Source organism: Populus alba, chromosome 1, assembly GCF_005239225.2.
Source record: "Populus alba chromosome 1, ASM523922v2, whole genome shotgun sequence".
NCBI classification, from domain to species: domain Eukaryota; kingdom Viridiplantae; phylum Streptophyta; class Magnoliopsida; order Malpighiales; family Salicaceae; genus Populus; species Populus alba.
In genome coordinates, this window is record NC_133284.1 from 35,872,659 (window position 1) to 35,933,606 (window position 60,948).

General features: G+C 32.9%; 6 protein-coding genes and 1 long non-coding RNA gene across 11 annotated transcripts; 2 read left to right on the forward strand and 5 right to left on the reverse strand.

Annotated features, from left to right (window-relative positions):
- Positions 1–6,070: 6,070 nt before the first annotated feature.
- LOC118055197 (pentatricopeptide repeat-containing protein At4g14050, mitochondrial) lies at positions 6,071–8,143 on the reverse strand. The gene has a single exon (XM_035067019.2). It carries the CDS (start codon positions 7,976–7,978, stop codon positions 6,074–6,076), a length of 1,905 nt encoding a protein of 634 aa, XP_034922910.1. The 5' UTR covers positions 7,979–8,143; the 3' UTR covers positions 6,071–6,073.
- Positions 8,144–10,865: 2,722 nt separating this feature from the next.
- Positions 10,866–12,373, reverse strand: LOC140955652 (uncharacterized). The gene is made up of 3 exons (XR_012170013.1): positions 12,118–12,373; positions 11,883–12,028; positions 10,866–11,284 (listed from the first exon to the last, which is right to left on the reverse strand). It is a non-coding gene; the product is annotated as an uncharacterized lncRNA (long non-coding RNA).
- A 7,637-nt stretch (positions 12,374–20,010) lies between these two features.
- LOC118055196 (probable acyl-activating enzyme 16, chloroplastic) lies at positions 20,011–34,109 on the reverse strand. 5 transcript variants are annotated; one of them, XM_073406876.1, is made up of 18 exons: positions 33,730–34,109; positions 32,355–32,494; positions 31,700–31,814; positions 30,767–30,854; positions 29,832–30,043; positions 28,744–28,862; positions 27,518–27,667; positions 27,308–27,375; positions 26,107–26,212; positions 25,152–25,310; positions 24,742–24,795; positions 24,587–24,667; positions 24,032–24,169; positions 21,933–22,092; positions 21,369–21,511; positions 21,095–21,240; positions 20,417–20,474; positions 20,011–20,333 (listed from the first exon to the last, which is right to left on the reverse strand). In XM_073406876.1, the coding sequence occupies exons 2-18, from the start codon at positions 32,367–32,369 to the stop codon at positions 20,241–20,243; spliced, it is 1,905 nt and encodes a 634-aa protein (XP_073262977.1). In that variant the 5' UTR covers positions 32,370–32,494; positions 33,730–34,109; the 3' UTR covers positions 20,011–20,240. The 5 variants fall into 5 exon arrangements, with proteins under 5 accessions (XP_073262977.1, XP_034922906.1, XP_034922905.1 ...); XM_035067015.1 differs by having other exon boundaries at positions 21,369–21,448; positions 32,355–32,546; XM_035067014.1 differs by having other exon boundaries at positions 32,355–32,546.
- A 5,709-nt stretch (positions 34,110–39,818) lies between these two features.
- LOC118055195 (probable glucan endo-1,3-beta-glucosidase A6) lies at positions 39,819–41,577 on the reverse strand. The gene is made up of 2 exons (XM_035067013.2): positions 40,296–41,577; positions 39,819–39,856 (listed from the first exon to the last, which is right to left on the reverse strand). The coding sequence occupies exons 1-2, from the start codon at positions 41,506–41,508 to the stop codon at positions 39,819–39,821; spliced, it is 1,251 nt and encodes a 416-aa protein (XP_034922904.1). The 5' UTR covers positions 41,509–41,577.
- A 1,294-nt stretch (positions 41,578–42,871) lies between these two features.
- LOC118055391 (uncharacterized) lies at positions 42,872–43,569 on the forward strand. Its single transcript, XM_073407275.1, has 2 exons — positions 42,872–43,464; positions 43,557–43,569. The coding sequence occupies exons 1-2, from the start codon at positions 42,872–42,874 to the stop codon at positions 43,567–43,569; spliced, it is 606 nt and encodes a 201-aa protein (XP_073263376.1).
- A 7,919-nt stretch (positions 43,570–51,488) lies between these two features.
- On the forward strand, positions 51,489–54,969 carry LOC118055193 (pentatricopeptide repeat-containing protein At3g26782, mitochondrial-like). Its single transcript, XM_035067011.2, is given in 3 exon segments — positions 51,489–52,213; positions 52,215–52,643; positions 52,877–54,969. Coding segments are annotated over 3 exon segments (2,001 nt in total). The 5' UTR covers positions 51,489–51,685; the 3' UTR covers positions 53,921–54,969.
- Positions 54,970–55,077: 108 nt separating this feature from the next.
- LOC118055194 (protein NETWORKED 3A) lies at positions 55,078–55,955 on the reverse strand. Its single transcript, XM_035067012.2, has 2 exons — positions 55,816–55,955; positions 55,078–55,385 (listed from the first exon to the last, which is right to left on the reverse strand). The coding sequence occupies exons 1-2, from the start codon at positions 55,904–55,906 to the stop codon at positions 55,078–55,080; spliced, it is 399 nt and encodes a 132-aa protein (XP_034922903.1). The 5' UTR covers positions 55,907–55,955.
- Between the last annotated feature and the right edge of the window lie 4,993 nt (positions 55,956–60,948).

Consider the following 60,948-nt stretch of genomic DNA (forward strand, 5'->3'; position numbering starts at 1 on the left):
AAACTACCAATTTAAACAGCCTACTATGTTCAGTAATTGGATTTCAAAAATTGGTTTCTAAAACCCATTGTTCCATGCTCAATGAATATACTTGAGAGGAATCCAGGATAAACATCGCTTACTTTAACATGCATTGCTTAAGTTAAATAAAACTAACACCAATACTATCTTTATGTGAAAAAAAAAACACTTTAAGTAAGAAGATTTTTATTACATCTAAAACATTCAAATAAACCCTCAAAAAATACATGATCAACATTATGTAGTAACAAAAGAGCATAGCACAACACATAATTAAAACTCTTCCTCGTTCTTTATAGGGGTCATCGTATTTTGCTAAATCCACACTACTATTCCAGACAGAATGTTCCTAGGAATTGTCTTTAGTTGGGAAAAGGAAGTCTGCCCAACCTTAAAGCTTAACTAGGGGTAAATGATTGAATTATGTTAACATGAAAAAATATGTATAGACGTATTTAATCTCACTAAAGTAATTGCATTGTTTTTTCTCTTGTTTTTGCTATTGATCTAATGATATTCTATCTTATCAATCTACTACGTATTGCCTATTCCTATTTTATATCAATATCCTTCTGATTTCTTTTTTCAGGGATTTTTTGTCTAGAATGGTGAATAATTGTTCATCTTTCATATATTCTTATTGAATGCTTTTCTATTGTATTAAGTTATGTTGTTAGGCTGTTTGTCATTCCAAATTAATATCAGGAAAGAATTCCTGTAGTTTTTTTTATTCCTTATAAGGTGAATGCATGCATTATTTCCTAATAAATTTTAGTATATTAACCTCGTTTTATATTTCTTTGGTTATCTTGCGTGTATATTCTATAAGATTGAATAATATATTCTCTCTTGTCGAAAATAAATTTTTAATATTTTTGAAATTAAAGGTTAGATACTTTGAAAGTTTACAAAACTTTGTTTATACCTAATCTCATGCAATATCTTATAAAAATAAAAGTGGCCAAAAGTTATTTTAGATGAAAAAAAATGCTCATATTGATGATTTAATAGGGTTTTGGTCATATACAAGAAAAAAAAAGAAAGTATTTTTTTTTTTTCCGTTTTCATGGTTCTTTAAAGCTTTGCTTGACAAAAAAACTCATTTTTCTTTGTAATAAAGACTAAATCATAACAAAGTTCAAGAGGGTGTTGTCAAACAAACCCCCTTAAACTAAAAAACCTTTACGAGCAAAATTCCAACCAAACAAGGCCTTCGCCATTTGACTTGATTACCTGGACTGGGTTTAATTCGATTGTGTTAAAATTCTTGATTCGACTGTAAAGCTGAAATCATTAAAGATTATTGGGTGACCATATAATAGTAGATAAAACCCATAAACAAAAACAAAAACCAAAAAATAGATTAAACACAAAAAACTAAAAAATTCCAAACAAAAACATAGTTAAACAAAAAAAAAAAAGAACACAAAAACATTATCATAAAGCCATCAATGTTGGTTCCTAAGAGACCTAATACAGTCAAAACATTGTTGGAAAATCATGAAGGATCAATAATATAAAAGTGCATATTCACTTTGATTTTCAATGAATCAACACAATTTATCAAAGAATAGACTTCCAATTTCAAACCGGGAAACTTTAGATGGAATTCGCCAAAAAGCAAAACTTGTTATTGGATGCAAATAAATTCCTAGATTATTGATTTAAATCAAGTCTAACGACAGTGTCCTCCCCCTGCAAGAAATGCCTGATATATGGGCGTCAAATTCAAAATAGGGACTTCATTGGTCTTTCTAAGAAACTATAATAAGAACTGGGAAAAAATTCGAGAACCCAACATCAACCGGTCCAAGCCCCTTTAAACAGCATTTAGACATTTATAATCATGCTTTCTTCATTCCAACAGTTAGTTTTATATTTACCTGGTAAGCAAACATGTTGTTTTTAAATGAGGATATATATATATATATATATATTATATTATATATATATATATATAAACTAACAAATAACATTCAATATTATGTTAAGTAGAGGTTTCAAATCAAAAACTACCAACTTAAATGCAGCCTATAATTTTCATGCCAATATTTAGATTGAGAAATTAGTTTTCAAAAACCCACTTTAAGCATTAAACAGACCTTGTCAAAACTCAATTATAAACATTCACTTGGGGCTTGCAACATGCCATGTTGAGTTGATGAATCAAAAACTAAAACAACGTACTATTTTTTTATTGCAGAAAAAATAACGTCAATTAAAATACATCTAAAAACATTCCAAAAAAAGTTTCCACTGAATCACATGAATCAAACTAATATATAAACATAAAGAGCAAGCTATGAACCTACTACTTGCCAAAAACATTCTGAACCTTACTTCCATGCTTGTGGAACAAGATAAATATGAAACAAAAAACAAAAATTGAAAACACTTCAAGCAGTACCATGTTTATAGATCACTTACTTTGTGGATATACAAAATTTATATTTAGGACAATCTACTTCTCTTAGTTTCCTTGGGAAGTAGTTTTTAACTCTAAGTACTGCTTTACTATTCTTTCAAAGAACTTAATGAACCTTTGTGGTTCGGCTCGTATAAACCCAATATACACATACTAGTTTTCTGTATCAAGATTTTTCCTGCCCTTTGTTGTCTTTTATTTAACCTTACCTTATTTTTTCCTGATTTTAAGCGGTTTTTTTTTATAGGGTTTCAAGTTGGTAAAGAGGATGCCACCACCTAATTCATTTTTGTAGATCCCGCACTGCTCTGTCTAAATTTAAGGTAGTATCTCCATATCATTCGTATGTAAGTGTCAAACTCGATCAGCTTAGAATATTGAAAATTGCAGTGATGATTGATCGGTGACAAATATTGTGTAAGTTCATAAAGGGAGGTGTTTCTCAATGAATGATGGTGGTTACAACCCTAGAGGTGTAAAAAACACCACATTCATTCATTTAAAGATGCCTATTTGATCAAACCAAAACTGTTAGAAAAAAGAAGCTAAACAGTAGCCAAAATACGCATCGTCTAAGTTAAATCCTAAAAGTAGGGTTTTTTAATTTGAAATTTGGAAAACTTCAATTTAGTCATTTTTCTTCTAGTTGCTTTTAATTGCACACACAATTGCTCTCAAACTCTTAATTACATGCAATTTCACCATGTCAAACTAAATTATCAACCCTAACATTTTAATCCCTTTTCATCTTGGTTATTGGTTTCTGATTTGTGAATTTCGATTCTCAATTGACCATCAAACTTTCAATTCTTTAATTTGACTCCTGATTTAATCAATTTCAACTCCTGCATTCACACATCTTTTTTGGTTTGGTCATTGATTTTGGAATTCTTCAATCAAATCCCTAATTGCTCATTAAACTTCAATATTTATGCAATTAAACCTCCTCATTTGATCAAATGACTCTTTTAAAATTGCAACCCGACCCCTCAACTTTTAATTTCTTCCAATTAAAGCTTAAATTGGCTTTAAATAATCATTTTTTCTTGCAATGAAGCTCTAAGTAAATTCACTTCAAATCTTATTTAATAATTTATAATTTGGAATTGGATAGTATTTTTTTTTTACATTTAAAGTTAATATAAACTAAATAATGAGTTTTCACAAGTTTCTAAATTTAAAATATTTTAATTTAAAGAGATGTGGTAGAGTTTGTATTAAATTATTTTTTAAAATTTCATCTAATAACTTATAAAGACTGTTTTTTTTATAACATGATTACCAGAGAAGATAAAAAAAGATTTGAGCAAGGTGAAAATAGATGTCATGTCATGCATTTAAAAATTATTATGATAAATTAGTCAATAATGCAAGGACAAGTCAAGTCCAAACATGCATGATATAGACATTAAAATATTTGCCTACAAGAGTAAAGTCTACAAGTAATTATGATGAAAAGATGCATGTTTTGATGAAGTATTTTTTTATGTTTTTTAAAGTATTTTTTAAATTAATTTTTATTTAAAAAAGTATTAAATTTATAATTTTACATGCTTTTTTTTATATAATTTTGATATATTTATATAAAAAATAAAAACATAATTTTGATATATTTTCAATTAAATAATATATTTTTAAAAATACCGTAAATAAATTATCAAACACATAACTAAATATGCGACTTTCAAATAAAGATAAAGTTCCGAGAGGTTTTGAGTTATTCTTTTTTTTTTTTAATAACCGGGGTGTCCGGGCCAGCTTGCGCGCACTACAACTAATCCCCGGGCCCACTGAACATCCTGCAAGCCTAGTGAACAGGTAAGGCACCACGGGGGTGACATAGATACTCTTTGAGATTCGAACCCGGGACGTTCGCAAAGATTGAACTTGCAGTTTATCATAGCAGCTAAGCCCTCAAGTGTGGCTTTTGAGTTATTCTTTACCTCATGAGTTATGGCATTAAAATCCATGGAAAAATTCAGGCAAAAATTCTCGAAATTTACGGTACATTAACATCTTCCTTTAATATGATTTAAGTCTTACTAACTTGCTTCCCGGAGGAGGTCAAGAGAAAAGAAAAAAAAAAAAGTACTGTTATATTTAATTTTAAGAATATTACCAACTGCGGACAAATATAGATACGATGAGAGGGGAAATTTAAGCCTCAGAAAATATAAAAAACAGGCTTCTCGTAGAGGGACAGAAGAAACATGGGATTTAGTAAATTCTTGCATATAAAATCTTGATGAATAATTAGCTGTTCTTGCAAAAGTCATCATTTGAGGTAATTCTCATACAAGCCAATCATGGACTCTTGACTATCTGCTAATCTCTTGAATATGGGCTGGGTTCTGTTGGTCTTTAGTTTTGTATTTATGGGCCCAAATCCCCTAGTTTTCAGAAAGAAAATTGGTTAAAAATTATCCTCAGATAAAAATAAAAACCCAAATTTATCTCTTTCTCCGAGTTATTTCTACCTGAGACGACAACATAACTTCTTTATATATAATTTAAACAAAGACAATCTCAAGGCAACATGTGATCTTGCATCTATTTTCCATCTGTCTTCTAAATCAAGTCAGCTGCACAAGCTCAGGGCAACATGTGACTCCTAAATCAGGTCAGCTGCACAAGCTCAGGCGGCAACATGTGATCTTGCATGTATTTTCCATCTGTCTTCTAAATCAACATGTGATCTCTTGCATGTATTTTCCATCTGTCTTCTAGATCAGGTCAGCTGCACAAGCTCAGGGCAACATGTGATCTTGCAAATGCTGGATAGCTTCTATACAGCAGAAAAGAGCGCAGAAGAGCAGGTGTCAGCAATTTCTTGATCATGAACCCATTTCGTCTAGAGAAGCGAATGAAGGACAGACCTGATAACTCTAAAAAAATATGAATGCGTGTGTCCGTGGGACAACAGATTAGGCAGTTGAAGCTGAAACTACAGGTGCGAGAAATACAACGGAAAAAAGAGAATTCAAAGGAGGTAGATGAAAGTAAAAATGACGGGAAAAAAAAAGCTTTTAAATTTGAATATTAGGTAAACAAAAAGAACTTTATCATGAGGTTTTATTGTGATTTGTAAAGCGAGAGATATTGAATTAAGAGATTTGAATGTTGGAGGTGTGTATATATATGTATGGTACTTGAGATTATGAAAAAATAAATAATTTTTATTTTCATAATTAATTAATTAAATATGAATGATACTTCTTACCGAATTATTCAATTAATTTGACTGAAAAATTGCATTTTGAATTCTATATACATATTAGTTTGTAAATATATGCATTTTAAATTTTAATAAATGGTCTATAAAGGTATTATTTTCCCTGTAAATATCATTTTGATATTAATAAAAATAAATTAAAAAACAATTATTTTTTATTTTTTTTTCTACAAACTTTTTATTTATGTTCATCAGAAACAAAACAGAAATTTTTAAAGACTTTGTAGAAGTTATTGTCTATAAATTTGAAGGCTTTGATAAATCACGAAAATATATTTCTTTAACTCTGCTGCAACAATTATAGGGAAATTAATTTCTTAAAGACATTGATTTTTATGTTTCAGAGCTTTCTTGCTATATCCACTGCAACTTCGAGGGCTATTTTTGAATCATAATCACCAAAAATCATTGCATGAACATCTTCCATCTTTAAAATGATGATACCTTGTGGCATCTCGGACAATAATTTCTCTATGCACAATGCTACTAGTGAGTTTGAGAAAGGTATGGCAATCTCCACAAATACGAAGATTTTTCACAATCCGTATAACTGTTCCTGGAACAGCCTTAAGCAGTCCATAAGCTACAGCCCATCTCTCACTATGCCAGAAAAGCTCCCGCTCCTTCTCTTGCTCTTCCATGTCATGTAGAACATAGCTAGTATCAGGTATATAACCCCTTTTCCTCATCTCTGCATCCAATTCTTTAAGCAAACCAAATATTTCATCCTTCATGGGATGACATGTTTCCCCTGCATGGAATACTTGGCTTTCCTTTCCAAGGTCAATGGAACTATAACCAGGCTTCCTCTTAACTTCCATATCTGCCATCAACTTTCTAACTCTTGACATCTGTTCCCACTTACCAGCACCTGCATAAACATTAGATAACAGTACATAGGTTGAAGGCTCATGCATATTCAAGCTCAGTAGACGATCAGCAATCCTCAGTCCCATTTCAGTATTTCCATGGTGTTTGCAAGCGCTTAATAAAGCTGCCCATGAAGGTTCATCAGGCTTATGCGGCATTGTTTTAATCAGATCCTCAGCCTCGTTGAGGTGCCCAGATCGACTAAGAAGGTCCAAGAAGCATGTGAAGAGTTGCAAGGAGGGACTAATCCTATAATCCTCAATCATCGCCTTGAAAAGCTTCCGGCCCTTGCTGACTAACCCAGCATGGCTGCAAGCATAGATCAATCCAACAAAGGTCACTTCATTTGGTTTTATTCCAGCTAAAACCATTTGATCATATAAATCCAATGCTTCCTTGGCTCTACCATGCTGAGCTGCCCCAACTATTATAGAAGTCCAGGAGACAACATCTCTATGAAGCATTCTATTAAAAACATTCCTGGCTGCTAAAATATCACTACATTTTGCATACATGTCCACAAGTGCATTGCTTATGAACAAGCAAGATTCATAGCCAGAACCAATAACTAGGCCATGAATTTGCTTTCCAAGTCCCAAAACTGCTAAATTAGCACAGGCACCAACTACACTTGAAAGGACTAATGGGTCTACTATATCAACCCCTTCTCTTCTCATTTCAATAAACATATAACAACCATCAATACAATATCCACTCTGCACCAATCCAGATATCAAAGCAGTCCAAGAATACAAATTCCTTACTGGAGTCCTTAAAAATAACTCCATAGCCTCATCTTTTAACCCACTCCTAGCATACCCAGATAACATTGCGGTCCAAGAAACTGAAGTTTTCACCAAAATTGAATCAAATACACTACGCGCAATACTTGGCAATCCACATTTTGCATACATATCAACCAAAGATGATTTAACAACATCATCATCAACAAAAGGGGATAAAACAAAGCGAGCATGCACTTGTTTGCCTAGCCTTAAAGCGCATAAGCTAGCGCACGCCTTAAGGAGAGTAGCATACACAAAATGGTCCGGTTGAAGCCTATCAGTAGTGAACATATAATGGAAAATAGATAGAGTCTTGTTGGGGAGCTTTGCTTGATTGTATGCAGTGAGAATCGAGGCCCAGGAGACATGGTCTCTTTGAGGCATTTCTTCGAACAGGTAATGTGCATCTTGAAGCAGATTACATTTGCCATATGCATCCAAGAGCGTGTTGGGTAAGGGTTGGCATTGGTTTAGGCCACTTTTAACGATCTGGGCATGGATTTTTCTGGCATTTAATGAGGCTTGGTGTTTGGTGCAGAGTTTGAGGCGGTGAAGATAGGAGGGGATTAGCGAGGACAAGTCCTGGCAACCCAAATTTAGTTTGCTCTGTGAATCCAACAACCTTAAGAAGTTTGATGGTAACATTGTCTGTTCACTATCTTGTGTGGAAGATTTAATCAATCTCTCTCTTGTCAATTTGACCTTGCACAAGATTCATGTTATTAGATGCTGCTGAGATGCATCAGGTGAGGAAATGAAAGCAAGAGCCAAACCTGATATTAAAATTAAGATTAAAAAATTATTCATATCGCGATAGTATAATTACATTTTACTCTTTCAACCAATACATACATACATACATACATACATACATATACATATATATATATATATATATATATATATAAAATTGTGAAATTACTATTGAGAATAATATGTTTTTTCCTTAAAAAAGGCTCATTAGATAATATAAGATTAATTAATGATATTTTTGTTTACATTTTTGAAGGAACGTATATTAACTAAATTATATTTAAAAGCATAATTTCTCAAACTAGTATCCTTAAAAAGGCTCATTAGATAATATAAGGTTTTTTCTTTTTCAAACAAGCTTTTTAGTAGTTATCAAATTGACTGAAAGTCAATTTGATGTTTTAATATATATATATATATATTTGCATTTTATAGCAAGTAGGCAATCCCTCTTTTTTAGTTGGCTTTTGAGATGTCGTCCTACCTTTAAATACCGCCTTACATGATTGTGTTAAAAGCATCTTATCGTAATTTTTCTAATGGTATGTTGCTTGTACACGGCTACACAATTATTGAGTTTCAGTAAACTTCTTGCTTCTCTTCACTCATTTCTCTCTCTTTTTTTTGTCAAAATATAAAGTTATATCTTTATTCTTTTGATTGCTATTTTTTTTTTTTATATATATATTTTTTGATTGATTTTTTTTTTTCAATTTCATCCCTTATTATTTGGTTTCATTTAATTTTTATATCAAATTTAGTCTTCATTTTTTTGATTGTTTGTTGTTTGTGATTTTTTTTTTTCTTTTTTCTAATTGAATTTTGTTTTCAATTTTATCCCTCTGCATTTAATTTCAAATTATTTTTATATCAAATTTAGTTCACATTCTTCTTATTACTATTTATTATGTTTTGTGTCATTTTTTTACTTATTATTTTTTAATTCCATCACTCAATATTTTTTTGATTTATAATTCTACTTTGTTAGTTTTTGGGTTTGTCTTCTATGGAGTTAATCTTTGACTCATGATTAGGGTTAAAAGTTTTAAAAATTAACACGGGTTGATTTTGGTATTTTTCTAATTTTCTTTTTAAAAATTGATTTGTTTTTAATTTCATCTTTTAATATTTGATTTATTAGAAATCAATCTTTGTGGTTTTTTTCTTTTTCTTTCTATGAGGTTATCACAATCTTGTGCTCATGGTTGCGAGATTAACTCAGGTTGACTAGGATATTTTTTTTTGTTGTTTTTTTAAAAAAAATTTCTCTTCAACATTGAATTATTTGATAATCAAACTTCTTAGTTATATTATATTTGTTTTCGATAAGGTTACCCCAATATCACGATCGGGTCACATATTTGACATGCCAATTCGGATGGGCTCATGTTGGGTTCTTTTGATCTTTTTACCTGGTTAATTTTTTTTTGGTAAATTTATTTATTGCTGCTGTATTTTTTATTTGTATTATTTAAATTAGTTAAGTTTATTAAACAAAGTCAAATCAATGATACAAGTCTTAATTTTGTTTTTATATTTTTAGCTTTTTTAGGAATGCTTACATCACCTTTAACAACTTTTTTTTTACGCCTGCATGCAACATAGCATTACTCCTCAATCTAGTGAGATATTTGTTCCTGGTATTGATCAAGTATGATTGTCAAAATGCTTATCTAATACCTAACTCATAATTATTAAAATTACTTCAGGTTGACTTGGTCAAGAAGTTAGATTATATAGGTTGAGCTATGTCAACTTAGGAGAATTTTTTTAAAAAATTATTTGAGATTTTAATATTCTACACAAAAAAGTTAAGAAACAATCCATGTGAATATGAACTGTACATAACTATCCCACATCGAAAAGTTAAAAAACATTCCATGTAGATGTAAACTATATATATAGCTATCTCATATCAAAAAATTAAGAAATATTTTATATGAATGTAGGCTATATATATATGTCTCACTCGGATTATGCCGGGTTACTCAAGTTTCAGATTGACTTGGTGTCGCTTAGGTTTGATCAAGTCAATTGTAAGCTCAAGTTTCTGATTGGGTCATACTAGATCAATTCTATTATATTTTTATTAAAACTCGGTCTGATCTAAATCTTAAATAACCCGAGTCACAGGTAAACCTATCAAGTCAAGTCAAGTTTTAGGTTCAAGTTTTAAAAATGTGGTTTGAATCATAACAAAACTACCCCGATGCATTTAATGATTAGAACCCATCTTTCTAAACACAATGTTATTCCCTTGCACTGGTTATTTTTTCTAAGTGTGTTATGTTAACGACTTAGATAAATAATGATTTTAAGAGACCATTATCTCATTTCTCTTCTTTTCAGTTTGGTGAAGGAATATGAGTCTAAAATAAATCTTGAAATCTAGATCTTGTATTTTGAAAACAAAAATTGTTTCGATGTGAGTTTAAAACAATTTTCTTTTGAAATCTTGCAACTTCTTAGTTATTTTCTTTCTTGAAAAAGAGATTATTTGCTTTTATGTTTGGTGATTAGATGATTTTCTGTTTTTATAGGTTTTTAAAGTGAATGGCTCAAGAAAAAAACTTAAGGTTTTATTTGAGAAAGACCTTTAAAAATAAATAGCAAAACTATGTAACAACATCGTTGTCGAGCTATGCTATGCTCAAGGCGGTATTGGTAAGAACAAAAGAAAAAAAAGGAGTTCCTTATATATATATATATATATATATATATATAAACAATGTTTATCTTTTAATGTGAGCCTCAGACACTTGTTTGTTTTCATGTTCGTCACAATTTGAATCAAAATAACACATTTGTTCAAGCAAGCAAGGTCAAGGTTGAATAATGCTATCATTTCCAGGGCGTAAAAAACATGTGTTAAGGATCTGTGATTTTATAGGGCTATCTTCATCCCCCTTGCTCACCCCAAAACATGCCCTCTCTCTCCCTCCCTGATTGCTCCTTCTCCTCTCTCTGCTCACTCTTGATTTTACCATGTGCCCATGCTTCAAAACTCATAACCATCAAATCAATGAGTTATAGATGAATAAAATACAAATAAACTCCATTTAAAACGAAATGCAGACCCAGAAAGAGAGTGCAGGTTTTGGATACATAGCGAGAGAGCTGATCGTTATCATGGCAGCTCTACGCGTTTCCGCTAGAAGGAAGAGTAATCCACACCATTAATAAACCTGGAAAGCAAACCTGCATTGGGAAGATGCAATAATAGAAGAAGAAATTAAAGAAACAGAATTTCAATACACACATCTAACAAATAGATGTTGTGGTTTCAGAAGGGCTAAGGACAACAAAATATAGAGAAGCTAAGAAGTCAAGAGACATGTGACAATGAGCACAGAATTCATCGAAGTTTTTTTAGGAAAAACATTGTCAACACACACCAGCAGCATGCGTGGAAAGGAATACAGGACGACACAGCTGAAGTCGAAAAGTGCCGAGTCAAGCAGAGCGATCTTTCAAGCTTTCGACTTCGTGAAAAAAAAAAAAGAAAAAAAGCAATGTATATTTTGTCCTGCATTTTCCATTGACAGTAATCGTGTTTGCAAGGAAAAAAAAAGAATTGTTAGAATTCTATAATGCAGCTTGAATCCAGCTCTTGTATCAGTCTTAACACTAACCCCCACAACCTCTTTGAGAAGCTTCGTGGCTAGAACTAATATATTTGAGCAACTTCATGGCTGGAACGAACAAGAAGCAACACAATAGCACTTCACTAGTGGACAGTGCTATTTTCCCCATAAAACACAAACCAAAATCTTAATACACAGAGCAGGTAGCTTACCACACCAAATCATGTGATCTTCGACTATTTCGACCATCCTCTTCGCCACTTTCATTCTCAAAGGCATCACAAAAGACAACCAAGAACTCCCTTCAAGGCTTCAATCTTCCCTGTTTCTTCACTTCTGCAACCGAAGCTCCTCTTTCCTGGCAACAAAAAATGTCAATTTGTACTCGCATTTATATTCAAACCCCCCTAAAAAAACGACAATCAAACACGCAGTCATTAAACTCACTTTCTCTGTAGCTTTTTCTATAGCTTCCCCTTCTCTTATTCTCAGAATTTTGGCCAAGTCTTAACCCTCTACATCAACGAGCACGTCGCAGCACCAACATTGATCAATCATCTTAACGTTTCCATCAACGTTAAGAAGCAAAAGAAAAAAAGTAATCGACTCTTTTACCTCCTCTCTGGGTTTTTCTCTTTTAAACAAACCCAAAGTCTCCTACTTAGATGCAATCTCAAGAATCTAAAAGCACAAATTTGATAAAAATGGCCTTTCCCTCTGATAAGTAGAACAGCTGCTAAAATATGAAGAGAAAAACTCAATTTAATCTTAATTTTATATATTTATGCTCAATTGCAACTCAAATCTATAATTTTATTGATTAGATCCCAAATATTTTCTACTTTTCTCAACGGTGTCCTTTTTATCAATTTTTCTTAATAGTTTATATCTAATGTGCATATATAATGTGCTAAAATGATAACTCAATTTTTTAGTGTTTTAATGTTCAACATAGTGTGTGTATTCTAAAATCTAATGTGCTTAGGAGTGAGGGTTTGAATGTTTGGATGATCATATGTTCACGTTAGTATTTCATTTCTAGGAACCGGATGAGCATAGGATTGGTGGTAAAAGTCTGAGTTACTGCAAAATAGTTCTTTTTATGGATTTTAGGTACCTTAGATGATTAAATTAATGACTTTATAATAAAATATTATAATAAATAAAAAAATAAGCATTAAATTCTAAAATTAAACATATTTGTTCTCAGTTTTTATATAATAAATGCTATGGAAATATATGACAAGAGAATAAAGATCGTGAATCATTTGCCTGAATGATTTAGATAGTATTTATAGTCATTATTCCTTGAACCTTGTTGTTTTACTCAAAAGATCGAAAGTATTTTCATTTTAAATATATTAATAAGAAAAAAATCTTTTACATCAACATTAATGTTGATGAGAATTACCCTTACACATCATTAATGTCGATGAACAAAAAATAGAGCTATAAAAGACTTTATACCTTAATTCATACACAATATTAATGTTGATGAGAATTACCCTTACATATTATTAATTTCTATTGAAATATAATTAACTCTTAGAGGACTTTTATACACTCATAGATCTAGAAAGATGATAACTCTAAACTCTTAACATGTTATATTAAGAGTTATAGGAATAGCCTTGCGACCCAACATACGGCTAATAAAGACCATTGACTATATGTTTGGATCTAAAATGATTCTAAACCAAAGGATGTTGGGTCATACATCTTTCCATGCCCAAATACTTTTGGGCTTAGGGTGTAATTGAGCTCAAGAGAGTTGAGTATGACATCTTACCCACATGTATTTAGGCTTAACACGTTGTGAAACCCAAAGGATTTGGGTCTAATGTCTTGCCATACCCATGTGTGTTTGGGCTTATCGCGTAGCTGAGCCCAAGGGATTTGGATTTGGTGTCTTGCAGGACCCACGTGTGTTTGAGCTTAATGTAATATCCTTCATAATTATATGCGATCATTTCATATATTCTCATAAGTATTACATTTTCTTTGGATGATTTTTTTTTAATCTTGAATTTTGAAATTCTACTGAAATTTCAATAGGGTCTCACCTATACTGGGAGATCTCATGTTATTGACTAGAACCTTTTATACTTCAGTATTTAGACAACTCACATTTCATTCAATGCTTAATCATCCTGGACTAATCACAACTCAACACATCTCATCTATCGCATTTTAAATTGTTCACTATACATATAAAATTAGCTATAAAAATATATTCAGATCTTCATAATATCTTTTAAAGTATTACAACCACAAACCAATGATCCCAAAGCGCAAAAAAAACTAATATGATATTGTAAAATTTACATAAGAGAATGAATTCAACAAGAAAAACTTCAAAGCATAATCATTTATTATGTAATATTTAGATCTTCATAATATCTTTTAAAGTATTACAACCACAAACTAATGATCCAAAACACAAAAAAAACTAATATGATATTGTAAGATTTACATAAGAGAATGAATTCAACAAGAAAAACTTCAAAGCATAATCATTTATTATGTAACCCTATACATTACAAAAAAGACATCCATTACATGATCATATATAATTATAAAAAAGTCATCCTAGTTATCTATCATTTGACTCGTGGTTGTGAGGTACCTGTCAATAATTTATAAATAATGAATAATGTTACTTCATGTAAATCATCAAACAAACAAATCAATGAAATAATGCATTTAAGTTGCAACTCAACATTATCTACACTTTCTATTTAATACTCAATACAATTTATTTGTTAGTCTCCTTCATCTATTACTAGGCATTAATCCCATTACCAAGAATCTTAATTTCATCATCTATTTATGGGCATTAGTTTTGTTAACGAAAAACTAATCTCATCACCTTTTACTGGGCATTATTTCTATTATCAGGAATCTTAATTTCATCGTCCATTACTGGGCATTAGTCTCATTATTAAGAACTAATTCCTTCACCCTTTACCGGGCATTAGTCTTATTATCGAAAACTAATTCATTCACCCTTTACTGGATATTATTCCTATTACTGGGAATCTTAATTCTTTGATAAAGCTAGGGTTCAAAACACAACATATCATTGCATTTCCAAAAACTATTACCATAATTTAAATAAAAAAAGAAGATAAAGTGTATAACACCTACCTGCCTCTCGAGATAGTCCAACTCCTTCTAGATCTTGCTCTAGTAACCCCTAATAAGTCAATAGGATTTGACCACATTACTACTATATCAATAATCCCAATGTGCCTAGATTTAAATTGCTCATAAGAAATTCTTTAATTCATTTCAACATGTATTTTTTCATTTAAGTCAATATCATTTTCATCTTCTCATAATCATTTTCATATTTATATACTTTAAGGAGTACCTTATATCACACTTAATAAACCAATCATCAACACAATTCTTTCTTAAAAGTTATCAAGGTTATTAAAGTTTATAAGGCAAGACATAATCAATTTCCTTTACAACCAACATGTGAGTTATCATTTCATTTCAAATCATCATTATGAATGCACACATCAATTTCATTACAATTTACAACATCTATCTATATTACAACACATCCACATTTCTTTCCCTTTTTGGTCGGCCACTAACACATCTAGGCACCAAAAATTTTCACTTTAATTTCAACAATTTCCTTACTTTCTCAAACTACTTCACTGTTCAATACACCAATTAACAACCAATTTCCATTTCCCTAAATTTTATCCAAAAACCCTAAATCTCAATTTGTAAGAATTCAATCAAATTAAAGCATTAATCTACAAGAACTTTATGCAAATATGTTAGAACATATTATCAAGCAATAATTTAGAGCTCGAACACTCCCCTAATCAAAATCTTTAACCCTTCTTCTTATTCTTCTCTTTCTAGCCTCTTATTTTATCTTTTGATCTCTTTTTAAATAGGATTTGATGTGTTTTTCTCTCTTAAATAACTTTCTTTTTACTTTTAAATTCACTCTCTAGCCTTTAGATGTGTAATAATAGAAGAAAAATAAAAAATGGTTTTCTTCTTCCAATACAACCTTAATCAGTTTTATAAAAACCTTAGTCAAAATGGTCTAACTGTTTTGGCCATAGGAAAATTTGACATTTTCAGCCAAAAACCTTTTCTTCTTCTATCTTTCTAACACTTTTGTTTTTCTAGTCTATTCTTTTCATCATTTATTTCATACGATTACGCTATAAGTCCAATGATCTTATTATTTATTTATTATTTTTGTTTTTATGTTATTTTATTTATCCTGGAGTTAACACTTAGCGCTTAGTCGAACCTAAAAGAGTTGGGTTTCGCATCTTATCAGTCCCAAGAGAGTTTGGGCTCAAACCCATATGTATTTAGGTTTAATGAATAACTGAGCTAAATGATGTTGGGTCTAGCATTTTACCAGATCCATATGCGCTTGCTTTAATGCATATCTGAACTCAAAGGTGTTAGGCCTGAAAATAAAACTAGGCTCACATTGTCTGGGCTTGCTATTCTGTCAAGCTTATACTTGTTAGGTCTTCACCCTGCCTTTAGACCTTTTATTCATGGGCCTTTTTAAGAAAATGAGTTATGTATGAAATATGTTGATCCATCAATAACCCATTAAGTATTTGTATATTCAATACACAAAGATTTTGAAAGGTCAATTTTAATGAAAGACTATTTACTTTCCACATGAGATTTGTTTGTCCCATGTAGAATTTTTAGGATCCTTATGGCCAGGTGTTTTGTCCTTATTGAAAAAGATCCCTTAAGAAAAAAAATGGTGGCTTGCAATTAACGTAGTAATTAAATAAATTTCTAGATATCTAAGATGACATGATATGTCATTCATCCAATGTTGATGGTGAAAAGTTATTTATTTTATAATCCTAGTTGTTCATCCTTTTTTTTTTCTTTTTTTTTTTTAACTTTCACCTTTTGTGATCTCTGTAAAAATAGATTTAAAGATTTATTGAGCAAGCTCTGCCTTTTCATGAGAAGAAATTGTCATTCTTGGTACTTCCCCTTAATAATTTCCTCTTCTTCTAAATAAAACCAAATGGATCATCATAGAGTCAGATCTGACAATAGGGATAAATGCATTGCTTTCTCTAACGACGAGTTCAGGTTTCAAGCATGAATTGGAGGTAGCAATGAGGGACAAAGGATCATTAGATTGGGCCTCGAGACTAGAGGAGGTGGAACTTTAGCATCCATCCTTAATAGGGGGAGGATAGTTCTTATTGTCAGATAAGCCCTTTCACGATGCTTTAATAGAGCCTCAGGGGATAGAAAGGCTACCCCAAACCCTTGAGGATGGCATTCCTAGTACTGTGAGCACTAAGGAAGTGGCTTTTGCTAATGATCAACAGTCTGGAAAGTATATGCCTTAATTCTTCTTTGGGTATAAAAGGATGAGTCAAGAGAACTTGAACCCTACTTAAGGACATTACGAGATTACAGTCCCCTTATACATGTATGAGTTAGGGTATTCTTTTCCTCTTTAAGGGTTTATGAGGGACATCTTTAGGTATTATAGATCAGGGCTATGATAACTGCAGACCAAACATCCATCATGTGTTCCATGTTTTATAGTTGAAAAAATCAGTCACAGATGATGCAATTACTTCATCTTTTCATTCAAAAATGGATGACTATGGTTCTGTGAAATTTCAAACCCTAGTCATACTTAACAGGAAAAAAAAAAAAAAGGCACCACAATGGTACTAGTCCAGTGGTCAAACCTCTTCAAAGAATATGCCACTTAAAAAGAATTGGAGGATTTATCCAGTCAGTTTCCAAAGTTTAATATGAAATCTTAAGGGAAAGAATCTCTAAAGGGGAGTATTATCACAGGTCAGCCAACTCAGCAAGTGCGTTAACAAAAATAAAAATGCAGTAGGCCTTAGCAGGGAAGTTTAAAGAAAAGGTTCAATAATCAACACAATAATCACGTGTAAATATAGAATAAAATATGTGATAAATGATTAGTTAGTAGGAAGTTAGAATTAGTTAGTTTGTTTGTTAATGACAAATAATTGATTTTCTTATATATAGGATGGCGTTGGAAAACGTGAGAATCAAGTAATGAATGAAAGTTTTCTATAACAATCCTTTTTTTCTTTTCTCTTGTTTTTTCCTTATTCTCAATTCTTAGTTTTTTACTTGTTAAGACTAAGGCCATAACAAATTATTGTCTAGCCCACCTAAAAAAAAGCCAACAAGCTAGCCCTGATTAAAACCAACTCGAAGATTTCTTGTCTTTTTTTTTTTGTTACATTTAGTGAGAACAAGACTACTGAATTTGATACAGAGTTTTTGTTAAAAAATTATTAACAAAGATTTTATCAAAATTTCTATACATTACTTAATTTTGGTTAAACACTAATCAGAAGTTTATTTCAAATGGGCAATGGCAGAAAGTAAAAAAACCTACTTGAAATAACAAATTATAGTTATGAAACTTATTAATGCTCAACGAATCAACCCACGATCTAGCCCAAGCTAAATTATATAAAAGAAAAAACTCATTTGAAAGTTAACTTAACGTGGCTCAAACAACTTGTGATCCAATAAAAACTCGATTTGATTTAAAAATAAAAAAATAAAATCAATAATGTTTTAACTAAAGAAATAAAACATCATTTTTATTAACTTAAGTTAACCCAACTAGCCTGTGACCCCGCCTTAGCCAAGTTACTTAAAAATAAAAAGCTAATTGGCATTGGGAAATCATTGTAGCTCTAGACCTTTTGGCATTGTTCACTAAAATAGTATAATGGCATTTTTACCCCTCCATTTAAAAAACTTAACTTTGGCTTTTAAAGGCATTGAAGACTTTCTATATGGCTCATTTGTCATTTCCAAACAGAGCATGAACAAATAGTATTTTATCATCTTGATTGCATAGTGAAACAACCAGAATACCTTTGGAAGCACAAGATTTAAACTTAGAGTTATGGGGTTATTTTTAGAATGGCTTTTTGGTTATTATAATTTAAGTTGAGGGGCAATTCGGTATTTGTATAAATATAAAAATAATAAACAATTAAAATAAACATTAAAATGAAGAAAATACCCTTAAAATAAATAAATAAAAAATAAACCTTGAGACAAGGGGTGTTTTTGGCTTTTCACAATAGTTTTTTTGTAATTACAAAGTTAGCTTACGAAAAGTTTTGTATTTGGCTTACAAAGGATGTGAGCATATGGCGCAACCAAAGGCAAGTGCGATGCCTTATAACATCCTTATATCATGTTGTTAGAAGTGCCGCCTTATCCTTTTTCTATTGGTGTCGCGTGTGTCACCGGTGGTGGTCCACTTTGACATCAATGAACCTTTCTTCTTCTTCTTATTTTCCCTTTTCTCTATTTCCTCTCTAAAAAATTACAGATTGACCCTCTTGGTTGATGGTATTTCAACTTCAATCCTTTTTTTTATTTATTTCTATTTTTTGATCTTGGTGCTTTTATAAAAAAATTATTTGTTTTCAATTTCATCTTTCAATTCTAATTTATCAATATTTTATTCTCAATGAGTCCTCATTATTTGGATTTCTATTGTTTTCTTGGACTTTTTATAAGAGTTTTAGTGGTTTTAAATTTCATCATTCAATTCAAATTGATGGTATTGTGTTTTTCAATTGATCCTCATTGTTTTGATTTTTATTTTCTTTTTTTTTTTGTACAAGTTATTATTATTTTCAATTTCACCCTTTAATTACAACATTGTTTTTATTTTTTATATTACTTTTGATCCTTATTCTTTTTTTTTCTTTTACTAAATTGATTTTTTTTTCATTTTCACCCTTCAATTAAATATAAAAATTATTTTGTATTTTACTTTTGATCTTTATTCTTTTAATTTTTATTTTTTAAAATCTTTTTGTATAATTAAAAATATTTTTTCAATATATTAAGAATTAAACTTCATGATTTTTTCATATTGGGTGTTTCAAGTTTAATGACTTAGATCATGAGTTTAAAAAGCTAACACGATTTAAAAAAAAAAAAGAACTTTATGATTTTTTTTTATTTTTTTTATCAGGTTATTTCAATCACATGATCTGAACCACATATTTAATAAGATATCCCGAGTTAACAGAGCCTTAATTAGCATGGTCATAGATTTGTGATTACCTATTTTTTATGTTTTATTTTATTTTATTTTATTTCAACACCTAAACATTACTTTTTATTAAAATAAAATTAATCCAACCCCACGAGAAACATGAACACCGAGACTAGTTACTATGAAACATAGACAAGTAGATGTGGAAAGTTAATGTAAATTACTGGTAAATGTTTCATTCCAATTGATCTTAGTAATTATCATCACTGAAGTGGACAGTATACTGTTCATAAATTAAACTTTTATTGCCTCATTTAACATAAAATTATTGCAAGACATGTACAGATACAAATTATGTGGACTTAATTGGGGCCTTGCCTTTTAACTCTATGCTCACTATCTGGGCTGTAATAATTTTCTGTATTTTATCATCTTCGTATATGCATTTGGTCATATCAACTGCTTGTACAGCAGATTGGTATCTGTTCTTCGTATATGCATTTGATCACATCAACTACTTGTAGAGATTGGCTATCTGTTCTTCGTATAGCTCTACAACTTTGTCTCTTCGGATTTTCATTGTTGGGGTCATCAAGCCACTTTCGATCTGCAATACAAAGAATGTAACTGAGCCCACGTGGCAGGTGTTGCCTGAATGGAGTGCCAATAGACTGCTTGTGTGAAACTTACTGTAAAAGACTCGTCGATCACAAGGACGGGTCCAATTTGAAAAGAAGCCTCTGATGTCCTGCATTTAAGAGCATTGGATCGAAGAATGATTAGTACAAGATGGAAAGAAATTCAATTTTTTTCCAAATACGCCACCACTATTGCAGCAAATGAAAATGAAGGAGAACTGCCTGTTAATAAGCACAAATGCATAGCTATGCACAAACAAAGAAGCAAACAAATCAAAGAAAAACAAAAGGGTAATCCAAAAATTGCAGCAATGTTTGAGGAGACTAGTTTGATTGTAGACTACATTTCTTCAACTTGTTAGTTAAGTTGTTAATTGTTGTGAAGAAAGGCAGGAGAATGATAATAATATGAAGGAAAGCGAAGTCTTTAAAAAGCTCTAGCTGTGACGTCGATTTCTGTAAGTTTTCTTTTGCCGCTCCCTGTACTTTGGAGATCCCACTCTAGCTTCAAGATCACCCAACACAGATTGGCAAGTGTAGAAAAATATTCAACATGTAAATATTTCATCTTCCAACACTATGCACCACCACCTCCCTGAGAACAAAACTCCCACGGCTTTCCATTGCATCCACAGTATCCTTTTAATTTGTTCTAAACTACCGTAAAAGCTATACAACATGTCTTTATAATTCAGATTCTTTAGATTAATTCAAGTTCAAAGAGTTTTACCACTTCCTCAATTCTTTGTCTAGCAGGTTGGCGATCTGTTTCTTACTCAGCTCAGTGGCATCTGCATCTACAATGGACAACTTTTTTGCAACCTCTAGAACCTCCTCTTTGTTTGGAACAACTATAGCTCCAAGACGACGTTGGTCCTACACGTGATTTATGATAGTAAATATATAAACTACCAACTTACAAATGGAAAACCATAGATGAAAGTAAATGTGCAAATGTGCCCGAAGGTGCCCAAGACTTGAGGAAAATGATCATTGAAACAAACCTGGCCAATAACAACAATCTGTTGAATAAGACTACTCTTCATTGCAGCTTCCTCAAGCTCCAAGGGCTCAACATTTTCACCTATTTTCTCCAAACAATTTCGAAAGTAGAATATATGATACTCTTGATAGGCAGAATGATGCACTGGAAAAGAAAACTTAGACTTGATGAAGATAGAGCATTTTTGTTCTTGGGAAAAGGCAAATTGTCCATGCAATATTATACTTTTATTCAGAAGCAAATGCAACTCAGTACCACAGACATGAGTAATGATTGGGAAATGATACACCACAAAAAAAACAAACAAACAAAGCAATTAAATAGAAGATTGAAATAAGCAATGCTAGTGAAAAATTCAAACTTTTTGATGCTGCTAACGCTACTTGCATCTCTAGACACATTTATAGAAGATAAAATGAGAAAGGTAGACAACAGGGTCAGATCTCGAGATCATAAATTATTTTCATACTTTTTTTTGTGCGTCTAATTTATCACTTCAGAGAGAGAAAGAGAGAGGTAGTAACTGCAGTGGTGTAGAAGGAAAACCACATGCTTCCAATAATACCTGTCGAAAGAACTATAGTATCCTTAGCACGACCTTCAAGAACAATAACCCCTCCACAGCGACGGCTTTTCCCTCTTGAATGGTAAGGAGCTATCCAACCTAAATCACCAGTGTTTAGCCAACCATCCTCATCCACAGCTTGCTTTGTGGCCAATGGATTCTAGTCAAAGATTATTACAAATGTGTCACTTGCAATAATTAACATTGTGAGAAAGAAATAGTATCTTGATGCAATAATTTAAATACAAAACTACACGTAAAAAGAATAAGAAACAAAATTTTATGACTTAAATAAAAGTGCTTTTTGGTGTTCTGTAATGGTATTATTAGTTTCACAATCCTAAATTATACTATTTATCTTCAGACCATGATGATGATTGCCACTGCATTTCAGATGTATACTGTGCAGTTTCTTCACTGTGAGGTAAAGTAAACTCGAAGAAAATTTTGGATCCATCATAATAGGCTACTGAGACATTTTTAATGATTGCAACTACATGCAAACATCCAATATATTTTTACTGAAGAACAAAAAGAACTATTAGTACCCTGGAAGAAAAGAGTAACAGATTCTTTATTACCAAAACTAGGTAAAGGGCTCAAGTAGGATGGATAGCATGTCAAGTTGTCAACGGATTAATTATCAAATCTAAGGCCTTTGACAGCAGAATAGTTGGTCTCTGCCCTTGAACACCCACAAGACTCATTTTTATTCATGAGTGATTATGAATGGTAGAAAAATAACCTTGGAAACAATAAAAGGAAACGGCAGGCACAGGTTCTAGAAAAAGCTTTCTAATGCCTTACAGGCAATAACAATGCCATACAGGGAAGGTGTGGTGGAAGAATTATTAGATGAAAAACAAAACATGCAGGAAGAGTATCAGAAACATAAGTACTCCCAAACCCCAAGGGTCCTTTTTCTTTTAGGATTTTTAGCTGCCCCTGGTAAAATGCAATGCATATACATGTGCTTGAAGTTCCCTCTTAATTCACCAACATGGTGCACGACCATTTCTTCCTTCTCTTTGCACACTGACACTGTTCTAAGGCAAGCGATTCCAGCCCCACCCACTTTCAAGGAAGATACATTTACAAGCTGAGTGTACTAGAAAATACACTGTTTTCATGGACTAACCATGCCTATTCTTTAAGCCAGCCAAAAAAGACAGGACGCAAAGGCAGCTCTTAGCCTCTTACTAATGGTGAAACAAAAATGATCATGGTCAGCCAGTCAGGTCACTTCAAAGGTTCTATATGCCAAAAGAGTACTTTTATAGTATTCGGCTAATTATTTATGTTTTAGTGCAATGTTTCAAAAAAAAAAAAGGACAGTTAGTGTTTAGGAACAATTTTGCAATTTTTCAGAGATGGATGGAGCTTTGTCTAACTTTAGTTGAACCAAGTACAGTCTTGTTTACAAGAAGCTAGCAACACTTTTCTTGCTTAATATCAAAATCCCTTATCTCTTATTAGGTTAGGATATAGTTTACTACAAATCTTGCACATGTATAAAGAGATAAGACTCTAGAATATCCACACAAAAAAATGAGCTTTAATATTTAAAAGACAATGTTAGATAATGTTTCCTAACAAGTTTGCAATATTTTGTGTTAATACTCCATTGGAAACCCTCATGCACAAGAATCATAAAAGGCCTTACGAGACTTAAGAATTGAAATTAAAGAAGCATCAAATCAACCAGCTTAATAGTGTTGGTGGAAAAGTTGGAATTGTCGATATTGATCAGACAGCTTTGAAAAATCCTACTTCAGTCCCAAATGAACCCCTTATTACTCTACTGGTATCCAAAATCAAAACACCAACCAAAATTTTCTGAGTAGGAGGCAACCGAATTGATCAATAACCCTAAAATTTCAATGTCAAGGCTGTCTTATATCAAGCAGAATAGATTTTTATAAACTCAGAGACCATTCTGCAAGCAATATGCTATCATGAGTCAGCTTTATATTTTATGTCTCACAGATAGAAAGAAAAAAAACACACACACACTATTACTGAACTATTTCAATGAACACCAAAGTGTTCCTTCCAACAGCTCAGGAAAAAAAAAATCATTCTCTTGAAGAAACTATTACCTTGTAGTAACCTTTCATCACTTGCGGCCCCCTGACTCTTACAATCCCTTTTGAACCATATGGAAGAGATTTTCCAGTTTCAGCATCTACAATTTTAAATTCTGTATGCCGAATTGGATGCCCAACTGAACCAAGAACCTTCAAAAGTCAAATTTGCTACAGCATTACAGCCATGCAAGCTAAAGGTAGATTAAATATATATGATACAAAAGTAAGGAAATTGACAGAAAGTAGCCTTTCAGGAAACTGCAAAAGAAGATACATGCAAATGCATTTCAGAGGTTGAATAATTTAAGGTCAGAGAGACTGGCAGCGATACAAGAGAAAAAAAGAAAAAAAGAAAGAAAGAAATCCTTCTCTAACCATCAGAACCACGTTCAAGGAGTTAGAAAACAAATTAACACAAGCGAACAGCTAGGAGTACATAACCACTCCAAACTGATGTGACAAGGAAGAAAAAGATTTCCTTTCTAGGACAGTGTATAGGGTAAGTTCTGGGATTGTTGAAAACATGCAAGATTTTCAACAATCTAAACTTATCGATGTATATCTTACATTATTGCTAAGTTGTCGAGCAGCTAGAACTGGAGATGACTCTGTCATACCGTATCCATTCAGCAACACAACACCAATTGCCTGTTCCCATATAGCAGTTCTATAAGAGACACTATCAGAAATATCTTGTTTAACCAGCCAAGAGAGCATCAAACCTCAAAAAACTTGTCAACATGTGCAGGTAAACTACCACCTCCACTAACACCAGCCTGCAAAGTAGCAGATATTTCTGAGTAAAAGATGTGTATGTAGTTAATCAAAAAGAAGGTTCAACGAGATAATGGATATTTCTTGTTGAACAGTGACAGAAAAAATACATTATCACAACCTCAAAAGAAATATCAATTGTCTAGCTGGCATCATTTATTATTGGGAGGGGGGAAATCAGTTTAAAGCCGTTGAATGAATCTTCAACTATTGAATAAATTGTTTCAGAATTGGCATCAAGGATTCAAACTTTTTCAAGTACCAAGCTGAGATGTCTCAGAAAAATTGTTCTATCAGATAAGGGAGAGCTAATGATGAAGCATTAAGTCAAATGGTAACTTATGGGGGGAAAATACACCTTTCTTATTCCAATCGCTGACTGAATTTTACTGTATACAAGCTTCTCAGCCAACATATGTACTGGCAACAAGATTGCAGCAAAGATTCTTGCCCGTAACCAACCCAGTATTGAAACAAAATATGACTGTTCATTCTGAGACCTTGTAAGATAAGTTCCCTGTCAATGAAAATAAACCTAAATTAAGCAGCAAATGGACAGGGAAGGAAGGTTTCAATTGCAAGTTTGATTGAAATTGAAGCGAAGGATATATTGAGCATGAAACTAGGTGTTAATCAATTTGAAGCAGGGGAAAAAACAAATGTTATTAAGAAGAGCCGAAAGAACTTCCAACATGCAATATGTATACAGCATGGATCCATGAACGGTTTGTAGCCAACCTCTTTCATCATGAGGAGTTGGTCCCGGAAATTGCCATCTAGATTAGTTTTTGTACCAAAAACAAAGCATGTTTTAAGATCACATCCTAGGAAGCATATAGGTGTAGAGCAGGTTAAAAAATAATTGGCAGGCTCCTACTGAGTTTCATGAAATTCACTGATGCTCACTGTACGAAGCATTGCATGCCAGAGTACTTGAGCAGTTCTAAGGTAACAAGAGGAGCAGTTTTGTGATCTAAGAGTCACAGGAGCGGTACTAACTTTGAAGCAGGTAGCAGCAATGAAATATATGAATATGTTCCACTGACGCAAGTATACAACAAATTAAGATAAGTGAACAGATTAAACAGTGAGGGTTGGTGACTAATTTTTTTTTTCAAAAAATAAGTCTACTTATAATAATATAAAAAAATGTTAAAAAAGCATATAACAAAATCAAACTGTGACATAATCATCCTTCAAAAACACATGGAAACATAAGAAATTCGCGCCCAACAAATTTTTATTTACATGCTAAGAAAATATAGCAAATAAAGTGAAGAATAAATGCTGCATACAATTTCAAACTATCAAACCTCATAAATTCTCTTCATCTCCATGTATGCCAAGCTGATCTTTATGAAGGTAAATGCAAGAAGTTTACGAAGAGTTGAGCTTTTAGAAATCTGTTTTTGTATCCCACTGTACATAAAACACAGTCTTGAGGAATGCATGGATAAACAAATAATCAACTGACCAAAGTGGGGCACATAGTAGAACAAAATTAAACAGACAATTCATGATTCATTAACCGTTATATTAAAGCACAATCTGCTAACTGCAAATCTATTGGTAGAAGAGAAGAAACATGAGGGTGAAAATTTATTAGAAGGGTTGCCCTTTAGTACAACCCATCCTCGGTCATTAAAACAGAACTTGGGTTTCTTGCTGAGAGATGAACACTTACTGAAAAGGCTACTTGAGGACTAGGCAGGAAAACTTCCAAATAAATAGTTTTTGTATATTAGCCTCCCCCACACCCACCTACCCTTGCCTTTCAAAGTACAAGAATGGCTTAGGACTTATCATCAATTAAAACCACGGCTAATTAAAGGAGATAGTGAGTCATATTTTAGTTTTATCCCTGGTCAACAATTATTTCAACATTTAAAAGAAAACCTGCTTAGATATTGCAAAGTAACCATTCAATGACAATAGCTCCAATGAAAAATTAAAATGACAAACCAAATGAAAACAAGATCCTATGAAAAGATCAAGTGTTGCCACATTATTCAAAGGCCCTAGTAACACGTAGTCTCTTTTAAAATGCTCAAGAATTCTTCATGTAGAGAGTTTAATATGCAGATACTTTAATACATGTACAAACACAAGCAAATCAATATGTTTGTAGTAGATATATATAAACGCAAGTTTTTTTGAGTTCATAGAAATATGATGCCTTGCAATGCATCATATTGTATCAAGTTCAAATGAATACTCGACTCAAATTAAGCGATAATCCCAAACTAATTTGGGTGGATCTGCCTTCTCCCTTTTGATTATTGTATAAGATTGGAAGTTAGATCTACAAAATATATTGAGTAGTCCCTGAAATCCATTTTCATACTTGGACCAATGTTTTAATACATTTCAAACCAGTGGATTAGATGGTATTTTTATAATCACTGGATTAGGTTTTTTTTTGCAAGCTCTTTAATATGAATAAGATAATTTCCATGTGAAGTATCAAGCAAAAAAAATAACCACAAACTTCCAAGTAGCAATACATTAGACCACCTGTAAAGTGTCTCAAATACTAAAGGAACGGAGATCACGTAATGCGGCTGATATTGCTGCAGATCAACCTATGAATGAAAGTAATTGCAGTTAAACCATATAAACAGTTCCAGGTGAGCAGACTATATAGTAGGTGATGGCAACTGATAAAATGATTTATCATTAAAATTATAAAGGATCATTTCAAAAGCCACAATAAAAAACCAATACCTTAAAATTTCTGACAGTTGTGTATACTTGCTCAGCTCCATTTGCAAATATGAAATACTCACAAGCTCGCTCATATGCATGCCAAGGTGGAAGCATACTCAGAAATCTGTCTGCAGGTTGGGCAGGCACAATTTCCCAAAAATTATTTATCTGGAAAACAATTGACAGTGTAAATGGCCTCCTCATTAAGTTGACTAAGTGTTGCTTTCAACTGTAACCAAATATTCAATTCAATTAGTAGGCCTACGGCCCCCTATAAATTCATAATCTGAAGAGCATGCCACAACAAAAGGATGGTCACCTCATTGCTTTATTTTGTTTTATATAAAGGGTTCCACTTTAGCCGTGCAGATTCTTCCATACTTGATCATCGACATTATGGTTGTTGCCTCATTCTTCTTTAATATGTTGACGACAACATTCTCAACCAAAATGATTTTTCTTCGTAGATCTGAGAATCTCGAAGCTTTTTTTTTTCTGCCTCACTCTTCTGAATTCAACGGAGGAGGGGAAAATGTTCCAAATAAAAGAGGGCAGGCAAGAAAGGAAAATTGTGTGCATTTGTTTAACTGTATTTGAGAGAGCTTTGCTCATTGGATACCATGAAAGATTTATACAGAAAGGACAGGACAGCTCATATAGAGCTTGTACAACTTCAAAACTAAATAGCAACATATGCAAAAATGATAGTATTGTAACAGTGTAATGGTTCAACTGGATTTAGATCCGGATTGAATATCTAACCATTGATTTCCTTCAAGTGGATTGGTGAAGAAGGTGGACTTTTAAAGAAATGATTTTGATTTTGAATTATGAGAAATGAGTAATCATTGAAGATTAACAAGGATTTCTCTTGAAGACAAGCAAAATAAGATTAAAATAGGGAACTTCTTTTGGCTTCCTAGATTAATGTGCCCTCAAACAATTGAATGTCAGCAAATATGGTAACGTGCTTGATGAGGCTAGTTATACAGTGTAAGGTTATTACAAATGGCAAGCTGAGCAGGTCATGATCCAGGAAAAAGAATAGCTCTATTTTCTGATTTATCAGAGATATTTAGTGCACACACAAGATTAGACACTTGAGAATTTAGTTTTCTGTCAGATTAAAAGATATTATTATTATTAGGACGAGATATGCAAGAAAAAAAATTGAAGCAGGGAACATCAACAAAAAGTTAAATGAATAGAGGAAATAGGCAAAAAGATAGGGAATAACAACAAACCTGGTGCAGCAGATTCTTATGTGTAAGCATCACACCTTTTGGATTTCCAGTGGTTCCACTAGTATAAACAAGTGTAGCAATATCATCAGAGCTTATTGTTTCATATTTGTAGTGCTGCCCTGCAATCATTATCAATAGAAAATTCATAAGATAATCCGGAAAAGGAAAGCGAGGTGTTTTTTTTTTTCTTCTTCTTTTCTTTCAACTAGCATAGAAATATTTTATTTCACAGAAGAATTAATATAACCATAGAGCATTTTTGATGGAACGTATTCTGATACTTTCAGTTTGTATTTTGTATACATTTGATGGTAACATGCACTGACTGGAAATCTTGTTACATGGCTATATAAATTGAACACAGCACCTTCCACTAAAAGCAGCACATCGGTACAATCACACCGCTTGACAAGTGATATAAAAGTTTATCTCTTCCTTGTAACCAAGTAATATGATGAACAATAATGACTGGGACAATTGTCTTAGCCTAGTTGATCCAGAAACAAGCGTGCGCAAGCACACACACAAAAGCTGCAGATGTATTGCACACGCATGATTGGCTGAATAGCAATTAAAACCACTTTGAGCATAAAAATCATCACTAATGTTTCAAATATGACCATGCTACACTAAGCAGCCAATTTAAGTAACAGCAATTGAAAATAATTATTAGTTTTTTGTTCCATCCTAACAAATACATCAACTGCACCAAACTTGGATCCATGGAAAATATATGAGGATTTAACTAATACCAGTGGTGTACCTAACTACTAAGGGTTGCATCCTGATCCAGGCATAAAGGAAAAACTGTTTCAGAAGAGTTTCTCAAATACTCTGGCATTCTCCCTAGAGCATATAATCCACAACATGGTTACAAAAATTTTAATACCGAGCTTCAAGTTAGTCTCTTAAAGGCTGCTTTATGTATTCAAGCTTTAAAAGCAGCCAACAAGACAAACTCTTCTTGTAATATGAAACAGGGATTTAAAATATAAACCCAAAGATCTCATAGAAAGAAGCGTGCTGGTAATTCATGACATAATACATGCATAAACTTCCCATATTAATTTTCAAACTGATCAACTTACTAGCATCACCAGAATCAAAGAAAGCCTTACGGCTCTCTCGCCCTAAATCTATTATCTCCTTGTAATTAAAAATAGGTATCCCCTCCATTACGTTGATAGTAAGGCTTGACTTCTCTCCCCAGAGTAGAATGACAAATCTGGGAGCTGCCTTGGAAAAAAATGTTTCTGCAATTCGATTGAACAATTCAGGATTGTCCACTGCAAGTGCAACACTGTAGTAATAAAAAACAAATTCAGCAATAAAACTAGTGCCATTACAGATTGAAAACAAAAGGAATCCACTTCCTGAAACTCTTCAAAAACAATTGTAATTCCATTATCACAGCAATCCAAATATCATTGATTCAAACACTTTCAACACATATTAGACAAGTGTGTCTGTTGGGGTGTTTAGAACTGCCAGACAAAGTCAATCTTATCTGACCAAACCCAAATCATCAAACTTTTTTCAGGGTATGACGAGTGTGGCTAGTTGTAGAAAAGCACAAGCTGAGTAGCCTGGTGGGGACTAACAAAATAATGCTATGACGACACTATTTTATTCTCAGCTTAGTACTTAACAGTTGTACCCTAAGCCAAGTACTCACCAAAATAAAAAAAATATTATTTTCTTTATTCTCTGCACTATTTCTAGCACCGCTTTCTCTATTTTTCCTATCAATGTGTCACTTGTTTCTTTATCTTCTACATCCTTCAGCCCCATTCCCATAAGCCCGAGTCTTCCCCCATAATTGCCAATCATAAAGTCCCTAACTTACATGCTTTATCCCAGAATTAAGGAAATGTCAGGAAGAGTATTAAAATCCTGCATACATATTTGCTTATCATCTGATTAAAAATAAACTGGGTTACAATTAACCATCCTCTGTTATTATCCATATGTAAAGATAAAATATAGAAATGATATACATTTAAAGGAAAGTTCTTTTGCAAACCTTTCAGAGTGATTGTATATTTGTAATAGCTCTTCAACAGATGATCTTGATCCCCTCACCACATCAACTGCTCCCATGGCCATCATACCTAGGAAAAATATCGATAAGATATATTGCAAAAGAAAGGTACAGTGACCATGCATCAAATGAAATAAAAAGTCAACAATGATTCTTCCAAGAGGAGCACATGGACACTGCAAAATGGAACACCTTCTTCCCTTCCATGATTAAACACCCTGAACATCCTTTTTTTTTCTAACATCTGAAACCTTTTTAGTCTTTGACAACCATTTGGACAGGGGAATGACGGTCAATATGTAATTGAAGGCAGGGAGCATTTAAAATAAAATTTCCCAGTTTCTCTAGGACCTAAAACATCAGTGATTCCAGGGTTTGTTCAAGGCAAAAAGAAATCTGGAATAGACAGATTAACAAGTTTGATAAAAAAAAAAAGTTAAAAAAGTTTTAAATCTGTTACATTTTACCGTTTAGGAGCACTATGGCATTCTAAGATTTTAAATCAAGAATGGTTAAGCCTTTCGGCAAGGCTCAAAGTGGCTATTGAGGTATTATATAACAAAATGAGGGTATCCAAAAGTTTTAGGTATTCAATAATTGCAAATTACAATAGTCCATTTCCTTGCGAAAGATTTGTAGTGGTAATAAAGAAAGGGTCAAATTATTTCATTTTGAGTTCTTCACTCAAGCATTATGAACGAGGACAAACACCAGCCAAAAACATCCTGCTAGAGGCAACAACCCTCTATGGCTAAACTGAAAGGCTTGCGCGTTGTGAAGATGCTAACGCAGAAATGTGTGTGTGCTAGATAACATAGATACACACACATAAACCACAAGGGAGAGAAATATAAGATAAAGAAAAAATATATAGACATTAGCAAGTAGGTAAACATATATGAAATTGCAAAGCACCTTGATCTGCAACAAGCCAGCGGTATGAATTATCAGCAAAAAGTGCAAGTTTCTCATCTGGCTTAACTCCAATAACCCTCAGGCCTTCAGAAAAATCTAAAATTTCCTGCTCCAGCTGCAATTTTGAAGAGAAAAGGTAATATTTGATGAGAAAGCAGCTTATTAGAACAAATTAACTTGTTTAACAAGAACTTCAAAGAACTTGCGTTCCATGTTTATGGAAAGAACAAAGATCCTATAATATGGTAAAGACCAATCAGCTTCAATGGGAAGAAACATTCACAATTTATTACAACAAATGGAATCAACAGTTACTATTTTCTTCAGATAACATTGATATCGAGCACATAGATCAAGCAGCATACAGAGAAGCATATAAATGCAGTCAAAGAACTAATATGGATCGTATAGCTAACATGACAACTATTGTCACCAATTCAAACTTGTTATGAATTAAGTAAATAATCTTATAGCTGCAAGCACTATGATGAAAATTGATTTTTGGCTACATTTAATCACCTGTGCTCGGTGTGTGGACAGAACCTAAGGTAAACTCAGGGCACAAATCGTCTCTTCACATGCTTCTCGAGGAGATACATAATAATAATAATAAGAAGAAGAAGAAGAAGAAAACAAATTTGTGTTGGAAGGTTACCTGTTTATAAGTCATACTTGTAGGTGGATCATGATGTGGATCCACCACTGCAACCTGATCGCCATATTTCTCTGCTGAAGACCTCCAAATGTCAGGAACTGCTCTCCAATCATCAGAGGTCAAGGCACCATTTCTGGAAACTAGTGCACTTTCTAGGTTAGGTGAACACCTTCTTATCTTAATCTCCTCTGTCTAAAGAAGAAATAATAAAAAATAAACCTTAGAGATCCTAGTCGTATTTCCTGTATGTATTCATCAAATTTTAAACTTGAAAAATCTACGAGAGCAAACTTTTAATGCTTTTTCATTCAGTCAGTAAACTAGCATGTTCATGTCATGATATCAAGGGAGAGCATTAACGAAGCATGTTTCTCTTTGTTTAATTTCACAACTCACAGGCCCACTTTTCCATTACAGAACTTGCATTGTCCAGCCAAGAGAAAATGCTGCCATGCCCACATGAACAAAAAGGTGTAAACCCATGGAAAACATGCTATGTTGTTGTCACAGTAACTAGAAGAAATGGAAATTCATTCACAAGTAGAAGTTTTCCAACAACAAAATAGGTGTCTAATCATTTGAAAAATAAATATCCAAATACTATTCTGCAAACGTTTGGAGATTAAAGAAATGATCCAACAACGAAGCCGCCAGACTTGAACTTCCGCCAGGTAACCGCAGAAATCAAAATGATATTAATGAGAAGGTGGTGCCTGTTACACAGTTATGTAATAACATACATTTAATCATGGAATGGCATATGAACACTGAAGCCTCCCAATTCAAGAAAACAGCCAAGAGCCTGGACCACAAAAGTTAATCCACAACTTCAACAAATCCCAACTGTCCTAAAGTCTCAATTGCTTTGAATTTCTTGCAAGAACAGTTATTACCATGCTAAATTAGCCTTCAAAATAAAATCATTGTACGGAAAAGACATTCAGTGACCTCTTTTTTTTCATAATTTCTAACCGGCTTGACAGCTTATCCAGTCAGAGAGAAAACATTTACTCAATTTGGTATCAAAAACTTGTCCAAATCAAAATTTGACAAATTGTAAACGTCAACAGACAAATTCAATACCATAATCAAAGATATAAAAGAAAAGTTATTTCCAAACACTCAATCATACCAAAAACACAAAGAACATAACTGATAAAAGACATAAAATTATCAGCTGTTAACAGCTAAAAACAAAAGCTAAAGAATGAACAGGCATGATGACTACAACTAATAATAGCAGAATTTTTAAGCAAAAGAAAAGAGTTTGCATATATCAAACAGTACGTAAAGAACCCAAAAAACATATAAAAATCGCAAGATATGCTTGCATCTCTATCCATACAAGCTAAATTCAAAAGGGTACATATATTACCTTGGTTTCGCAAGAAACTCGAAATCCTCGACGTGCAGAGAACCCATAATTTCGTTGTTTCCGAAGGAACATTTTAGAGTTGTTGAAATGATAGCGAGTGACCAAGAGCTGAAAAGCAGCATGCCTTTTAGTAATATCAGCGGCGCCAGTACCATAATAATCAGAGCTAAAAGTTGAAGAAACAATTGCCATTCGATTTGATGAAAAAGAAGAAGCAGAAAGTAGTGTAGCAGTAGTCATCGGAATCAATGAAGCAAAAACCGTCACTGGACTGACACAGACAAATGTCGGTCTGGTCAGCGTTTTATATTACTGTAAGAACTACAAATTTACGAAGAAAGATAGGAAGATAGCTTCTTCTTTTTATATTCAATCAAGGTGGGATATTTCTGCGCCACCAAGGGAAAAATATATGGGTAGAGTACACAAGATTTGTAGTCCCTATATATTTATCGATAGTTAACTTAGGCCCCTTATTTTCAATTTTCTCGATTTTAATTCCAAAAAGGCTTTCTATCATAATTGTCTACGTAACTCGAATCCAAAACAATCCAGGAAGATATATTGTGGTTCAACTGTTCAAGGATCATGCATTTCATATGTATCTGAGTGGTTAAAACTCGTTAGCTTCTTATTCCCGTTTCCTACTTTTATTGTCATTAATGGATACTCAACTGGATAGTTGATGACACGGCACATTATGCTATACTTTAAAAGAGGTAGAAAAAAAACTTCAGCGTCCTAGCTTAATCAGTCAGCTTTTATATTTATTTTTTTAAAAGGTTATTAATTGAATTTTACAAATCTCAAAGCTATTAAAGGTTTATATTATTAAATTTAGAGCATGTAAAATTAGTTGAGATACACACAAACTAGCTCGAATACTCATATTAATAAAAAAATATTATGAATTTATTATAAACATGGATTTATTGGATTGTAGATCACACTTTAAACATAGAATATTTATACTATGAATGACTCTGTAGCGTCATAAAAGCATTGTTTTTTTTTGTGTTTAGTAAAAAAAATTTATTGGATTTGGCCGCCACACCAAAGGAAATGGGGTCAATAAAAAAAATCAATTAATATTTTTTCTTTAATTTAAATTAATATGTTTTGATGTTTTTGTATTATTTTGATGAGATGATATAAAAAATCAATTATAAAAATAAAAAGATATTATCTCAATATATTTTTTAAAAATAATATTTTAAAAAATACCCATCATGTAATAATATAATAACTTTTTTTTCTTTTCTCTTATTTAATTTTTTTTGCATAGTAAAAAGGAAATAAATTGACGAGAATTTTTTTATATTGTACAAAAATTGGGTGATGATAATTTTTTTCATTTGAAGTTGAGTTCAATTTCCTTATTAATGTTTGTTTTTACATTTCAAAAATGCTTTAAAAAATTGAATTTTATTTTATTTTTTTCTTTAATTTAAATTTATATTTTTTAGTGTTTTTGTATTATTTTGATGTGATGATATAAAAAATTTTAAAAAATATATTATCTAAATATATTTTAAAAAATAATCATTACATAATAATATAATAGCTACCATATTAGTCCACGCTTAGCAGCGGATCAATAACAATTTCCTTTTTAAATGTAAAAATATTTAAGTTAGGTTAAAGGTACGGAATATATTTGCATCGTCACCATATTCAAATAAAGTATTTTCTATAGTAGCGCAATGAATAGCGCACAGCAGAGCAGCACCCAATACACCGGCAACTATTCTTTCCCTTTATTTTATTTTTTTTTTCTTTTAAGATATTTTTAATTTTATGTTTTTCCTATTTAAATTTTTTTCTTTTCTTTTATTGAAATTTTTTTCATACTTTAAAGAGAAAATAAATCGATGTGACCTTTTTATATTGTACAAAAGTTAGATGATGATAAATTTTTTTTCATTTGAGTTTGGGTTGAATTTTCTTATTAAAGCATATTTGTTTTTCCATTTCAAAAATGCTTTAAAAAAAAAATTAAAATTTTCTATTTTTTTCTTTGCTTCAATGTGGACATAGACTCATTGTATTGTGAATCACACTGTAGATATAGAGTGATTCCACTATGAACGACCACGTAGCATCACAAGAAGTGTTTTCTTTTTTGTGTTTAGTCAAAAATTGCTTTTGAGTCTGGCTAGGCAGTCTAACCCAAGAAAATTGGATCTAGCTCCACAGCTGGATCCAAGCAGAAATTTGATTTGCTTCGCAGTCAAACCCAGGACACTTGAAATACTATCTACACTCTTTATATTTTGTTTACATTTGAAATAAAAAATTGTTATCAACTCATTATGGAGCGCGGATCAATATACTAGTGTTACTAATTAATCTCGTATTCGAAACAATTTTTAAATTAAAAAAAATCAAGATAACTAGATTAATTTAATTTTACATGTATTTTGACACAATATAATTCAAACTCATGTGATCTGGTTTCAAAAATCAAATAAACAGGCATACAATAATCTCTTGTTTAAGAAATACCGAGATTTAAAAAACTATAATTTAACATAAGTATTAGAGAGAACATTAAACAAAAAGGATCGAAGTGGAAGGCTGATAAATGGATGACAACTAAAATATAGTTTAGCCAAGAAGAGACAAGAAATCAAAATAAACGCGACCACAGGGGAAAATGTGTGTGTCTATTATCTTATAGTATAATGTGTGCCATAAACAAATTAGCGTTACATGCTGATGCTGTGTCTTTAGGGGCCAGATGACGTGGATGTGGAAAGGCCAGGGTCAGATTTCTAGAAATGAGTAAAATAATCAGTTGCTTTAATTGGTCGCGCTGCCACATGTCCGATGACGGAGAACCCCTCACGCCTCACGGTCTTCTACTAGATAAACACGAGATATGATTAGAAGATTCGTCACGGTCTGTTCTTTGTAATAAAAACAAATAATTAATGCCTTGGATTTGTGGCTCACGATACCTGCGTGGGGAAAAATACTATAAAAAATATTCGAGTTATTCATTTTATTGATAATTTAAATAGTATAATTAAAAAAATATAATAACAATAAAATAGATAAAAAAAAACATTAATTCTACCCGGATAATCAAACAATTCAATATTAAAAAGCAAAACTAAAAAAAAAAAACATCAGTTAAATCATGTCAACCTTGTAAACTTCATGATCATGGATATAAGCAATGGCGGAGGTACTTAGAGGGCTGAGGAGGGCTGTAGCCCAGGTGGTAAAAAAAAATAAAATCCACAGTTACTAAAGAAGCATATTTTCAAGAACAAAAGCTAGGAAATAAAAATGGAGTTCTATCATTTTTTTTTTACCGACCACTAAATTATTTTTAACAAAAATTTCAATTATCTTGCATAGTAAACTTTTAAAAAAAACAACTTAATTTTTGAGTTTTTTCCCGCACTTAAAAAAAACAAATTAAATTAAATATTAAATGATGAAACTGGAATAAAAAACATGAATTTAAAAAATAAACTCAGACAAATCACCTAAAACTTAAATTAATGTCCCAAATTCTCAATTCGTTAAATTCTAAAATCAGGCTCAACCAAGAAGCTCAAATCATGTTAAAGTAAGAAATAATATATATATATATATATATATATATATATCAATTTTAAAACTTGTCGAGGTTAAAACATAACAATAAAATATGGAGGATAAAATCACAAAAAAAAAATCAAATAAAATAAATGAGAATAAAAAAATGAGAATCAAATCTAATAAATTTAAAAATTACATGGGTATGAAATTGAAAACAAATTTCAATTCTATAAAATAATTCAAATAAAAAAAATATAAATTATACCTAGCTCTACTTTAGAACTTAAGGACAACTTTAAATCATTTAAAGATGATGTTATTTCCAAGCTTGCTGAGAAATTTTATCCTGAAGATTTCAATGAACAAGAAATGTATTATTTAAGATTTTAGCTAGAGCATTATCAGATTGATGTGATTCATCATAAGAGCTTTTAGAATATGTCTACTAGGAGTGATCATTTTCGGTTTGGTTTTTATAAAAAAAAGTAACCAAACCAATAAAATTTTTTTTGAAAAAAACCTAAACCGAACCAAAACTTGTTCAAATCAAAACAATTTTGGTTCGGTTTGGTTTTTTAGAACAAAAATTGATTCAAATCTGTAGGCTCGATTTTTCCGGTTTGGCTCAGTTTTTTCGGTTTTAAGCTTATAAAAGTGAAACCGAACTAGTCAATTTTTTCAAAATTTTAATCGGTTTAATAAGTTTTTTTATGATTCAGTTTTTTCAGTTATTTTTTTTATTTTCTCGATTTAATTGTTTTTTCGGTTTTTTTGCTCACCCCTAATGTCTATCATTTCTAAATTATGTCGAGGATTTGCTAAAACAAATAAGTCACAACACTATCATTTGATTGACAAGTTGATTTATCTTGTTTTGACTTTGCCTGCACTGCCACTACAGAGCGGACATTTTTAACTATAAAACATGTTAAAACTGTGCTTCGCAATAAAATAAAAGAGTAGTTCTTAATGTATTTTATAATGATTTCCATTGAACGAGAGCTTGTTGAAGATATTGATTCGGATTCGATTATAGATGAATTTTATTCTACAAAACATCGAAAGGTGCAACTTTGATATTGTATTTTATTTTTATTTTCAATTTTATATACTTTAAATTTTATTTTATTTATATTTTATATTATGTATTTGGGTTGAAACTTTATTATTAATTTCATAAATTTATATATACAAGTTAATAATTGATCTTAAAAAATAATTTATGTATATTTATATTATAGCCTAGAATAAAAAAAATTCCTAGCTCCGCCCTTGGATATAAGACTGAGATAATTTCTTATAAATAAATATAAAAAAAAAAATTTGAAGACCAATTCTTAATAAATCAAATGAAAACATGATAACTCCACATAAAATAATAAAAGGAAGAAATTTGAAGCTCAATCTCTAGTAAATAAAATATTGAAGGACAAAAATTTTTAAAAATATATAATTAAAAAAAATTAAAAAAAACTCGATCTGAGCCTTCCTGGATCAAGATGCAAAATCTCTACCCAATCAAGATATTAGGGTACCTGTATTTGAAAGCAAATTGAATAAAATCATAAAGTTTAATTATCGAATAAATCAATATTAAATGACAAAAACAAAAACAAAATTAATTTAAAAGAGTTCTAGAAAGTTGTTCAGTATGTTATTTTATTGATGTCTAGAGAATAATATAAATTATATTTTAGAATTTCATCTAAAATCTTAAGCTATTAGGTTGAGATGGTTCTTTGATATGGTATCAGAACCTTGATGATCTAGTAATTAAGAATTCAAGTCTCATCATTCTTATTTATTTAATAAAATTAAATACAAGGTAATTTATACCGGCCACCCAATCCCCGGTGCTAAGCTGGCTGCTTTGGTTTCTTCGTTTTGCAGGGAGGTTTATTTCTTCCGGTTTGGCTCTATGCCCTCTCTCTGTTCTGCCATTGCTGCTGCTAAACCAAGATTTTTTTCTTTATAAGACGTTGCCTAGCTTTGTAATCGAGGTTATATGGTTGGAGAGTTAAGATGCAGGCTGCTAGTTATTGAGTTTAGTGCTTTAGATGAATCAAAATTTTGTTTTGAAATTAACATATAGTTACCTGCATTATTTCATTATTGATGGTTTTTTTTTTTTTTCCTAGTTGTCATCAAATGGACAGGATGAATTCATATGGTCCCAAAATTGTGATGTAATGCACTGGGAGTAAATAAACGTTTTAAAGTTGATGTCCAAAAGTCACCCACTTTGTAGATGACTAATCATCCCATGATAAAGTAGATAGAGACGAGAAAACATGTTTTAAACCATTCCTTGAATGATGTTATATAGAGCTCACTGTTTTCTTTTGAGGTCAGAAACATACTCTCCTGCGTTATATATATATATATATATATATATATATATATATATATATATATATATATATATATATATATATATATATTTGTCATAAATATCAGCTAAAACTGAGAGTTCTGAAATAAAACTTGATTAAATCAGCTTCATGTTCCTATACTGCTTACAGAAGCTTAAATTGTCTTCAAATAGTCACACTGGGGAACTGGCACGATCCTCGACCTGCTCAAAAAATCATCAGAAAGAAAAGAAGAAGTTAACAAGGTGAACCTTTCATATCGCAAATTTGCAACGTGCTTTTGCAAATAAGAAATGTATAGCAGATATCAATTTTTTTTTGTTTTTAAAATTTTTTTTTATTTAAAAGTATATTAAAATAATATATTATTTATTTATTTTTTAAAATTTATTTTTAACATAGCACATCAAATGATATGAAAAAAAAAATAAAGCATAGAAAATAATAAAATAAAATTTAATTTTTTTCCAAATAAACTGATTCTCTTTAGTTTTCTCTGGTTTAAATAACTAAATTACTCTGTAAATAAAGCAATAGCACATGAAAACAAAATCACAGGACAGTTAATATTTATGCTGGTATTAATGTGTTTGAGAACTGTTCGTGGTCCTCAAACCCATCACTCAAAATCATGCAACTCACTTGGATTGCTGGTGGTCTGCTGAGCAAGTCCATTGAAGTAGCAATTGGCACCCTGGCTCCTGAACTTAGCCCAGTACGAGCTAAATGCATAACTGGCATGCCAAGTTACTGACAGTGGCTCATAACATTCCTTCCCTGGGGTCAAGGAGTCACAGGTCCCATTTCCTTGATTGCATGCAGACGTTAATGCCCTTTCCAACTCTGTCAGATTGACCTCTGGTGCTGCTATGCACCATAGTTTGCCTTTATAAGGCACGTTATTTTGTGCTGGAGGTAGGGTTTCATAGTCTGATGATGCTCTCTTCCCTGTCAAATCAATTTGATATATTGATGTCCCATTTGGATGCAACAAGCCCCAGTGCCGCTCTGTCCCAGGGCCGGTCTTTCGGTTCTCATCGTACAATGCAAAGATAAATGTTGGTATGAGGGCACCTGGTCTGGCTGGGGTGCCGGTTGGGTTACTAGCAGTCATCTTTCTAACAAGATTCCGGTTGTAAGTAGCTGCATTTTTAATGTTAGCTCCAGCTTCATCAATATCGCCTGCATTGGGCCAGCCGGTTTCAGCTATTGAGAGCCGGACATCGGGATATCCAAGTCTGGTCATGGCAAAAACAAGGGAGTCAAGCATTTGGTCTAGGAGGTTGGTGTAGACTAAGCCAGTACCAGGGTCTGTGTATTTGATATTTGATTCAAACAGTGCAAAATTGAGGCTTATGTTGATGGGATTTGCAGACCATGGGAAATAAGGGTAGGCATCAATGAAGAAAAATGACTTGGTACTACTTAAGAAGTTTAGCAGTGGCACCATCACTGACGTTGAGATATCAGACCGGAAAGTCCCATTTGATGGCGGAAATGATGTTTGCAGAACGTCCATGGCCAGTGGAGTACCTACTTTGATGTTACGAATATCCTGAGCTCTGAGAGAGATCTTAATTCTGCGCATTGCAGGCACAAGATGATTCCAAATCTGTTTTCCTGCATCTGAAGAATAGCTGAGAACTTCATTGCCAACGAGAATGGTTCGGATTATGGTGTCAGGGTAGTAGCGGAGGACATTGTCTTCAACCCATTTGTTTGCTGTGGTCTGATTGGCAGCAATGTTGATGATCTCATCATTGCTAACCATGATAGACACACGGATATTGGTTCTTGCCAAGAGTCTCAGGATTTCAGGGTTGGCATCATAGAGCTTTACACTGCCAGCTTTCATGGATCTAAGAATTTCTATGGATTGATATGCAGATGGCAAGTTGTTCCCAAAGCGGCCATAGTTAACCCCAATCTTCCTTAAAGTAATCGCATCTGTCAAAGTGAAAGATAGTGAAATTAGTCGGAAAAAAAAAAAAAAAAAACTAGAAAACTGAAAGTAACATATTGGTGGTAGAAAACTTACCTGAGAGAACAAGAAGAGAGAAGAAAAGGAGAGCAACACCACACATTTTTGTTGTCATTTTGTTTCCTGTAGTGTGTTTTCCCATTACAGAGCTCTTTTGGAACTTCTATAAGAACTCTTGAAGTTCGAACTGAATGGATTGTGCTAGTGCTGGCTATGATTTTAAAGGTTCTGAAGAAGTGTGTAGGTGGATGTTAGTTCAATCCCCATTACAAGAAGTTTTCTTTTCCTCACCAGCAATCTTTGCATGGACCTGGATAAAGAAACTTCAAGATTCTAGTGTCTTCAGTAAGCCAAATAAACAAGGAACAAAAACAGACATGACTGTTGAAGACAGTATCTTTTAATGTAGTGAAAGCAAGTAGGTGCAGGGCCTTGTTAGATTCTGTATGTTTTCTCATGTTTTTGTGCCAGTTCAAAGGTGCAAAGGTGAGGGACTTTCCTGTTTCTGTTGAGTGAAATGATTTATAAAACTCATAGCCCTTGTGTGGGCATACAGATGATTTCTTTGAAACAACATGCCTTTCGCACGTCTGCTTAAATTATAAGAATTAGACACACAATGGGTGCTTGTGGTGCAAACATGAGTGCGTAGAAATGAAATCTTCCTGGAAATTCTTGCTTCTATTATACAATTTGTATTTACATGAATTAAAATCCCAGTTCATAAATCTCTCTATTCAAAAAACAAAAATAAGAGGATGGAACTGTCTCTTTTATTCTGTTTCAAGTTCAATAAATCTTGAAGATATGGTTGATTCTCAAGATAATGTGTATCTTCAAGATATATTCTAATATTGTGTTGCCTTATCAATACCTGTAAATTAGGCAGATCGTAGTCAATGTAGCTGATTCTTCTCCTTAATTATAGAACTTTCTGCTGTATATATATTTCTCTGCTGCAATAGAATTACACATAAGAATTCAATATTTTGTTCTTCTTTATTTTCCGCTTCATGTTTTATTCATGATATCAGAGCAAATACTGATCCTTGCTTTCTAAAATCACTCATCATGAGTGGAGAAATTCTCTCCAGCACATTTAAAAATTCAGCATCAAGATCGATGTTTGAACATGACTCTTCTTCACCTTATTTCTTGAACTCCTCTGATAATCCAGGAGCAGTTCTTGTTTCTTGTCTTCTGAAAGGAGACAATTATCCGACATAGGCGTGCCATGATGAATGCTTTACGAGCTAAAAACAAGTTGAGTTTTGTTGATGGCTCTTTACTCAAACCAGAGGAGGATAACAAAGAAATTCAGGTCTGGGAAAAATGCAACTCAATGGTAATCTCTTGGATCTTTAATGCCTTAGCTTCAGAATTGCACGATAGTGTTGCCTATGTAGATTCAACATATGAAATGTGGGGAGAATTGCAGGAACGTTTCTCTCAAGGAAATGTTCCACGTATTCATGAATTGAAAAGAGAGATTTGTTTAGCACAACAGAAGGATCTTACTATAGCAGTCTACTACACCAAATTAAAAGGTCTGTGGGATGAATTGTCAGCCTACTCTACTGTCTCTACATGCTCATGTGGTGCTGGAAAAGAAATCTGGGCAGAGAGGGAAACAGAAAAGGTGCATCAGTTTCTCATGGGATTGAATGACCAATATGGAATCATTGGGTCCCAAATACTAAACATGGAACCCTTTCCTTCAATCAACAAGGCTTATGCGTTTGTAACCAAAGAAGAGAAACAACTGGCCATTGCTTTAATTGGCCGTGATCAGCCAACAGAGGCAGCAACATTTACTGTCAAACCTTTCAGGTTTCCAGCAAGGGATTTTGCTGAAGAACATCAAAGAGGAGAGACAATCAAATTCGGATGTTCATATTGTGATAAACCTGGACATTCCAAAGACAAATGTTTTAAGCTTGTTGGATATCCTTCAGGTTTTAATCTCACTCAAGAACAGTATGAACATCTCATGTCCCTACTGCCCTCTACTAATCAGAATTTAGCAAACTTTGTTGGTAAGGTCACTCACTCATCTGATACTACAGATTGGATTCTAGACAGTGGTGCTTCTGAACATCTCACATGTGATGCACTTGCTGTATCTGATACAAAAACACTTTCTCATTATTTACCTGTTAAACTACCGAATGGAACGTCTGTCCCTGTGCATTTTGTTGGTCAGATCCAACTGTCAAACATGACTTTAAATCATGTTCTTTATATACCATCTTTCAAATGTAATCTCCTTTCAATAAGCAGGTTGACAAAATCCCTACAATGTTCAGTCATATTTTTTCGATCCTTTTGTGTCTTACAGGACCTCAAATCGAAGAAGCTGATTGGAATGGGTGAATTACGTGATGGCTTATACTACTTCCATGGACTGCATTTGCCTTTTGTCGCAGCAGCATCACTTCCTTCTTCTTCCAACTTGTGGCATGAGCGGTTAGGGCATCTCTCATTTGATCGTTTATCCCTAATTCTAGAATTGTCTAGTGTGTCTTTTAAAAATTCAAACAATTGTTGCGATGTGTGTCATCGAGCTAAACAAACTCGAAATGTTTTTCCTTTAAGCAATAATAAATTTGATTTTCCTTTCGATATGGTCCATTACGACATTTGGGGACCATATAAAACACCATCTACGTTAGGTGCTCATTATTTTCTTACCATTGTAGATGATTGTTCTAGATGCACCTGGGTTTATCTTCTCAAACACAAGTCAGAAGCACAAAAATACTTTATTCAATTTCATGCTTTGATTAATACTCAATTTAATCGGAGTATCAAAATAGTTAGGAGTGATAACGGTCTGGAATTTACTGCTGGTCATATGTTCAAATTCTTTTCTCAAAATGGTATTTCACACTAAACGTCCTGTGTTGATACCCCACAACAAAATGGAATAGTAGAGCGGAAGCATCGTCACCTGTTAGAGGTTGCTCGAGCTCTCCGATTCCAAGCCAATTTACTAATTAAATTTTGGGGTGAATGTGTCATGACTGCAGCTTACTTGATAAATTACACTCCCACTCTTAAATTGTCTGGTAAAAGTCCTTATGAGATATTGTTTTCAAAAACCCCATCTTACTCACATTTACGTGTTTTTGGCTGTTTGTGTTATGTGCATGATAAGAATCGATCCAATGATAAATTTGCTCCCTGATCTAAGACTTGTGTTTTCATCGGTTATCCTATGGGGAAAAATGGATACAAAGTTTGTGACATGGAATCACACAAAATTTTTACATCTCGCGATGTTGTTTTCTATGAAAACAAATTCCCGTTTCAATCTCATAATCCTTCAAAAGAATCAAATGTAGTTGTTCATTTGCTTGTGTTTGACTCCTTTGAGACATCAGACACCATATTCTCGGATTTTAGTCCACAAATTCAAAATCCTCCAGACAATCTGGATGCTGAAGCTGCACTACCTGCTAGTATCAATTCTGATCATCAGGTTGTCCCCTTGAACACTTCACGATCTCAAAGACCTCGACGAGTTTCTTCTCATCTTGATGATTATGTGTGGCAGCTTCCTGGAATAGATAAGTCATCACAGCCCACATCTAATACAGTTTCTTCAGGTATACTTTATCCCATAGCATGTCATTTGTCTTATGCTCGTTTTGCTCCATCTCATCAAGTATTCTTGGCTAATATTTCTGTTGTGAGTGAACCTAAAACCTTTTCCCAAGCTGTAACAGACCAGCAATGGTGTGAAGCAATGAAACAAGAAATTTCTGCACTAGAGCAGAATCAAACTTGGAGTTTAGTGTCATTACCTTCAGAGAAGAAACCAGTTGGTTCCCGTTGGATATACAAACTGAAATACAAGTCAGATGGTTCCATTGAATGCTATAAAGCTCGTTTAGTAGCTCAAGGATACACACAGATTAAAGGACTGGATTATACTGAAACATTTGCACCGGTTGCAAAATTGACCACTGTCAGATGCTTGATGGCTGTTACTGCTGCTAAGAATTGGGAATTACATCAACTAGATGTAAACAATGCATTCCTTCATGGAGAATTGCATGAAGAAGTTTATATGATTCCTCCCCCAGGCTATCTGCCATCAGGTGACAATCGGGTATACAGGCTCCATAAATCCTTATACGAACTGAAGCAGGCACCTCGTCAATGGTTCGAAAAGTTCTCTCGGTCCTTAAGAAAATATGGCTTCACACAATCCTCAAATGATCATTCACTCTTTACTCTGATTAAAGGTACAACTTTCCTGGCTCTCCTTGTCTATGTCGATGACATAGTTATTGCTGGAAATGATTTTTTTGCAGATTCAGCAACTCAAACATTACCTCAGTACATGTTTTTCCATCAAAGACCTCGGCACACTTAAGTATTTTCTTGGCTTAGAGTTGGCTCGTTCTCCTCAAGAAATATCTCTTTGTCAACGCAAATATACTCTTGATTTATTAAAGAGACTGGTATGGCTGGCAGTAAGCCAACTACTTTTCCCATTCCTCAACAGCATCACCTGTCTTCAGACTGTGGAGAACCTTTACCAGATCCGAGTCAATTGGACGTCTTATTTATCTCACAATTTCTCGACCAGATGTCACTTATGCAGTGCAACTTCTCAGTCAATTCATGCACAAACCGTGTCAGCCACATCTTGATGCTGCCTATTATGTTCTTCGCTATTTAAAGAGTTCTCCTGGTCAAGGCCTTTTCTTTCCATCCAACAGTGATTTTCAGATCAAAGCTTATTGTGATGCCGAATGGGCAAGCTGTCCCATGACTCGACGATCGGTTACTGGTTATTACATCTTTCTTGGTGATGCTCCTATATCGTGGAAGTCCAAGAAACAACCCACAGTGTCACGTTCATCTGCTGAATCCGAATATCGCTCTATGGCTGCCACCACCAGTGAACTGATATGGTTACATAGTCTGCTTGCTGATCTCTCCGTGCCTCATTCTCAACCTATGTTTTTGTACTGTGATAATCAATCTGCTTTACACATTGCTGCTAATCCTGTGTTTCATGAACGCACTAAGCATATAGAGATCGACTGCCACTTTATTTGTGAGCACTTACAATCTGGCCTCATTGCCACACAATATGTTTCAACACACTTTCAGTTAGCAGATATCCTAACTAAAGCGTTGGGACGTGATCGTTTTCACTTCCTTCTCCACAAGTTGGGCATTCAGAATCTTCATGCTCCACCTTGAGGGGGATCTTGAAAGATATGGTTGATCTTGAAAATATGGTTGATTGTCAGATAATGTGTATCTTCAAGATATATTCTAATATTGTGTTGCCTTATCAATACATGTAAATTAGGCAGATCGTAGTCAATGTAGCTGATTCTTCTCCTTAATTATAGAACTTCCTGATGTATATATATTTCTCCGCTGCAATAGAATTACACACAAGAATTCAGTATTTTGTTCTTCTTTATTTTTCGCTTCATGTTTTCTTTAAAATCCCAGTTCATAAATCTCTCTATTCAAAAAACAAAAATAAGAGGATGGAGCCGTCTCTTTTATTCTGTTTCAAGTTCAATAAAAATGTTAATCATTTATTTTATTATAGTTGTATGATAATTGAGTAAGTTTCATGAAAATCTCTTCCATTTGAATTCTATAAACGTGTTAATCCTATTGTTTTCCCAAGCGCATGGTAAAGAATCTATAAATGACGCAGAACACCTATGCACAAAAAGACAGTCGAGAAAAACAAAAGGTTCTTATAAATAAGGGCAACAAAACCATGCCGGCGAGATTAAACGAGTCACTGTCTATCCCGTGATGTTGATCTAACAGTCATAACAAAAATAACAAAAATAACAACAACAACAACAACAACAATAATAATAATAATAATACTCAGTACGTGGCGTTGTTATACCTGAGAATAATCTAAAAGATCGGGTCACAGGTTTCCATCCTATATACTGAGTTTATGAAAAGATCAAAGAGATATATTATATAATATAAACAGATTTCTGATGCGAATGAACAAGGCAAGACCAACAATATCAGGATCCTTGATCAAACACAGAGCATACTTAACGTACATAAAATAACAAGAATGTAAATAATAATAATAATAATACTAATAATAATAATACTAATAATAGTAATAATATTAGTAATAATAATAATAATAACAATAAAAAGAAGAGGAGAAAGAAATTAATGAGAACTTTGAGATGAAAGATTAATGTAAGGATTAAACAATGATAAAGACAAATGTCAAGGTTAGAGGATCCACTAATGGTATTTCAAACAAGTATAGTATAAACTCTTATTACTCAATTTGGAAACCACACACGAAGGAGGTTCCAGTCGGATGATTTGTCATTAATAGCTCATCATAAATTATTAACATGATCATATTAATTATCTTATTTACATAACACCAAACTTTTAAATATTGTTAGGAATTCATGATGTTAACTGATGTTAACAACAAATCAAGTACCTTTCATAGCCCAGGTGTAGGTAATACCATACGGTTGGGCTATGAGAGTGCCAAACATTTGTTGTACCAAGTATTATATAACACAAATTTAGATTAACCATTTAACAAGCAAGGTATTAAGAATTAGTAAGATAAAAAAATAAGACATGTTAATATTAAACATTAAGGTCCATGTTGAGTTTACATCATACTTGTTCTTACACCATTAGTGTAACATTTTCACCTTGACATAATAAACTTAGCTAAACATAATAAAGAAGAAAAACATAAATAAACAAAACAAGAACATAAATAAAATACAAGTTAACTAAGGAAAGGAAAGGAAATGAAAAGCATAAACAAGAAATTAATGAAAGCAAAACTTAAGAATTACAAAAAATATAAAAAGAGAAATAAAGAGCATGAACTTGATCTGAACAACCAAGCCCCCAAATACATGGCAAATGCCTCCTTTTATAGGCCAAAATTTAGAATTATTGATTTGATGACTAATTGTTGAGTGGGTGGCCAACTTTTGATTTGGTGAAAATCCTTATCTTCTTGTCTTAATAAAACAAAAATGCTAGCATCAGAACGGGGTCCAGATGTCCAAATGAAAGTTCTAAGAAATTCTCTTAGCTTTCCAGAAAAAAAAAAAGATGAGGTCATTTGGACTTCTAGAACTCAAGATATGGGCTGAACACTGAACAGTGTCTGAGCTGCAGGACAGATTCGGACTTCTCCGTTGTTGCTATAATTTGGACTTGAAAACGGCCTTCTTAGATCTTGATGTCCAAATGAAAGTTGTAGGCCTATGTCTTACTGAATTTGTGTAAAAATTTGAGGTCATTTGGACATCTATAACTCGAGATATGACCCAATTACCGAATAGTGTTCCAGTTTGGACTGCACCAACATCTTTTTTCCAAGTTTCACCCTCTCTTTTTCTTTATAAATTTCAGTAGTTGAATTCATCAATCAATACTTTGATTTATGTGATAGACCTGCATTTAAGATGAACATTTACCATATATTAGGGTATTTTATAGTATTAGACTTGTTATTATAAAACATACTTTAGTTAAGGAGTTATTGATACTTTAAGTGCAAAATGATGATATAAAACCTTGATAAGTATGCACTTTTAAGTACTAATTAGGAGGCTATAGTTTTGTAATTTTTATTTATTAACTCATACTTTTTATGTAGTTTCATTGTATGCTAGTGATTGAGACTTTTGGAACTCCATCTTTTGCTTGAATGTGATTAGCTGTTTCAAAATTGAAAAGCTAATGATATCAATGTGGTTACGTTGATATAAAAGAGAAATGTCAAAGATGACTTGATTAGACACTCCGAGTATTGAAGCTAACGATACCAATAAAGTTACACTAGTGTCAGCATAAACTAAAACTTGATTAGCCATCTCGGGTAATGAGGACTAATGATGTCAATATGATTACATTGACATCTACATTCACTTGACTTTGATTAGTTGTCCGAGGTAGTGGAAGCTAATGATACCTAGATGAATGGTATCAACAAACTTCTGATTAGTCATTTATGTGGTGATGACTAATGATATCGATATTGGAATCGATTATGAAATTCAACTTTGGTTTTGTTTTAATTAGTTGAGATATTATTTATTTATTTATTAGTTTATTTTAGGGCATGCGATATTTAAGGGTTTATCTTGATTAGATTTTATTTTATTATTTTTGTTATTTTGGACTTTTAATGTGTTAAGGTTTATTTATCAAGTTTGAGTTCATTAAATCAAATTAGGGTTAACTTTCTACTTATATAAACCAATTGTTAACATTATTTCTTAGCTTATGCAATTTTCTCTAAAGTTGTCGTATATTGTATGATTTGTTTCTCTTTGTGTGATTGAGTGGTTTTCATACTAAGTTTTTTATTGAACTTGCAAACTCTTAAAATAATTGATCAATTTTATTATGATTTATACTTCTCTTTCATGTTTCATTATAGGCATATGGTGGAGGTAATTAATTGTATACATATTTTGTTCTCAAATGCAATGTTTTTGTTAAGTAAATTGCAAAATAAAAAAAATTAAACCTCAAATTAGCAATCTAAGAGATAATTTTGCATCACTCTACTATTAGTTGTTGCAGGAATGGTATGTTAAAGAAATAGCTCAAAAAACTTAAAATATGAAGTAAATTAATTAATCAGAAATACCCCAAGCTTCAATTTAGTATAATTATAACGATAAGTTAAGGATTTGTGAAGATAAAAAAAAATAGATTACCTGCTTGGCAATACTTTCTCCGTTGTTTCTAAGCAATTTTTAGGTTGTTCTTACTATGCCATAAAAAACAATATGGAGCTGTTTTTATTTCTGATATCACAAAGGATGAGAGTTAATAAGAAAAAAAACACAAAACAACGACTTTACATGTAAATTTCAGAAAAACCCAAATATGTAATAAATTATTGTTGTTGATTTTAAAGAGATTGATGAACAGGTGACGAATCTTTGTTTTTTATTTTGAAAAGATAGAAAAAGAAGAAGAAAAAAAAAGAGAAGACTTTGATTTCAGTATTGAGGCAAGAACAAAACATGATTCATTAAACAACATCCAAGTCTATTATAATTACATTCGAAATCCAAGAACTGTCATTATGATTACATATAGAGCCCGTTTGGCTCTGCGGCTGCGGCTGCGTTTTATTGAAAACGCAGCGCGTAGCCGTTTGGTTAACAAAAAAATCACTTTATTGTTCACTGGGCCCCACAAAATTTTGCGTTTCTAACGCAAAAAACGGGAAGCAGCCATTTCATGCTTTTTGTGTGTACTGTTCAAGTGAACAGTGCAGGTAACTGCACTGTTCACTTGCCTGCTTCTTTTTTTTTTTTTTTTTTTTTTTTTTTAGTGTGTGTTATTTTTTTTAGTGTGTTGTTTTTTTAACATTTTAAAAAAAATAAATTAGTTTAGAGTAAAATTTATATCTGATAATATTTTATCTAATTTTATTACATGCTAAAAATATTATAAAAACTATAGTTTTTGTTTGATATATTTCGTACGTAATGAAATTATAAATAGTTTCATGGAATAATTAAAAAATATTTTATATAAAGTATGATTTATTTCATGATAAAATAGCAATAATTAAATCTATAATATTTAAATTAAAAAAATAATAAGTACTAATATATATTTTTTAAAATAATTTTATAACTTCAATTTTAAAAGCATTTTTAACCAAACACATTAAACTATTTTTTTTTTCAACTTCAATTTCAACCACAGTTTTAACCAAACACCTATTTTTTCAAACCAAACTCAACTAAAATTACTTTTTATAAAACAACTTTTTTTAAACCATAACCACAACAGCTACCGCAATGCCAAACGGACTCATAGATTGACTCCAAACCTAATTCGATATGAACGGGCCTACTCTAGCATTTCCAAAAACTACAAGCCAAGCATTTCCCTCCAAAATCCTTGAAGCTTTAAACAGAAAAGAAGCACAAGCAAACAGAGCAAAGGAACCCAGACAGAAAAGAAGCAAAAGCAAACAGAGCAAAGGAGCTCAAAGATCAAGCAGAGAAATGAAGGGATGAAGATTCCATATACCATTTCACTTCAGCTACTTACAATCTCATTCAAAATCCATAAAAACCACTTTTCAACAACAGCAGCAGCAACCAACACTAACCTAACTACCTTGTTCAACAAATACTTCGACAGGACCGATGTCTACTCCTGGAACTCGCTTATTGCCGAGTTGGCTCGCGGAGGTGACTCGTGCGAGTCTCTCCGTGCTTTCTCTTGGATGCGAAAGCTCGATATAAAACCAAACCGCTCAACTTTCCCTTGCGCAATCAAATCATGTTCGGCTTTGTTTGATCTTAACTCCGGAAAACAAGCCCACCAACAAGCTCTTGTTTTTGGGTTTGAATCTGACGTTTTTGTATCATCAGCTTTGATTGATATGTACTCAAAATGCGGGAAGTTAAGTAATGCAAGAGTACTGTTCGATGAAATTCCTCGAAGAAATATTGTTACTTGGACTTCTTTAATCACCGGGTATGTTCAAAATGATGATGCCCATGAAGCGTTAAATGGTTTTAAGGAGTTTTTTTGTTTGAAAGAGTGAAGGAAATGGTGAAGAGGTTGGAACTTCTGTTGATTCTGTTGCTATGATTTCTGTTTTATCGGCTTGTTCTCGTGTTTCTAATAAAGCAGTCAGTGAGGGAGTTCATGGGGTTGCTATAAAGGTCGGGTTGGATAAAGTGATGGGAGTTGAGAATACTTTGTTGGATGCGTATGCAAAGTGTGGTGAAGTGAGTTTGTCTAGAAAGGTGTTCGATGACATGGCTGAGAAGGATGTTGTTTCTTGGAATTCTATGATTGCTGTGTATGCCCAAAATGGGTTATCGACGGATGCTTTTGAAGTTTTTCATGGGATGTTAAAGGCTGGTGGTGGTAAATACAATGAGGTGACTTTGTCCACTTTGTTGCTAGCTTGTGCACATGAGGGCGCTCTGCGTGTGGGGATGTGTTTACATGATCAGGTACTTGGTTTTCTTTTCCTACTAGAATAGTTCGTTCCATGTATCAGGTCTTTGCTGTGAGACTAACGTTTAGCCAACTTGGTGTATTATAATTGAGGTAAATGCATGGTGATGTCAGCATTTCTGCATCGAATTATAGTTATCCCATCTGCTTATGATATGTCTGACTGTCTTGAATGATGTTTTGTTTGGTTCAAATGCATAATTTATCATTTATCTATCTTTTGTAACAGGTTATAAAGATGGGTTATGTGAATAATGTGATTATGGCCACCTCAATTATAGATATGTATTGCAAATGTGGGCAAGCTGAAATGGCAAGAAATGCATTTGATGGCATGAAGAAGAAGAATGTGAGGTCATGGACTGCTATGATTGCTGGTTATGGAATGCATGGTTTTGCAAGAGAAGCTTTGGATGTTTTTTATCAGATGATATGGGCTGGGGTCAAACCAAATTATATAACTTTTATTTCAGTTCTGGCTGCTTGTAGCCATGCTGGTTTTTTAGACGAGGGCTGGCGTTGGTTTAATGCCATGAGTCATGAATATAATTTAGAACCAGGGGTTGAGCACTATGGTTGCATGGTTGATCTTCTTGGGCGTGCTGGTTATATCAAAGAGGCGTACAACTTGATAAAGAGTATGAAGGTGAGGCGTGATTTTGTACTATGGGGCTCTCTTCTTGCAGCTTGTAGAATTCACAAGGACGTGGAGCTTGCAGAGATTTCTGCGAGGGAACTGTTTAAACTAGACCCAAGTAATTGTGGGTATTATGTCTTACTTGCAAACATATATGCAGATGCTGGAAGATGGAAAGATGTTGAAAGGATGAGAATACTTGTGAAAGATCGTGGACTAGTTAAACCACCGGGATACAGTTTGGTTGAACTCAAAGGTAGGGTGCATGTATTCTTGGTTGGAGATAAAGAGCATCCTCAACATGAGAAGATCTACAAGTATTTGGAGGAACTCTCTGTGAAGCTGCAAGAAGCTGGCTATGTTCCTAATATGGCATCGGTTCTTCATGATGTTGATGAAGAGGAGAAAGAAATGATTGTGCGAGTTCATAGTGAGAAATTGGCTGTCGCTTTTGGAGTCATGAACTCATTTCCTGGTTCAATTATTCATGTTATTAAGAATCTTCGGGTTTGTGGTGACTGCCATACTGTTATTAAGCTGATTTCCAAGATTGTTAATAGAGAAATTATAGTGAGAGACGCAAAGAGATTTCATCACTTCAAGGATGGTTTGTGTTCATGTGGAGATTATTGGTAACAGATCTATACATGAGACGAACAAGGCTGTGGCACTGCTAAGGGAAAGCTAACCGTTGCTTTTGACCTGAACAATGAGGTTATTGCTATTAGGAGATTTTCCTCCATAATAGCTGAAAGGATGTTTTATTTATATAGATGCAGTGTAGGACCTTGAGGCACAGAATTTATTTAAAAAATTTATTGCCATTAGGAGATTGTAGTTACCATGGTGCCGCAACTTCTCTGATGAAATAGTATTCCCAAACAACAGTCTTTGATAATTCGACTCTGTAAGTCAGATATGCAATAACCTCTAATTGTTCAATCAAAAGGCACTCAAGCATCCAAGCAGGTAGCTGATTTCCTAACTACGAATCTGAGAGAAGTTCCAAGAAAAAAAATGGTTCCAGGTGGGTGAAGCCAAATGTATTTCTTTTATGTGATTATTGCTGAAAGGATGTTTTATTTATAGAGATACAGTCTAGGACCTTGAGGCACAGAATCACGACACAAGGAAGCAGTCTGTTGCAGCACAAAGATTACCCTTTGAACAAGAACATATTATGAATTACATAAGAGACATGACAAGTAATTGGGAAAAATTTTTGCTCCTTTAAGCTCTACAAGATGTGTGATTTATAGCATTTGCTTAAGCAGGGAAAATGAGTCAAATGACAATTCATGTACAACCTCCTCCAAAAAACTTACCCGAGAGTAGTCCTCTTCTCTGCAATGAGTTGCGCTTCTCTCCGTCTTTTGAACAGCTGACGCAACCCTGGACGGACCTGTTCTCAGCCTTCAAATGTTCTAGCTGTAGCCGGAGCTTATCAATTACCAGTTTCTTTTCAATGTTTCTCCTAGCTAAATCGGCCTGCTGCTGCAGATTTTCCTCCATAAGGTTTGTGATTTGAAACTTGAGTTCACACCATGTATTGTCCCACGCGTAACCACTACCCTCTGAGAAGTCTCTTGCAGCAGCCTGAACTTCGCCATAATCACTCATATTCGTACTGATACTTTCTACTCGGAAAAAATCTCTGCCTTTCTTATCCATTTGATTTTCTCCAATTTCACGTTTCGCTTTTAATTTCATCTTGCATTCTTCAGTCAACATCAGGTCATCCACTAGTTTGTCCAGGTATTCATCGTCGAAGTGAGTGCTGTCACATTTGATCCTCAGGATCTTCCAACAACATTATTGAGAAGGGAATCTAAAATCTCCAAGTTAGAATTATCAGAGCTTTCTATCGGTGTATCCTTGTTACTGTCAATTGTGGAATACAAAGGTGCAGGACCTGAATCTTTGACAAGGAATTTAGACCTCAACCTGTCACATGTTTCAGCTAAATAGCGATAAGATCTGTTGAACTCTTCTAGCATTTGAACAAGCTCCAGCCTTCTTTTGGAATGACTGACAACTCTATCTAAAGAATCGCCATCTTCTTCCAAGAGGGTCATCATGGCTTTCATTCTCTCGTTCATGTCTGCAATAACGAGAAAAGCATACCAAGAGGCTAAGAAAACCTTTCCATAGCAGGAAACGTCTTCTTCTTCTTCTTCATTTTTTTAATGGAAAGTAAATAGCAGTGAATGTCAAGAAGTAACATTTTTGCTGTGCATTTGTGTTACCAAGGCAAGAACATTGATTCAGTGGTTCTAGTCACAACTCCAAACAACATGGCCAGGAAATGTTACAGAGTATTTGAAGCATTCATTTGAGCATTAAAAAAAATGTGTCATGAACCATCATTATATATTTGCATATAAGCTTTCAGGTTTCCTGGGTTAATATCTATAGTTTTGAACTTGTCATGTGCCACTCGTTCCCTACTTGTGGTTTCTACCAAAGTTTAGAACAAGAAATGAATTCAAATATAGCATAACTGGTGAAAATTAAGCCAAGTGAGGGCAAACCTGATAGAGTTTTCTGAAGCCATTGAGAATGTCGGGGGCTGTCACGATCACCTGGAGCCAGAGAACACGAAGAAGCCTCGATGATTTCCATTGGACAGATGAGTTCTCAAGCTACTCTCTCTCTAGGCTTTAAGAACAGGCAAAAAAACAAAGGATGGACGTTAAGAATCTTGAAAAATACATAATGTTGCCTTGTATGTAAATTTATTCTCACTTGCGAAACGCATCTTCTTTGCACCCGATATAAATCCATCTTTAATAAGGTAATAATAATATTCCAATAATGCGGGCTTGATTTGCTCCTCTCTTCATGCCCTAGTTTTCAAAAAGTACTTTAATTTCAACGTTTGAAACTTAGCTCTGGTAGGCTTGTTGGTGTTCTCCTCTGGGTAGGCATCCATGTACAAGTCCTCGTTCAATTTATATTTTATGCTGGCCGACCATCATGGTATTCTGCCAAATGAACAATTGTTGATGATTAATGGGATTCCTTGATTGGGATCCTAATTCATATGATTTATTTTTATATATATTTATGTTGTCTTGTATCATGTTAATTGCCTTGATGAAAACATGATTGGTTAATAGTCCATGGACATTTAGTATTTTGAAAATTAATGAAATACTATAAGAAAACACAATTTGTGGATTCTAACTTGGAAAGTCCTAATAGAAGTAAAGTGGTAACTGGTGTAAGAAGTTTTAAGAGATAAAATATTAAAATGTTTGATAGAAATCGAAAAATTATAGGTAATAATGAATTTAATATAAAATTAAAATGAGATTTTAAAATAATTAATGCATTTTTTTTTAAAAGTTTGTTTGGAAGTGTGGTTGCAGTTGCTTTTTAAAATGTCTTTTTATTCAGAAATGAATCAAAATAATATTTTTTTAATTATTTTTTTTATATCGGGCACATCAAAATAATTTAAAAACACTAAAAATTATTAACTTAAAGCAAAGAAAAAATAAAATAAAAAAATTCTTAATATTTTTTAAAATATAAAAATAAAACAAAGCTGATATGATCTTTGACGGGTTCTTCCCATTAGCCATGGCTTGGTCTAATTCTTAAAAAATAAAATATACAATTATCGAGTTGAAATTGGAACTGGAGATGGGGAAAAGTCCCGGCTGTTAACGAAGCTTGCTTTATTGCAAAATGGGGAAGCGAGGGAGAGGCTTTTTCATTCAGGGAAGAGCCGTGACTTTTGAGAAAAGACCCAAACTATGCTCTATTTCTGTATAATCAAGCCATTTTACAATCTTCATGTTTCGGTGTGTGCTTCACTTTGATATAGTTTTTTATAATTGAAATTTAAAAAAAATCATACTTTATAGTTTTTTTCTAATTAAAATTTTATTTTTTTAGTAAAACTCATATAAAATCTAAATATGTATTAATTAATTAAACACTTTTAAAATTATAATCAAGACGTTTCAACCCACCATATTTCTAACTGATCTTCTATATATATATATATATATACTTGGTATCAAATTTTAAAAAGAGAAAAATACACAGAACTAAAAAATCATATTTATCCTTTTATTTTACTCATATCCCTGCCCCTAACATTTTCTTTACTCCTATTTTTCACGATATTAGACGTTCACCTTCTTGAAAAAACTTCCTTGCCCTAAACTTGTACCCAATATGAGTAAATTGGATGAATATTTATCCTTTTATTTTACTCAAAAACCAATGATAATATTGATGAGTATTTTATATGCTTTGTGAAAAAGCCTTAAACCATGTATAAAAAGGTGTAATAACATAATTCTAACCCATTAACAAGTGAGTCTGGCAAGCTGTCATACCCTACATACTTGGGTTCGGTCACATGATAAATCCAAATAAATGTAGGTCTAACGAGCTACTAGACTCAACATACTTGAGCTCATCCACATGTTAAGCCAACATTATTGGTTTTAGCCACAAGATGAGCCCAAGTAAGTATTGGTTTGGCAAGCTACCAGACCCACTATACTTGGATTCGCCCATTTATTGAGCTCAAGTAAACACGGGTTTAGCAAGTTGGTAGATCCAACATGCTTGGATTTGGCCATATGCTGAATCTAAACGAACATGGGTCTGGTGAGCTGCTAGACCCACCTCTATTAGGCTTGGCTATGTGTAAAGCCCAATTGGTTTGAGGGTTGTTAAAGACCCATGTTAAAGTTATAAGGCTTTGTTTATTCATTCTTAAGACCCATAACATAAATTATTCATGTCGGGATTAATTGTTTCCCTACATCTATGTGTGTATAAAAGATCTCCCAAAGACATATTATATTCTCATTTCATTAATTATGCATAAGAGATATTCGTCCTTCATAAATGATGTGTTGGAGATTTTTATCCCTTGTTAATACCATCAGGAGAAATGTGTAACATCCCCCGTTTCAGGATAAAGACAACAATCTCATGTTAACCGAAAAAACAGTATATTAATTTAATCCAACCTTTGATTGTTTTTCTCGGGTTTACAAAAACAACTCTCCAACCCATCAACTCCATCAAAAAGACAAGATCAAGTTTATAAATACCGTTAAACCACCTTGGTAAGATGGTTCATAATTTTTTTTCTCTAAGCATTCATACTTTAATTTATAGGGATAAAGAATATGACACAAAAATGTTATGTTTTGGAAAAAAAAAATCGAGAGATTGACAACTAAAAGTTATTTCCTCGTAGTTCTTGAAAAAGGATTTACATCCTAAGCAAAGTAAGGAATATTCTAGTCCATCCACAGCAACACTACTCAAAATTAATATGATCCTAGGTGGCACCTCAACAAAGGGTGATTCTAACACGAGAAAGAAAAAGTTTGGAAAATAAGTCCTTACAATTTCTCATCTTCTTAACCAATGACACAAACCCATCTTTCTTACCTTAGTAGATGGAGAGGGAGTAACTTTCCCACATGAGAATGTCCTAGTCATCTCCATAATCCTTTCTAACCATCAAGTCAATTGAGTGTTGGTGGATGATGGCAGTGCAGTCAACATCCTTTCCTATAAAGTGATGGCACAGATAGGGATATCCCCTTTAAGACTAAACCCAATAAAGACTCCTCTTGTTGGGATAAAATACTCGAGTGTACTAGTAAAAGGTGCCCTAAAAATCCCAATTATTGTTGACACTCCCCCTAAGTGTGTCTCTCTCTAGCAAACCTTCATGGTCATTTATATGGCTTTGACCTTCAACATTATTCTAAATAGACCTTTTTTATATCAGATCAATTTTGTTGTCAGCACCAGATACTTAGAGTTGAAATTCTTAACTTAAAAGGGAGTGCCTATAGTTCAAGGGAATTAGATAACCTCAAGGCAATGTGCATTTACTTGTCTAAATGGTGAAAATGCTTTAATACTGGACCAGTAAGGTTCCCTAAAAAAAAAAAGGTAAAGGTTAGAATTGAAGTTGCTGAAGAATTGAGGGATGTCCCTTTGAGAGAAAATAAACAAGTAGACATGAAAGTAGGTTCCACCCTAACACCAATATAATAACAATCACTAATAGAGCTCCTCCATATCCAAAGATCTAATTTTGCAATGGGCACCTTTTATATTTTAGAAATCAGTCCTGAAATTTCCACTCATCAGTTAAATACAAACCTAATTATTCACCTGGTCCACTAGAAGAAAAGGAATTTTAGGGGTGAAAGATATATAAAAAAAAATAACACATAAGGTGGATAAGCTTTTGACTACTGGTTTTATTATGGAAATGATGTACCCTTCTTAGCTAGCAAATATGATAATGGTCAAGAAAAAAATTGGCAAATGGAGAATGTGTGGAGGCTTCACTAACCTATCCAAATGATAGTTTTCCTTTCCTAAAGATTGACAAATTGGTGGGCTCTATAACTGAATTTGAGTACTTAAGCTCATTGAATGCCAATTCTGGATATCATCAAATCCTCATACATCCCGATGATGAGGAAAAAACAACTTTCATAACTAGAGAGGGAACATTTTGTTATAAATTTTTACATAAATGTGAATATAGGTCTGGCAAATTGTTAGACCCATCTCCTTCAGGCTTTGCTATGTGCCAAGCCTAATTAGTCGAAGGGTCGTTATAGACCCATATTAAGGTTATAAAGTTTCTTTTATTCATTCTAAAGACTTCTAATACGAACTATTCATGTAAGAAATAATTGTCTCCCTACATCTATAGTTATATAAAAGGTCTTCCAAATGCTTACCACATTTTCATCTCATTAATGATGTGTAATAGATATTCATCTTTCATTGATGATATATAAGAGATATTTGTTTCTTATTAATAATATGTAAGATATTTTTATCCTTATTAATGTCATTAAGAGAAAATGACTCTCTAGCCCCTCTACTGCATAAAAACAATCAAGTTCAGGGGTTATAAATACCTTTCTAACCATATAGGTAAGAGGGTTCATAATTTCTTTTCTCTAAACATTCATACTTTATTTTATAAAGCATTTATCATACCAAAACAAGAATAAACACTTTTTTTCTTAGAACTTAAAGTTTTTCTTTTATTTATCATAATATCTTGTTTAATGTCATTGAGCTTATTATCAGAGGGTCTTTAATGGTGTGTTTGGAAAAATAATGGCTTTTGTGATTGCGGTTTGTAAAAAGTACTTTTTAAAAAATCACTTTTTCTTATGGTTCTTTTAATTAAATATGTGTTTGGTTACAATTATGGTTAAAATTAAATTTTTCTAAAAAAAATTTATATGTGTTTGGTTAAGATGTTTTTTAAGTGCTTCTGGTAATAAAATTACCAAGAAGGACATGTGTGAATTTTGTGAAGTTGTGAGTAGAATTTATGAGGAATTTTTTTTTAATACATAAAAAAATATGAATGTTACATTATTGTTGTCCTCCATTCATCCCATTGAACTATATGTTATTCCATCACGAACATAATTCATTCGAGAAGGCCTTTGGTTCCATTAACTTTGTGAACACGATACAACATCGATTAAAAAATCTTCAGGAATAAAATTAGGATTGCGATCATATTTTGTAAATGCAACATCTTCTTGTGACGTCCTTCGAATATAGTTATGCAGTGCCATTGATGCCACTATAATCTGCACCTGTGATTTGTACGGATATGTCAGCATGTTGTTTCT

Excerpts from the sequence above, each read along its gene's own strand:
- LOC118055197 (XM_035067019.2), bottom strand. The coding sequence starts at position 7,978 with ATGTTACCATCAAACTTCTTAAGGTTGTTGGATTCACAGAGCAAACTA.
- LOC118055391 (XM_073407275.1), top strand. The coding sequence starts at position 42,872 with ATGAATGCTTTACGAGCTAAAAACAAGTTGAGTTTTGTTGATGGCTCT.
- LOC118055196 (XM_035067014.1), bottom strand. The coding sequence starts at position 33,969 with ATGACTACTGCTACACTACTTTCTGCTTCTTCTTTTTCATCAAATCGA. Across the intron at positions 24,668-24,741 it reads ATGTTGACAAGTTTTTTGAG|GCAATTGGTGTTGTGTTGCT; the intron begins GTTTGATGCTCT and ends ATATGGGAACAG. Across the intron at positions 22,093-24,031 it reads TGATGAAAGGTTACTACAAG|AATCCATTGGCCACAAAGCA; the intron begins GTAATAGTTTCT and ends ATCTTTGACTAG.
- LOC118055195 (XM_035067013.2), bottom strand. The coding sequence starts at position 41,508 with ATGAAAGCTGGCAGTGTAAAGCTCTATGATGCCAACCCTGAAATCCTG. Across the intron at positions 39,857-40,295 it reads GCAGACCACCAGCAATCCAA|GTCGAGGATCGTGCCAGTTC; the intron begins GTGAGTTGCATG and ends TTTTTTGAGCAG.
- LOC118055194 (XM_035067012.2), bottom strand. The coding sequence starts at position 55,906 with ATGGAAATCATCGAGGCTTCTTCGTGTTCTCTGGCTCCAGGTGATCGT. Across the intron at positions 55,386-55,815 it reads GCTTCAGAAAACTCTATCAG|ACATGAACGAGAGAATGAAA; the intron begins GTTTGCCCTCAC and ends TCGTTATTGCAG.